This window comes from Hordeum vulgare, chromosome 4H, assembly GCF_904849725.1.
Source record: "Hordeum vulgare subsp. vulgare chromosome 4H, MorexV3_pseudomolecules_assembly, whole genome shotgun sequence".
NCBI lineage: Eukaryota > Viridiplantae > Streptophyta > Magnoliopsida > Poales > Poaceae > Hordeum > Hordeum vulgare.
In genome coordinates this window covers 456,063,308-456,135,396 of record NC_058521.1, presented here as the reverse complement: position 1 = coordinate 456,135,396, position 72,089 = coordinate 456,063,308, and positions in this window count along the sequence as shown.

Sequence of the window (72,089 nt, the reverse complement as noted above, 5' to 3'; positions counted from 1 at the left end):
CCCTCTCTATGAGGGAAGTCTTGGGGGCTTTCATGAGGCGGTGATTTCTGAAGGACCGCAAGAACCACCTCGCCAAGTCGGCATCTAGAAGGCACGAGCAGTGACGGCTAAAAATCATCCTGATGCGGCGACCGCCGATGGAGCCAACGGATCTGGAAAAACGTCGGCCCAAGCTAAGACAGATCTGATGGTCGAGATATCAAAACTCGTGGCAGTCACCATGACGGCTGACAATCAGGAGGTAATCAATGCCGAGTTGGCAAAACTGCGGGAAGAGATGGCCAAGATATCACGTGAGATTGACAGTGAGAATTCCCGAATGGTGGATCCACAGGTCTAAATTAACGAAGAGGTGGAACGCTTGAAGGCAGAGGCGTGACAGCTCGAGCGTCAGTGAATCGCCTCTGATGCGGTGCACTAGAGGAGGCATCAAAGTCATATTCCGACCAGTCTTAACCCCACTCATTTATTTTACAGCCCACACACGCCTGTCGGGGATCATAACCCGCTCCGTCAAACTAATTAACAAGTTGAGATGGTTTGGCAGCTGGCTCAGCCTCCGCCGACCGAGCTGCCGGCTCAACATTTCCAAACACCGCAGGTCCACTTCTCAACCATGTGGACAATGTGTTGGCTGCTACCCACCACTTGGAATCTCTCCCTATTCGTGGAAATACCCTACTTGTGGTGGAAGCAAGGAACACCATCTAGATGCTGAAGACGACAGTGGTTCAGCAGGTGCATTTTCTTACAGTCGTGATCGGTTGCATTCCACGCCTCATGCCAGTCACACAAAGAGTCACCATGACGATCCCCCGATGGTTTCCAGCACCGGTCGCCGATAGCAGCCTTGAACCAACCCGCACGAACTACCAATGTCGAACGCTCACGCGCTTGTGAATGCGGCCTGAGCCGCCCGACAGGCAGAGGCAGAGGTGGCGGCAGCGATGGCGGGTCACGTGGTTCTGAATTATGTCCAGCCAGTGCCTGCGTGTGAGTCTGGAGGAGGAAGATAGGTATCCCCTGCTTGTCATTTTCTCGTTGCAACAAGTGCATGCCCAGAGATTTCAAGGGCCCTCTCAAGGTGCCCAACTACACAACTGATCTTGAATCGGGTGCGTGGATTGAGAGCTATGAGCTTGCTATGGATATGCTTGATACCAATGATGTAGTATGCGCCAAGTACTTCACTATGATGTTGGAAGGGCCGACTCGCTAGTGGTTGAAAAATTTACTAGCCAACTCCATCAACACCTGGCGGAATTGAAGGGGCGATTCATTAAGAACTTCCATGGAACTTGCAAACGCCCAATGACGATTGTAAATCCACAACATTGCATTCGGTGGGTGGATGAGTCAGCCCACCATTGGACACGGCGGGTTGTGGAGATTATCCACTCGTGGGATGGCATCAGGGCAGCTCGGGTCGTGTTGATCATGGAGAAGAACTGCCACTTTCAACCTCTGGTATTGAAGCTTGGTCGCCTTAAGCGGAAGGCGGAGGATATCGGCGAGTTGATGGACACCCTCACTAGGTATGCCGAGTCGAACAGCACGAAGGATGCCGGCTCCGATGACTACAAGGCTTGTGAAGTCAAGAAAGGGGATGGAACCAAGGGTAACCTCCAAAGTCAAGGACGCAATGGAAACCACGGAGGTCGAGGAAAGAGAAGGCAACAAGAGGGCGTGTCTGATTTCGTTGCCAACACCAGCACTGGGCGAAAAAACCAACATCGGAACACTGGTCAAGACCGGGGGTTTAGTGGGAAAAAACCACGTAATTACGAGGAGCTGCTCAAGGGGCCTTGTCCTAAACATAGTACCCCAGATGCACCGTATAACCACTCTTCGGAAAACTGCTTCGTGATGCAGGAATTTCGTCTTCAAGCGTCCACAGATCACCGAGGCGAAAACGATGGTGGACATCCGGGTCAGTTTGGTCCTGGAGGGTCACAAGGGGGCTAGTACAACGGTTTCCCTAGTTCGGCCCCTCACGGGCAAGGAGGCTCGAGTAATAATGGCGGACAGTAGTCTGGCCAGGGTAACCAATAGTACAACAACCAGGGCGGCTTTCAGCAGCAAAACAACTGTTAGAAATATGCCCTAGAGGCAATGATAGAATAGTTATTATTATATTTCCTGTTTCAAGATAATCGTTTATTATCCATGCTATAATTGTATTGAATGAAAACATAAATGCATGTGTGGATATATAGACAAAACTATGTCCCTAGTAAACCTCTAGTTGACTAGCCAGTTGATCAAGGATGGTTAAGGTTTTCTGACCATATGCAAGTGTTGTCACTTGATGACTGGCTCACATCATTGGGAGAATGATGTGATGGACAAGACCCAAACTATGAACGTAGCATGTGATCGTGTCATTTTGTTGATATTGTTTTCTGCGTGTCAAGTATTCATTCCTATGACCATGAGATCATGTAACTTACTGGAGGAATACCTTGTGTGTATCAAACATCGCAACGTTACTTGGTGACTATAAAGGTGCTCTACAGGTATCTCCAAAGGTGTACGTTGAGTTAGCATGGATCAAGACTGGGATTTGTCACTCTGTGTGACGGAGAGGTATCTCGGGGCCCACTCGGTAATACAACATCACATATAAGCCTTGCAAGCAATGTGACTAAAGTGTTAGTCACATGATCTTGTATTACGAAACGAGTAAAGAGACTTGCCGGTAATGAGATTGAAATAGGGATAGGGATACCGACAATCAAATCTTGGGCAAGTAACATACCGAAGGACAAAGGGAATGGTATACGGGATTATATGAATCCTTGGCACAGAGGTTCAACCGATAAGATCTTCGTAGAATATGTAGGATCCAATATGGACATCCAGGTCCCGCTATTGGATATTGACCAGGGAGTGTCTCAGGTCATGACTACATAGTTCTCGAACCCGTAGGGTCTACACACTTAAGGTTCGGTGATGTTTCGGTATAGTTGAGTTATAGGTGTTGGTGACTGAAGGTTTGATCGGAGTCCCGGATGAGATCACGGACGTCACGAGGGTTTCCAAAATAGTCGGAAAACGAAGATTGATATATAGGATTGTTTCATTTGGCTTTCGGAAAGATTTCGGTCATTGCCGGCAGTGTACCGGTTGTGACGAATGCGTTCCGGGTTTTTACCGGGAGGGGGCCACCCACCCGGGAAAAACCTAATAGCCCATGGGTGGTGCACCAGCCCTTGGTGGGATGGTGAGGCCAGCCCAATAGTGCTATTTCGGGCAAGAGGAAAAAATCAAAGGAGAAAGAAATAAAAAGGAAAAAAAGAGGAGGTGGGAAGGAAGGAAGGGACTCCTCCCTCCAAACCGACTTGGAGGAGGATCCCTCCTCCCTTCGGCTGGCTCCCTAGAGGCAGGCCCCACCCCTTGGCTCCTCCTATATATACTTGAGGTTTAGGGCTTTTTGAGACACGAGTTTGCCACGTGCAACCCTAAACCTCTACTTCGTAGTTCTTCCTCTTGATTTGTTTTCTGCGGAGCTCGGGCAGAGCCCTGCAGGAATACATCATCACCATCACTAGCGCGCCATCACGTTGCCGGAGAACTCATCTACTTCCCCATCTATCTTGCTGGATCAAGAAGGCGGAAATCGTCATCGAGTTGTATGTGTGCTGAACGCGGAGGTGTCGTCCGTTCGGTGCCAGATCGAGACGGATCGTGGGACAACGGTGATTTGAATCACGAAGCTGTTCCACTACATCAACCGCGTTTCTTAATGCTTCCCGCTTAGTGATCTACAAGGGTATGTGGATCCAATCTCCCTCTCGTACATGAACATCACCATGATTGGTCTTCGTGTGCGTAGGAAATTTTTTGTTTCCCACGCAACGTTCCCCAACAACAACCAAGGCGGTTTTCAACAGGCAAATAACTAGGGCGGTTTTCAGAGCAACCCTAAGTAGTTGAACAATGGTCAGTACCATGTTTTCACCAGTAACACCTGTAAAATGGACAAGAAAGTCAAACAGAGGGCGATCAACATGGTTGAGCAGACGGTTCCTAGATACCTCAATTGGTCTGAACAGCCGGTCACATGGAGTAGAGCTGATCACCCTCCCCAAGTTGATAATCCTGGCGACTTAGCATTGGTGGTGGCACCACAGGTTGGGGAACATACCCTCTCTAAGGTCCTCATGGATGGAGGTAGCAGCATCAACATCTTGTACTACGATACCTTCCGGCGGATGATTTTTTCTGAGAGCGACTTGATGCCCATGACTATGGTCTTTCATGGCATCGTCCCTGGCAAGTAGGCATATCCAGTTGGGTGGATCAAGTTGAATGTGTCTTTTGGCGACGAATCCAATTACACGAGCAAGGCTTTGATGTTTGAGGTGGTCAAAATCAAGAGCCCTTACCACGTACTGTTCAGGTGGCCGGCTTACGCCCGCTTCATGGCTCGGCCTTGCTATGTGTACCTCAAGCTCAAAATGCCTGGTCTAATAGTCAATGGGGACCGAAAGATAGCGCAGGAATGCGAAGAAGGAGACACCGCATATGCTGAGTCGGCATGCGCTGCTGAAGAGTTGAAGTTCCACAAGGCCAATGTGGACCTGGTCGACATGAGCCCGCTCAAAAAACCAACCATTGATTCTGAGCCGCCCCACAAGTTCAAGCCGACAGATCATACCAAACAAGTTGACTTCACCCTGGGCGACTCTTCTAAGCAGTTTACTATTGGGACCGGCCTGGATCCCAAATAGGAACGCGCGCTCATCGAATTCATCTGCGCGAATCGGGATATCTTTGCATGGATGCCTTCTGACATGCGAGGAGTACGAAGAGTATGCGCTAAGCACCATCTTAATGTATATCCCAAGATGAAGCCCGTTCGGCAGTACCTCCGTCGTTTTAATGAGGAGAGGAGTAAAGTGATTGGGGAAGAAGTAGTCCGGCTCTTGGCTGCCGGGTTCATCATCGAAGTTTTCCATCCTGAGTGGTTGGCTAACCCGGTCTTAGTTCTCAAGAAGAACGACACTTTTCGTATGTGCATCGATTATACAAATCTCAGCAAAGCTTGACCAAAGGATCCCTTTGCCCTCGCCCATATCGATCAAATCATTGACTCTACGGCGGGTTGTGAGTGTTTGTGCTTTCTGGATGCGTACTCTGGTTATCACCAGATCAAGATGGCCAAGGAGGATCAGGAGAAGACAACTTTCATAACTCCCTTTGGAGCTTTATGATATGTCTCTATGCCCTTTGGGCTTAAGAGTGCGGGGCGACTTATCAATAGTGTATTCAGTATTGTTTGCACAGTCAGATTGGGCGTAATGTTCATGCTTACGTTGATGATATCCTGTTGAAATCACAGAAGAAGGAGACGCTTTTGGGCGATCTCAGGGAGATGTTCGACAACCTTCGAGTGTACCATATGTAGCTTAACCTAACCAAGTGTGTTTTTGGAGTTCCTGCAGGCAAGTTGTTGGGTTCCCAGGTGTCAGAGCGAGGCATCGAAGCCAACCCGGATAAAATCAAGGCGATAACCTTGCTTGGTAAACCGGCCAACATCAACCAGGTCCAGCACATGGCGGGTCGAATTGCGGCATTGAGCCGTTTCATAAGCCTCCATGGTGAGAAGGCCATCCCCCTTTATCAGTTTCTGAAGAAAACAGATCATTTTGTTTGGACTGATGCAGCTAACGATACTCTCGAAGCCCTCAAGAAACAACTTGCTGAGCCGCCTGTGTTAGCCACATGGACTGATAAGGAACTGATGCTCCTTTACATTGCTGCTACCTCTAAAGCAGTAAGTGTTGTGGTGGTTGTTGAGCGCAAGGAAGAAGGCAAATAATACCAGGTTCAGCGGCCGGTGTATTTTGTTAGTGAGGTGTTGACTTTGTCTAACCAACAATACCCACATTGGCAGAAGCTGGTCTTTGGGATTTTTATGGCAAGCCGGAAGCTGAAGCATTACTTCCAGGAGCACCCAATTATTGTAGTGAGTTCGGCGCCAATTGGGGACATTATACAGAACCGCGAAGCTACTGGATGGATTTCTAAGTGGGCAATCGAGCTTGGTCCTCACCATGTGAAGTACATGCCTTGCACTGCCATTAAGTCTCAAGCTTTGGTTGATTTCATCAACGATTGGACCGAGTTGCAGATTCAAAAGATAGACCTGATAACATGCACTTGACTATTCACTTTGATGGCTCTAGGCTGTTGGAAGGCTCGGGATCTCACGTGGTGTTATCTTCCCCACGAGGCGACAAATTGTGCTATGTTCTGCGTCTCATGTTTCCTTGCACCGACAACGCAGCTGAGTATGAGGCTCTACTCCATGGGCTGAGGATAGCTAAGGAGATGAACCTCATCCGAGTCAGATGTTTGGGCGACTCAGATTTAGTGGCTCAGCAAGTCTCTGGAACTTGGGACTCCAAAGATCCATTGATGGCGGCTTATAGGCATGCAGTAACCAAGGTGGCGGGACATTTTGACGGCTACCAGGTTGACCATATTGATCGTCGATAGAACGAGGCGGCTGATGCCTTATCACGACTCGGATCCCAACACAAGCCTGTTCCCCCCCAATGTGTTCCTGGATGTCTTGCATAACCCTTGTGTGAAGTTGCTTTCTGAAGAGGACATAGCAGTTCCTGACCCAGAATCACAACTTGTGGCAGCTTTCCGGGCGGTTCGTGACTGGAAAGTTCCTTACATGGCTTATCTAGCCCAAGGTGTGTTGCCTACTGATGAAATCTTTGCTCGATAGATCATACAGCGGTGCAAGTCCAAGGTTATCCATAAGGGCGAGTTACACAAACGGAGCACCCGTGGGGTCTTTCAACGATGCGTTTCCCCGGAGGAAGGACGAGATATTCTTAATAAGATACATGCTAGCGACTGTGGGCAGCACGCCGGGTCACGATCCTTAGTGTCAAAGGCCTTTTGGCATGGTTTTTCTTTGTTGACGGCTCATGCTTATGCAGAGGATATAGTGCACAAGTGTGATGGGTGTCAGAAGTTTGGCTGCCGAGTACACGTGTCGGCTCAAGAATTGGGCATGATCCCAATCACATGGCCTTTTGCGGTCTGGGGGCTTGATATGTTCGACCCGTTCAAGTTGTCTTCCAACAAAAAGACTCATCTATTAGTGGCGGTTGACAAGTTTACTAAGTGGGTTGAAGTAGAGCCGGTCAACAATTGTGAGGCAGAGACAGCAGTCAAGCTCCTCAAAAAGATGATTTTTTGTTTTGGTTATCCCCACAACATCATCACTGATAATGGTACCAATCTTTCTAAAGGCACCATGAAGGAGTTCTGTCAGTGGGAGCACATCCGACTTGACGTATCTGCGATGGCTCATCAACAATCCAATGGTCAGACCGAGCGAGCCAACCGGGAAATATTGCGTGGGATCAAGCCCTGTCTCATGGTTCCTTTGCAAAGCACTCTGGGTTGTTGGGTCGAAGAACTCGCCTCGGTACTTTGGAGCATCAGGACTACACCTAACAGATCCACCGGTTACACTCCTTTTTCCTCGTCTATGGGGCTGAGGCGGTTCTTCCAAGCGATATAAGGCATGATTCTCCAAGAGTCACCGCTTACGTGGAAGAAAATAATGAGCGGGAGCGTCAGGATTCCTTCGATTCATTAGAGTAAGAGCGTGATTTGGGTGCAACACGATCAACTATCTATCAACAAGACCTGCATCGCTATCATAGTCAACGGGTTAAGAGCCGGATTTTCCAGGAGGGCGACTTAGTGCTTCGACTGATTCAAGATCACACACACATGCACAAGCTATCACCTCCATGGGAAGGACCTTTCGTCATCAGAAACAACCTTCATAATGGCTCCTACCATATGATCGACCTTCGTCCAGATAAGCCAACCTCAGAGGAAGAGACGACTCGCCCATGGAACATTGCTCACCTTCGGCCTTACTACACTTAGAGCCATTGGCTCCTTCTCTGCGTACATAGTTCAATATTTTGTACTATTTTTATAAAAACAATAAAGCCGGCGCCCACGAAATTCGGGGTCTCTGCCGTTTTAGCATATATATTGAGCATGAGTCTTTATTGTTTACATAAGCAGCCCAAGAGGATGAGCCGCCGCCAAGGAGGCCATTCAAACATGGACGCTATTAGTATCAAAGAGGATGAGCCGCCTTGTTGCGATCGTTCAAACATGGGTACTCATAAGCCAAAGAGGACCCGTTGGCATGATGCACAGTTCAAACATAGGCGCCAATTTATGATCTTGAAGAATAAAGCCGGCTTACTTGGGGGCTATTAGTCCCCAGGTTGTTTAGAAGTAATAGCATTATCTTGTACAATCCTATGGCTTTTCCGTGATCATAGGTCACTTGGTGTAACGCCTCGGACACACCCGCCGGCGGTCGTTACTCCTCGCGGGATCTAGACTAGCCCACATATCAATACTAGTCTTTTCTGAACCTGGGAGTTCTGTTTGAATGGGCTCCCGAAAAAGAAGGAATTCGTTATTGATATGAGTAGTCTATCATCCCTACAACAGGCCACAAACGTCATCAACAACATGACCGCACACCTGTGCGCAAACATCGCTGTAACTTCGAGGGTCGGCTATGATACCAAACTTGTAACGCCCCGGACACACTCGTCGGCGGTTCGTCGGCGATCGTTACTCCTGGCAGGATCTAGACTGGCCCCACTTATCAATACTAGTCTTTTCTGCTCACTTTGTCCTCACTCATGCGCACGCGGGATCAACTTCCCGATCGGTCACCCATCCTAAAACTTCTCCAAGCTGAGCACGCTTAACTTGGGAGTTCTGTTCGAATGGGCTCCCGAAAAAGAAGGAATTCCTTATTGGTATGAGTAGTCTATCATCCCTAATAAGCCAGACTATCACACTTGGGGACTTCCAACTCATTGAGTTTAGCCTGAATACCCTCTTGGCTTGCGAAAAATTAATGCTATACAATGGTTATACTGGACTGTATGTCTTGGCGACTCGCCCTATTCGCCCTGTGTACTCTTGGCGAGTCAATCCATTTTGGACCCTCACTTGCCAAGGTTAAAACATCGAGGTGTCTAGCGAGAGTCGGCATATGGAGAATAGATAAACCATGGGTTCATCGAACCTGCTTCAGTAAAGCCTAACTTGAGCCTGATCCGCCAGTCTAAATCATAAAGGTTTTTGCAAAAACCTCTTCGGGTATGACTAGAGCCTTGCAAGCCCGTCTACCCGCAGTGACTCAGTGAGCCGGCTTATTTATAACATTTCAATACCCTATATGGTGTTATCTTTTTCAGGCAAGGATTCAATATTCTTACCGGCTCATGCAAAGCATGGTGACTATAAAGTCCTTTTTCTCATAAAGGGAAAAATCAAATTTGCAAGGCAATAAAACCTCAAAAAGGCGAATTATATTAGAAGGCAATTCAAAAAGTTTCACCGTCCATACAAGGTTTTGTGCAATCATAGCAGCTTTTTACACCTAAAAAATATTACATGGCTCAAGAAGGCCAAAGTTTTCTTTCCCACATTAACCCGGTGGCCAGTTCCTGAGGGTTCCGTTTCCTCCAGGTTGAATCTTGGGAAGCCGCCTTGGTTAAGCCGCCTCTGGGTTACCCTGTGCCGAGCTTTCGGGGTCTTGGATCCGGAAGTTGTCCATATCCCAGTTGCAATTGATTAAAGCATGAAATTCAGCTTCTTCTGTCAAGATCGTTGACGGATCAACATTAGGGGCAAAAAGGTTCTTACGGTGCTGAGGAGTAAGGTTCACTGGCACAAATGTGGGAGGTGGCACACGCTTGTTGTTCTCATCATAAGCCGCCTGATACTTAGTCAAATCAAGATCTTCAGCAAGCTGACTCGCCGATGGACGAGCGCCTTCATGCAATGGGCGTAATCCTCTTGAGTAAATTCTGATCCATCATCCTTGTATTCAGGAAACCCGCCCGCTATCTCCTCCGGCTTGAGCTCCCGTGCATAAGCCAACGACCGACTCAGAGTAGTAATTAGCCCTTTCCGAGCAGCATATTTCTTCAATTCTTCAATCTACATAGGCATGGTCGAGAGGCGCCTCAGCATGTCACTGATAAATTTCACTGGCTCTTTGTCACCCCATACAACTTTGATGGTCAATAAGATGCCATCATAAAGTTGCTCTGTCAAGGTGTACAAACCTGTCAGTTTCAGCACATAGTCATCTTGAAGATTGGCTGATTGAGGGCGTGCAACAAGAAAGAATACGGAGTATAAGTCGCCTGGTGGATTCTATTCTTTATAATGGTTGCAATTGACAATATACAAAGTACTTACCAAACACAACACTGGACATTTTGGACATATGTCGTTTTAGACTAGATAATTCTTAAGTAACCAGTTTCAGCTGACCCTCGGTGTTTTCAACACGTTTTAGGACAGAGGCTTTGTCAGCTTCGGCCATCTCTCTATATAATATGTGCTCAGACTTGATTTTTTCAATTTCTGTCAAGGAAATCTGAATTTTTTCCTCAGCTTCAGGTCTGGCGTCTTGTTGCTCTCACAGATTTTCCTTCATACTATTCAAGTATGAGTCGGCTTGGCTAACAGATTCCTATACGATCAAAACAAGATGGGTTATTAATTAAAAGCTGAGCCGCCAATATGGATTGTAAAAGACTTTTCTGTTTCGATAGAAGATTGGTATCAAGTCTCAAGCAGATTGCAGGCAATATACTTGATACTTGGGGCTAATGCATGTTAGTTATCTTTTACATTATTATACGCACCCGGGTCATCTTCAAGAAGATGACTCGGCCCTTGGGGGCTACAAGTCGAAGTTTGAAATTAATACTAATAAGATCCGGCTCATCTTCAAGAAGGTAACCCGGCCCTTGGGGGCTAAAGGTTGAAGTTTCAAGTAAAAACTGATAAAGACACGGTTCATCTTCAAGAAGATGACCCGGCCCTTGGACGCTATAGGTTGAAGTTTCAAATTAGTACTTACAAGACCCGACTCATCTTAAAAAAATTACCCGGCCCTTGGGGGCTACAGGTTGAAGTTTCAAGCAATTCAGAAGACCCGACACACCTTCAAGAAGATGATCCGACCCTTGGGGGCTACATGTTGAAGTTTTAAATTAGTACTTACAAGACCCGACTCATCTTCGAGAAGATGACCCAGACCTTGGGGGTTACAGGTTGAAGTTTCAAGCAATTCACAAGACCCAGCACATCTTCAAGAAGTTGACCCGGTCTTTTGGGGCTATACAAGGATATATGGAATGAGTTATTGAAAAACAACATACCTCATATCTCTTCTTCATCATATTCACCACGCTGGCTTCCATATCCCGGCTCATGGAGAGGCGGTTCAAATATCCAATATGCAGTTCTTCAAAGTCAAGTTTTTCAATATTGGAAAGCTAAAGTTTATCTTTCCCTTTCTCCATTTTGGTTGTCCCACCCTTGGCAGTATGTTTAGCCAACAGGTTGAAGACGGGCGCGGTGTGACCCGTCCCAATAATGACAACAGTTTCCTCTTGGAGCAGAGTATCTTTGGTTGTCTTTGGAGGACTTGGCGGGTTAAGATCATTTTTCCGACTCGCCTCCATGGTCGTATTGTCAACTTTTGCTGGGTTAACTTGTACATCACGAAGATCGTCCATAACATTTCTTTCAGGAAGCTCGGCATGAGTGCCAGCTGGTTCAATTGGAGCTTCAGGGATAATAACATCCACTTCCTGTGCTTCAGGCGCTTTACTATTGGGTAGTGACCCGCCAGTTTTTCTCTTCTTGGCTTGAGCCCTAAAGGATAAAGTTTGAGGCACACATAATCTCTCCCTAATAATAAAGCACCGATGGTTTTTGTCCTACGTCGTCGGCACTTTTGCACAAAAGCCCCTCCACTTCTGGATATTCAACCCGCAGTCCCTATGTAAGTGGATCTGACGGGAGCTGGGAAACGAAACTCACATCCCGTGTGGCGGCGACACGGCGGCTGTTGGCCCGGGCGCGGGGGGCGCGATGGTGCTGGAGCTGGACGCGGCGGGGGCGTCGCCGGCGACCGGGGAGGGCGCGGGCGCGCTCAAGCGGCGGCTAGAGGAAGCCATCAACGGTGCCATGGCCCGATGTCCGAGCCCGAGTGGCCGCCGCCGCCGATGCGGCCGAGGAGGCGGAGTGGGAGCGCCATGGCGGGAGTGTCCGAACCCTAGCCCACTTACCGCGGCGCGACTCCAGGGCAGCCGATCTCGCGGTCCGGTCGGCGGCGAGGGCGGCGAGATGGTGGTGGTGGGCGGCGGCGGCGGGAATGCGTGGGCGAAGGAGATGACCCTCCACCGAAGGATGTCCAACATGTATCTTTTCTTAGGAAGGCGGCGAGATCTAGCCGCATCCTCGCGCAGGTGAGGTCCACGATCTGACGCCGACTTTCTCTGATTTGGTTTGTGATTTGTTGTTCTGTGTGCTAGGGTATTGCTCCTTGATGGTATCCTCGGGGAAGATGGAGGGGCCGTCGGCACCGAAGTCAGGTACTCCCCAGCAGGTGTAGTTTTTGCTAACTCATTGCTTGATTTCACTATAGCTCCACTGTTTCCAGTTTTGTCCTGAGAGATTGAATTTTCACACTGCTGCTCCTGCAAATACAGTTGTAAACGGAACATGGTCGGATACATTTTTCATTTCAAAAAACAGTGAGATTGACTGGTTGCACATGTACGCATAGTAGCATTTACCTGTCTATATCCCTTCCCTGAGCATTAGTTGCTTGGTTTGAAGACGGACTTGGAGCCTACAGACAAATATTACTGCATTAGAATATCATAAGCTTTATAGCAGAATTTGCAAACATAGCTTTTCTAAACTATTCGCAAAAATAGAGTTACTGACAGATCATAAAGAGAAATGTTATCACAATGAATGCTAATAAAATAAAAGCTTCTTGGCACAGCTCACGTTGACACAGTACATTGAAAGACATTGAGAACAAAACAAGAATGGTGAAGTTGAAACAACTCATGTGGAGTTTCTGCATTTGCTACGTTGGACAAGCTCTCCTTTTTAAAGGACAAGTGAGAACAGATTAGAGGATATGCACTTAACAGTTCGTGTTAATTCCAACTTAAAGAGGAAAAGGGAAAAAGGAACAATAGGCAAATTAAGATATACACACAAATGTGACATTGCCAGATCCTTCCAAGGTAGATGGATAAAAAAATCATCACAAGATAAGGAATGGAGGATCATGATCATCACTCGCAAAGACACACGTGCAGATTGAAGAAAGTAGATATTTAGTTCCTTGTGGGGTGCAAAGTTGCCTGAACATGCACTACATCATCAAGGGATAGACAAGAAAAAGTGCCAGAAATGACTTATCTTTAGACCTTTTCACAAGCACTAAAGGAGTCTAGGAAATGGGACAAACTGAATAAAAAAGGGCCCAACAGTTGAATAAAGTGAAGGTATTCCAGGACACCTGGGGAGAGTTTCCTAATCCCGATTTCTCTGTAAGTCTGTCAAAGAGCTTCTCGTTCTCCTCATGCAGTTTCTACATTAATCAAGGCAATGTTTCAAAAGTAAGACATTAATCAAAGTGCAGCAAATGAAGGACAACGGTTCGTAAAACCGAAGGAACCAGAATCTTGACTTCTCTTGGCTTAAATATAAAGAATAGAGAAACCATACAAGCCCAAAATACACAGAAGTCAAAAAGTAGTAAAAGGTAGCTACAAAGTCTGACCACCAAACTTAATACACAAAAGAATATAACAAATACTCCCTTCGTCCCGAAATGTAAGACGTTTTTTGATACTATTTTGACACTATGATAGTATCAAAAAAAAAATAGTATCAAAAAACGTCTTACATTTCGGGACGGAGGGAGTATATCAGAATACAATTGAACTGGATGCAAACAAGTCTCCTCTAAAATTGTTGTTGAACATCAGGTGGTACATGATCAACAATAGAGCTATTAACATTAAGCTAGCAGGTCTCCTAATCTGAGTATAGAAATCAGATCCATGGTAAATAAGTATAGTTTTTCTTACTATTCATTAAGTATAGCTTTAAGATCGTTTTTACATATAATCTTGCTTTATTATGCATGAGAACATGAATACAACCAACCAACAGTGTTCTATAGAACCGTCTTCTCAAATTTGCACCTTCTACAAGTAGGATGGAAACTCCTAAGCTGAATGCAAATGCCTTTGAAACTGACAGTGAGAGTGCTCGTTTCTCAAATGATGATCAGTTTGACCAATTAAAAATACATTATTAAGTTGCTATCAGTGGGTGGGAAAGAACTGGTAACAGAAGTCCAGAGACACCACTAATTTGTGATTACGTAAGCATATAATTCAAGCAAAAATCTCACATTTGCATGCATTTAGGTGGAACAAGTAATACTTAGTGATGAAAGACAATTCCATAAAGTATCAATACCTCAATAAGGGCATCCCTTTGTGCTAACTCCTCTTCAAACCTTTTGGTCACTGATGATGACTCAACGGTTGATTCCATCATCTTTGGGGTTGAAATAATTGAAGCAGATTCAGATCCAATTGTTGATCTTGCATCACTAGAGTTCAGAGCGTCATTAAGTTAGACTCAATGGACTTAAGTTTTGCCTGTAAATTCAGATATAAGTGGGTATTCAAATATATAAAAAAGTTGGCTTTCTAACCATACTACAGCAATTAGTTAACACTCAAATCTCACTAGCGGATGCACAAATAGTAAAACTCGGGTAGCTATACACTACTATTGAATAGCGTGACAGACAATCTGGTCGTAATCGCATTATAGCCCCTTATGGCCAGATTATGGAAGGAAGAACCAAATTAGATGCCAAGTTATGATACAATTTAGTTGGGCAAAAGAACCAAATGTTAATGAAGTCTTTTTTTTTGCATGGAGAGAATGCCAGTAAAGTTGAAACATGGTATAGCCAGAATGAGAGTCCAAAAACATCTACATGATGGTAGCATTGTGAATAATAACCCGAGGATGAACCACACTCTCTTGCATATACTTATACCATCATAAGTGGGTGTAATGCTAAAAATGCATTATCTTGCAGCACGATTTTTTATGGCTGCCCTGTAAGAAGCTACCGCATGCATAGATATTTTTTCATGGAGACAACACATGCTAAATAGCAATGCACCACCATTTTGTTGCTTTACATATTTATATTGTCGAAGACTATACATCAAAAGCCACTAGCTAAATTGACTAATCGGGTGAAACAATCATAAAAAACGCAAAATATGTGTAGCTTTTTTAGTGAACATATTAACAGTAGCATTAATCAAGAGAAAATTTTGAAAAGGAAGACACAATGATTTCAATAGCTTTTTTTAGTGAAAATATTAACAATAGCATTAATCAACATTTAACCTGTAGCGATTGAATTGTTAAATCCCGTTCGTGCATCTTAATTTTCTGCTCTTGCTCAACTTCCAAAAGACGAGAAATCTGGTCCCGTAGCTGATTGTTCTGTTCTTTCTCAATCTTGTGCTTGCCAGCGAGCATTTAATTTTCAGAGTGCGATAAATAAAAAGACAACTAAAATGTCAAACACCTCAAATGTTTAATACTACAAGACTGCAGGTTGAGTATCCAAAAGATTATAAACTGAACTACACCTAGGAGTTACTCCTATGACAGGAGCAGGGAAAGGATCCATGACGAGGCAGACGACCTCCCTCCAGAAAAGCAAGTGGAAGTTGCCTATGAGGAGACAAGAACTATTCCAAGTAAAAGGAGTATGCAGTGAGGACAGAGCAATGGAACTAATGCTCCTGTAAGGAGTTCAGACATGAGTATGTCATCATCCCTTCAAAACAGCACTGCTCGCCACAGTTCCAGAAGCAATTCCCCTTTTATACCAACTGAACAACCCTCTCATTATATGACAGGGCACCGCGATAGTAATATGAAGTATCATGCGAAAGAACGTCACGTCTCTGCATTCAACAACGCTACTACTTATCAGGGAAGTAATTTGGTAAACAGTGATGGGCACAAGGATGCACTCGGAGCAAAAGTATCTTGTACAGTTATTAAATTCCTCACCTGACAATCTCCTCGTACCCATCACCTGCTTTTAGTTGGAGAAGGTGCGTGTACTTTGTTGGCCATTGTTGCAATGCACCAGCCAAGCTGTGGTGGCCACCATGCTAACGTTCTCGCTTGCGAAACCGAGTCCTCATCTGGCTGGCAAATAGACTGCACAACATCTGAGCTCCCACACTCTTTCCTGTACTCCAGTATGATGCTACTTAGCTGGTGGTGATGCGAGAATTGATCGGGAATAGTCTGCACATGATCAACAAATAAATTACTAATAGAATCTTGTAGGCCCAAATTTGTGTCCGGATGAATTAAGCAGGTGTGTGTGTTTAGTTCTTGTTTATATTCCTCCCCCGGGAGCTCTCCACGCTCAGCTACTCGACGTGTCTGAGTTAATTTATTGATAAGTAGTAATAGAAGTTATATTTCTACTATGGTTCTTGTACAGTTGTACTGTGAATTTTTGCTCTTGATAAATTAAAGTGTCTGCAATTTTTGAGCAGTATGTTGAATTTTATGTTTCATGATTAATTCAGTGTCCAAGAAATACTTAGTGATTTGACTACTACAGTGAGTTGCTTTTGCTCTCAGTACCCTCAATCCGAACACGTTTTATAGAAATGAACATACCCACTGGAAGAAGACGAGTACCCACCAGCATATATAGTGTCAAAATGACAAAAGAGAAAAAAACAAAAAAAACAAAAATAAATTTACCTAGGGAGGAAGGGCGGTGCAGGGAGGAGGGGCGACGTAGGGAGGAGGCGCAGGGACGAGGGGCAACGCAGGGAGGAGGGGTGCCGCAGGGAGGAGGGGAGGTGTAGGAGGGGCGGTGTAGGAGGGGCGGTGCAGGGTGGGGGAGGCGCCGGGATGGGCAGGCGCCAGGGGAGTGGGCGGCGCACGGAGGAGGGGCGGCGCAAGGAGGAGGGGCGGCACGGGGCAGGGATGAGGGGCGACGCAGGGCAGCGGCGCAGGGCAGGTGGCGCGGGACGTCGGCAGGCGGCGGCGCATGGAGGAGGGGCGGCGCGGGGCAGGGAGGAGGGGCGACGCGGGGCAGCGGCGCAGGGCAGGCGGCGCGGGACGTCGGCAGGCGGCGGCGCAGGGAGGAGGGGCGGCGCGGGGCAGGGAGGAGGGGCGACGCGGGGCAGTGGCGCAGGGCAGGCGGCGCGGGACGTCGGCAGGCGGCGGCGCGCGCGGTGAGGGATTCGAGCAACGGGGTGGGCTACGTGGGAAGCTCGGTTGGAGGGGGGCGGGCGTGAGTGTGTTCGGTAGGCTGCCGCGCCTTTGCCGTCTGCCGCGCTCCTAGGCGGACAGCAAAGGCCCCCAAGGCAGACGGCAAAGGTCCCGGGGGGGAGGCACCGGGTGGGGGTTGGGTTGGTGGGCCGCCGTCCCCTTTGCCGTCCGCCGCGCTCCCAGGCGGATGCCAAAGGCCCCCAGGCAGACGGCAAAGGGGAGGGTTGGGTGGGGTGGCGTTTCGGCCATTTGGGGGGGGCCTTTGCCGTCTGCCCTCCCTTTGCCGTCCGCATAGGGCTTCTTTGCCGTCCGCCAGCGGATGGCAAAGAGGTGGCCGACGGCAAAATAAACTTTTTCCATCAGCCACCTCTTTGTCGTCAGCACCGTGACAGCTGACGACAAAGAGTACCTTTGCCATGTGTCAGCTGACGGCAAAGGCCAAGCAAACGGCAAATTTCTGAATTTCAGTAGTGATAGTGTCAAGCTACTAAATTTGTCACGGACAAGCTTTACATATGAAACAAGAAAAAATAAACCATCATTGTCAGAAGAGTATCCCATCCCAAAAAGTATGTATTACTGTAAAACTTATATACTACAAAAAATAATTGAAAACAAAGAACTATTCAAGATGGCATCTGAGTTTTTGTTCTTTTACTTGTTGGGTAGCCATCTCACTACTTTATCAACCAGCAACATTCACGGAATTACGAGTGTACACAGGTAGATAGATAGTTATCAGTACATAGCAAATTTTGGTCCTATTTTTCCATGGTTCAGACCTCATATTCAAAATATTCAGATCCTTCTTTTCTTTCTCGAGTTGAAATATCCTTTATCAATGTTATCATTATTTAAATTATAATAATAAAAAGTGATAGCCCAATGAGGTCTCGCAGAAGAAGGAAATAAGGAAACAGACATTACCAGTAAAAGAAAGGTTCCAACACAGAAGCATGCACCCATTGATTGACTCAAATATGTGAGATCTCTTCGAGCCTGAGGACAGTAAGAGAACCATCAGATATTGGGAAAAAAAAACATCAAACATTTCAACAAATCCTCCAGCCAATGCTAGGTTCTCAACATTGATCTTATAAACTTAGCAGAATAGGCCCTTTAATCTGTTATAATTGTCACTGTAATATCATAGCAAGTCAAGATGGTTACCGCATTAATTATCAGACTGCTCATGGCCTATTGTGAGGTGGGTATGTTAGGATCAGCCAAATGAAGTATACTACCAACTTACCAATAATGCTCCTTCAAGGCTGTGCACTGAACATTATTACCACTCAATAGAAATGATAATTGTTATTAAAAAAGTAATTCAATTCTTATGTAAGCATTACATTATATTTTAAAAATTTAAAAGAAACTCCTTCCGTCTAAAAATAGATGTCTTACATTTAATATTATAATTGACATTTATTAAAATTAATGCCGCATAATGGTAAAACAAGTAGGTTCTGCACTTTTTTCTAGCCCGATGCAACGCACAGGCATTTGTACTAGTAAAGTCTAAAGTACTAAAGTAAGTGCTGGATATACAAATAAGGATTTACCCCGGGAGACGAAGCATAGGTGGAAATTTTGAAGATGCCGAGTCGCGCGATGAGGGCGGGGATACCTATTAAGGTAAAACCCCGTAAAGTTTGAGCAATCAAGAAACAGAATTATTTGATTGAGAAAAAAAAGTTAGGATGAAAGGCACCTCATTTCATCGTTTACGACCGCTTGCTTTCTCAGGCACACCCGCCATAATATCGCGTGAGGAGCTATGGGTGTGGCGTTTTGGAGTATACACATCCTTCTTCAAAAGGAAGTTGGGATCCAAATAAGCATCCGAATGAGTCATAGGAACTTTCCTACAAACTCGCCATGGAGGCCCTGTCAAGGAAATATGTGAATCAGAAGAGATTAAAATTACCTCGTCATCCTCAGCATCACTCTCAACGTCATCCTCGTGAGATTGAACAAAATTCTTAGTATAATACACATCAAAATAAAGGGATAGATGAAACATTTACCTCAGATTGGTCTTCGACGACATGCGACTCGCTCATAACAGATGTCTCGCCAACAACTGCTTTGTTCTTCCTTTTCTTCTTTGGGGCGGCTTTGACCTTCTTGAGGGCCGATTTCGCTAGTCTCCGCTTCCACAAGGGCGAGTTTTTCTACAGAAATATGGATAAGTAAGCAAGTCCTCAAAGATGTAAAGCATAATACGAGGGATGGTTAAAGATATTTACCTGAGGAGCCAGGTTCTGGATACATAATGACTTTAGTCCAGTTTTGGAACACATATCTCTCGACTTGCCACATAGCTTCTTCACAATGCTATTGTCTTCATTAGAGTCAAGCATAACGTTGGAGAAACGATGTGCATTGTTTAAGTCGCCATCATATTTGCACATCAATCCATCTCGGCGTCTTAAGGGCATAATCCGCCACTCCACCCAACAATGGGTCAACTCAACTCCGGTTAAGCCGTTGGCGTTCAAATTCAGTGAGCCAGGAAGTTGCAAGTCAATCGGAAGGCCCTCCTCTCTAAACCCTGGCAGGGGATTTTCATTGGCAGGTGCAGTATTCCTGCAATAAAACCAATTCTTTCCCCAACCCTTGGGGTGTCTGGGCAGGGTGACAGCAGGAAAGCCACATTCTCGATGCCTTTGGATTGTGACCCCGCCAAGCTTTAAGCTGGGACCATTGGCCCATTTCGTCTGGCGGTTCAAATAGAAGAATTCCCTAAACAAGGGAACAGTAGGCTCCATTTCCAAGTATGCTTTCCAGAAGACTAGAAATTGGCATAAGTTGCTAATTGAGTTGGGGCCCAAGTCTTGAGGATGAAGATTGAAGAAGTGCAGGGCGTCTCAAAAGAATTTTCATCTAGGGGGAGAAAAGCCTCATTAAGGGTGATCAGTGAAGACCACAATTTCTCCTTCGCTGGTTATGGCCACAATTCTCCAGCGGCGCCTCTCCATCTGATAACTTCCTTAGGAGACAAGACTCCTACGGTTAAACATTGCTCAAGGGAGACGTCAGAAATTTATGATGGCAGCGAATCAGATTTGGATGGCTTTGACACGCTGATAGGTTCAGGAAGGAAAAGGGCTGCATGAATACGTTGGCGGGTTATTTCGATGAACATGATCTGTCTTGAAAAAAGCAAGCGACTTGACAAACAAGGTAGCATACAATGTTCAAGTCGCCCTAACGTAAGGACGTTTTCTCCAGATGGTGAGTTACAATCCTATCAAGCAAGTCGGTGTGAACATAAGGATGGCTTAAAGGAGGATGGTGATTTTAGTTTCTGCTAAGTGCGAGACAAAGAAATTTCTACCAAAAGGCATAAAGATATGGATCTACCGATGTTTCCATAAAATGGGAAAAAAAATCAATGGATGTGAATGTGAAGGCGGCTTACGAAGGAACCATGATTTCAGATTCCACTAAGGATGGGACAAACAGCTTTCTACCAAAGTGCGCAAAAATATGGATCTACCAATGGTTCACGAGAGAGAAACTCAATAGTCCTAGATGACAGTAAAATATGGAGCATCAACAATTTGTTATCAAATCGGTCTCACGAAGCATATAGGAAAAGTTATACAGGGAATCGGATCCCTACGTCTACCGCAACCTATCACTCGAAGAAGTTTCCTCAAAAAACTAGGCAAATCTACAATGCTGATGAACACGAGATGAACCCCCATGAACTCTACTGAAGCTAGAGTAGACTACCTAGAAAAATCTTGGACAAGACAAAGAACTTACCTCATGGCGCTGATGGTGGTGAAGAAGACCCACGGTTCGGAGAACAAGTCGCGCAACAAGGAGCTCCTGGATCAGATCACGTGATGATGGGTCGCATGGCGGTGGTGCGATGAAGGTCCGGGCTCGAGGAGGAAGAAGAATAGGGGAGCAAGGTAAAACTAAAAAAGGGTACCCTCGTTTATATTTAAAGGCTGGAGCTGAAATGGAAACGACAGGCGCGGGAATCCAGGAGGCACAATAAATTTCGGAGTTGATGGCGCCTTGATTTTTGGGCTAAACGGATAAGCCAAAAGAGCCATTGGAATGATGTCATTAGGATCCCTAAAATCCGGGGGCGGGTGATGTCATTGATAAACACAGCAGAAGCTCAAGAGGTCATTTGAAGTCGGTGTTTATGCCTTGGAAGACAAAACTTGGGTTGCATGTGAGCCACCAATATTACAAGTAAAGTCTATTTACATGAATACATTCAAGTCAATCTGGGAACTAATGTTGGGGATATTATCCCGCCGTATGACCCACCCCAAGAGGTCGGGTCAAAATTACGGCGGATCAACGTTCATACTCAAGATGGGCACTGACCTAGAAGCAGAAGGCACGAGGTGGTTACCAACGCGAGCCGGTTGCAGCCCAAGACACGAAGATGGCAACTCTTGGCCCACCAAGGAGAAGGATTGCCGGTAGTTTGCTTGCTTAAGGAGCAAGGTGAGTTAGAGACATACCAGGTCACGAATCATAATGTGACCCAGACTCTTGTAAACCTAGAGCCTCGACCTTTATATAAAGCCGAGTCTCTAGGGCTGGTAGGCTTAAGTTACAATCAATCGAGAGCTAGGTTAGGAAAAATGACACCCTTGTAATCAATTTCGTCATCAATACACACAAAGCAGGACGTAGGCTTTGACCTCCATCGGAGGGGCCGAACCTGGGTAAACTCGTCTCTCGTTCCCGATCAACCCCTATGAGTCGCTACATAGTTCTGATGGCTTCACCACTAAGTCCTTTCACGAGGACATCTGTCGTAACAAAACCACGACACATGGGGCACCGGCGGTGGGTCATGGCGGGGCAAGGGGAGGTAGGTGGTGCAGTGGCTCGCTAGGAGGGGAAGTCGTATGAGTGGAAAGGGGCATGACGATGGCAGGGAAGGGACACGCAGGAGGCATAGAACGGGCTCGCAGGTGGCGGGGAAGGCGGCGAGATGGGGCTAGCGTGCGAGCTCGTGCGGGGAAGAAGGGGGACGTGGGGGTCGTGCGGTTGTTCGAGGTGAGAAAAGTTGGATAGATGGGGGAAAGTTGGATCGGTGGCGTATTCTTTTCTAGTTGCTGTAGTTCATATCACAGATGGGTAGGTGGCCGGGTCGCTTGTTTTTAATGTCCATAAGAAGTGTTAGAATAAGCCTCGATGGTGTTAGAATAAGGTCTTAAGGGGTGGTGTTATAATAGACCCACCCTATATATATATATGTGTGTGTGTGTGTGTGAGTGTATATATGTTTATATATAGAGAGAGAACAAAAGATTTTGTAAAAGATTTCTTTATCACTTTCAGTTTATCAATTGAATTGCTCGAGGACAAGAAATGAGTTAAGATTGGGAGAGTTGATACGTCCCAAACGTATCTACTTTTCCAAACTCTTTTGCTCTTGTTTTGGACTCTGATTTCATGATTTGAATGAAACTAACCCAAGACTAATGTTGTTTTCACTAGAACTGCCATGGTTTTATTTTTGTGCAGAAATAAAAGTTCTAGAAATCAGACAATTTTTTGTGTGGATTTCTTCTAGAAAATATTAGAATTATTGGATGGAAGACCCACCAGAGGGGGCCAGGTGTTAGTGCCAAGCCAACAGGGTGTGCCCACCCGCCTGGGCATGCCCTGATGTCTTAGGGCCACCTCTTGGCTCCTTTGACCGTAATTCTAGTCCTATAAATTCACAATTATGGACAAAAGAATAAGGGAGAAGTTGTCATCATGTTTTACGAGACAGAGCCGCCGCCACCTCCTATTCTTCCTCGGGAGGCATGATCTAGAGTCTGTTTGCGGCTCCGACGAGGGGGATTTGTCGCCATCGTGATCACCAACCCTCTCCATCAACAATTCCATGATGCTCAACACTGGGGTTTAGTAATTCCTTTGTAGGCTTTGTGGACGGCGATGGAATTGGATGATGTTGATCATGTAATTGTGTTATTTTGATAGGGCTTGATCCCTAGTATTAACTATGGTCTGAGATTGATGTCCTATGACTCTAGTATGCTTAATGCTTCACACTAGGTCTCGAGTGCCATGATTTCATATCTGAACCTTTTATGTTTTCTATGAATATGAAAGTATTTAGATCCTATCTTGCAAGTTGTATGCACCTATTACGTATCATGATCTGCATACCCCAAGGTGACAATAATCGGGATTCTTTCCAGTGATTGCCGTAGTTTGAGGAGTTGATGTATTCACCATGTGTTAATGCTTTGTTCTAGTTCTCTATTAAAAGGTGGCCTCAATATTCCTTCGATTTCATTATGGACCCCGCTGCCACGGGAGGGTGGGACAAACGATGTATTAGAAGTTCTTATCGCAAGCACGTATTACTATATACGGAATACATGCCTACATTACATTGATGAATTGGAGCTAGTTCCAGGTTGCTCTAGTGTGTAACTATTACATGATTGATGTCATCTAAATCATTATCCATCACCGGTCCATGTGCCTACGCTTTTTATATAATAAATATTGCTAAGTTACTATTGCTTTTGTTACTGTACAATCAATATAAAACTGCTACCGTTACCGCTGCTACTACTATTTTCTGTGCTACTAAAGTCTTTGCTGCAGAGAGATATCCCATGTGTGGTTGAATTAACAACTCAGCTTCTAAGACCAATAAATATTATTTGGCCCCCTTGTGTTGAATCTATAAAGTAGGATGTAATACAACCCGCAAAGACTGTTGCGATCCCCTATACTTGTGGGTTATCACTAAGTACCTCCATCTCTCTATTATCGGTTGCATCTACGCTAACCTCTTCCATTGAGCCCGTGACTGAGTAGGAGATTGTGTGACTTTGATGCTTTGTAGCTCCATTTTCCAATTCTTCATCGATATGTTCTGTTGGTTTAGCTACTTACTCTTCTGGCATCATTAGACCACCTTCGACACGGTCAGGCACATCTCCATGGATTCTTGATACTGGAGTAACTTTTAATGTGACTCATGGTTTATCCACTTTGTCTTCTATTCATACTCTCAGTTCTCCGGTTAATGGTCGAAGCATTGTTAGCACTTCAACTTTTTATGCTCCTGATATTAACCATGTTCCTCGATTTACCATGGAGCTCCTTTTTGGCGGTCATATTGTTGACTCTGGTTGTCGGGTCATTCTAGACTTTGACTCGTGTTCTATCCTGGACCATCACACTCGTGCTCTCCTTGATGCTGGCCCCCAGCAGTGTGACTCTCAGGGTCTCTAGGATCTTGACAGACTTCACCTTTCCTCTGTTTCTACCACCGCCAGTCTCTCCGCCTCTGTTTCCTTGTCTACAAGCTCTTTTCAGTACTGGCATCATCGCCTTGGTCATTTGTGTGGCTCTCATCTCTCCTCTTTATTCGATGTTGCCTTCTTGGGTCCGTCTTCGACGGTGTGTATTTAGATAGTCAGGGTTGCCGACTTGGTAAATAGATCCAGTTACCTTATCCTCATAGCAAGACTGTGTCTCAATGTCCTTTCGACCTTATTTACTCTGATGTTTGGGGTCCAACTCCTTTTGCCTCCAAAGTTGGTCATCGCTACTATATTATGTTTATCAATTATTTCTCTCGACTCACATGAATATATTTTATGTCTTCTCGTAGTCAGGTCTTATCTATCCATAATTATTTTGTTGCCATGGTTCACACTTAGTTTTCCACACGTATTCATGTGTTCCATCCTGACTCTGCTAGTGAGTATATCTCCAAGATGTTGCGTCGACATCTTGCCGAGTAGGATATTCTTGCTTAGTTCTCTTGTCCTAGTGCTCATGCTCAGAATGACGTGGCTGAGCGCAAGCATCATCATCTTTTTGAGACGGCTCATGTGTTGATGATCAACACCTCTCTTATAGCTCACTTGTTGGTTGAGGTTGTCTCCACTTCCAGCTATCTCATCAACCTTCGACCATCCACTGTTGTGCAGGGTGAACTTCCTTTAGAGCATCTATTTGATTGTTCTCCTGATTACTTAGTGATTTGTTTGTTTGGTTGTGTTTTCTATGTTCTTCTGCCCATCGTGAATGCACCAAATTGTCCAATCAGTCCATTGAGTGTGTATTCTTAAGCTATAGTGATGGACATAAGGGTTACCATTGTTGGGGTCGTCTCGGTCACCAGATGCGTATTTCTTGGGATGTGAATTTTTATGAGTGTAGTCACTTGTACCTACGTCCATCTTCCTCGACCTTTTTAGTAGAGGATATATCTTTACTTACATTTCCTAACCCACCAATCACTCCCGTTAAGTGCTTCCTTACCCATCCTACTACTCATACTTCTCCGATTGTTACATATCTGATGCCACCATCACTCATGGTGTCCTCACCTCGCTTGTCATCAGATTCTGCACCATCATCTTTGATGTCTTTGGTGTCACCTTCACCCATCTCGGTGAATCCTCCTTGTATTCTTTCACATTTTCCTCAATGTTATGCTCGTCATCCGTGTCATGTGGATGCGTCTACTTATGTGCCATCTTCCTCGTCTTAGCCTACTTATGACATTTGTCCTCACCCACTTCCGCGTGTTGATCGCCTTGGTTTTCTCCGCGCTGGTGCTGCCGTTCTTGAGATGACTTCTTATTATCAAGCTGGTGTTCACATCGAATGGAAGTTTGCGATGTCCGAGGATCTTGCAGCTCTTGAGCTCACCGACACATGGGATCATGTTTCTCTTCCTTCTCGTGTTCATCCCATCATTTGTAAGTGGGTTGATACGTCTCCAACGCATCGATAATTTATGATGTATTGATGCCATATTTTCCTATGTTTATAATACTTTATATGGTTTTGATACACTTTATATAATTTATTTAGAACTAATTCGGATTGGCGCTATTTTCAGCAGAATTATCGTGGTGTTGGTTTTGTGTAACAAATAGAAGTTCTCAGAATCACCCGAAACTTTTTTATGATTTTTTGTGTGAAAAATAAGAAATATCGGAGCGAAGAAACACCAGAGGGAAGCCACCTATGAGCCACAATCCAACAGGGCGCCCCCATCCCCCTAGGCACGCCCTAATAGCTTGTGGAGCCCACGTGGCTCCGACAGGTGTGATTCCAACGCTGAAAATTCCTATATAATCGAGAAACCACCGAAAGTTAACCTAGAACTTCTGCTCCACCGCCACAACTCTCTATATCAAAGAAAAATCCATCTGGAGCATGTATAGTATCATACCAGAGTGGGAAATCATCTTCGGTGGCCATCTTCATCATCACGGTGGATGCCATGACGAGGATGTAGTAGTTTACCCTCGGGGCTGAGGGTATGTACCAGTAGCTATGTGTTTAATCTCTGTGTCGTGTTCTTGAGATGTCACGATCTTCATGTATCACGAGCTTTGTTAATATTGTTGGATCATATGATGTTCTTCCGTTGCTATCTTGCTATGATGAATTGAATCTTTCCCTTTGAGACCCTTTTATGTTAGATTGAATATTGGATTTGAGATCACTTGCTGCATGTTTTGGTACTCAACTTGCGGATTCCCGTGGTGACAATGGAGTAATCTATGCAGAGGGGTTGATACACGATCTTGTCCTACTTTCTAAGCTGGAAATCTTGGGGTACTCTTTGAAGTTCTTTGTGTCGGATCGAATATGACGAATTTGAAGTTGTTTATTGCATGTTGAAAAATTAACCCACAGATACTTGTGGTGATAGTGGAGTATCTAGACGACATTAGGTTTGATTGATATGTATCATTGGTGTTATCATACTATGAATTCTAGGGCTGTTTGTCACACCTATAGGAATGGCCCAATAGATCGAATTACTTTGAGGTGGTTCACTGCCTACAACAACTTATTATTATGTTATCTACTAATAGGAACTTTAGAGTGATTATTTCTTGCACGTTGAGGGATGATCGTATGATCCTACTATGTTGGCATTGTTGACAGATTGCACTAGTGAAAGTATAAACCCTAGGCCTTGTTTCTAAGCATTAATATACCATTTTGCTCACTTTTTACTACTTGTTACCTTCCTGTTTTTATTTATTCAGATTATAAAAATATATTTCTACTATCCATACTACACTTGTATCACCATCTGTTCACCGAAATAGTGTACCTATACAATTTGCCATTGTATTGGGTGTGTTGGGGACACAAGAGATTTCTTGTATTTTATTGCGGGGTTGTTTCAGGGAGACAATCTTCATCCCACACCTCGCACGGATTGATAAATTTTAGGTCATCTAGTTGAGGGAAATTTGTTGTTGTCCTACAAAACTCTACACTTGGAGTCCCAACAATGTCTACAAGAATAAAGTTGCATAGTAGACATCAAGCTCTTTTCTCGCACCATTGCTGGGTTGGTCAGTGCTTGAAGGTATATCTTACATCTTGCAATTAAATATTTTAGTTTCTTGTTTTCCACTAGTTTGGTTTTATAAAATAAAACTACAAAAAAATGGAATTCAGGTGGCCTCAATGCCTTGGCCTTTTTAATGCCTTTCGTGAAAATGATAGTTCAGAAAATTATGCTCAATTGTTAGAGGAAGAATTTATAAGAATGATTAATGTTAATTTATTGAATGATGAGCAAGATAGTAATATAGTTAGTTTGAATTATCTGAATATACATCATGCTAATGATATGCAAATCCACAAGCTCAGGGATGCCATGTTTGATGAATATGATAATTTTTAGTCCCCCAAGTTTTGATGAGCAAAATTATTATAATGATAGCATGCCTCCTATTTATGATGATTATATTAATGAAAGTGGGTTTGGAAGAGCGTCAACTCTAGGTACTAATAGTCCCAATATTTTGGAGGGTGTTCAATCTTTTCATAATGATAAAAGTGGATTTTGAGAGGTCATTGTTGGTGTCAAAACCGGCAGATCTCGGGTAGGCTGTCCCGAGCTGTGGACCTTAGATCGATGGGTTCAAGAGGCGAAGGATATGTTGTTTACCCAGGTTCGGGGCTTCTTGATGGAGGTAAAACCATATGTCCTAATCTTGTTTATATTGATGATGGAGTATAAAATATAGAGTTGATCTACCTCGAGATCGTATGTTGTGGTCTAAACCCTAAGAGTAAAGATCATATGAATATGAGATTGTCTATCGACAATCTTGGTCTCGGCTTATATAACACACGAGAGGCCTATGATAACAAGAGTCCTAGTCGGCTACGTCGGTGTAGAGGAGTCATTGTCTTGATCACCAAGTCTTATGGAATCTTCCTTGTATATGTCATCGGTTGCCCGAAGTAGCCTAGGAGTTTGGCCCGTAGAGATAGCCTGGTGGCCCGAGGACCCCTTAGTTCAGGACTCCCTCATTAGCCCTCAAACTGGCCACCAACGTCATAGTCTTGATCTTTAGCTTCACACGTCCAAAGTCTTCGGCTTGCGGGGCATATTCTTCTCCCTATTTATGTTTGGCGAACACCAGTTCGGCCGTTGATGTCTTCCCGATTTCCAAGCATAGGTCTTCAAGTTGGGGACACTCATCGGTTCTTCCGAACGATTTTTCATCCTCGGTCGCCAGTCTTGAATACAAGTTCAACAAATCCTCCCATCACTGATCTTGAGGATTGCCGGGGTGAATCGAAAGAGTTTCACACGTCGGTCATCCGAGGAGGGCCTTTAATTTATCGGCCTTTATTAACACCTTGTAATTTTTCACGCCATGCCTCAGATTTGAAGTTTTCCCCATGTGCCGGTGCCCTCTTGCGTCTGAGCTCCAACACAGGACTGCATTCAAAGTGTATTTTTGTAGCTAAGCTCCACTGATGGTCGCCATCCGAGGTGTCATGGATTACCTCGGTCTGTGAAAATTTGAAGGAATTCATCCAACTTAAATGCCACAATAGTCTTTTATGGAGCCATCCATTCGCATCCGAACTATATGCGAGACTGCTTCTCATGTCGTGCACCACCTCGGTCTTGGGCTGTTTTTTGCACAATTTATTTCCGGTTGGTGTCATTTATTTACAACCGAGATGTATGGCTAGTAGCTCCTGAGACTCGGGTCGATTCGTGAAATCGGCATGAGGATCAATACCTTACTCAGCAGTGTACTTTAGGAATTAGAACGCGGTGTGTAGTAGTAACCGAGACTCAGGTTGGGTGCGGCCGACCAACCTGAGGATCGTAATCTCCCCGAAAACTGTTTTGCAATTGTTGTGTACATTTTCACAACGCCAAGGTATAGATTGGCAGGAAATATGCCAAACTGCGATTCGGAAATGAATTTCCGGTTGGTGTAATTTAGTTTCTCACGAGTTATATTACCAGTACTCCCCGAGAATTGGGTTGGGCAACATGACCGAACCTAGGATCATATCTCCTATGGAACTATTTCATCGATTAAGTGTGTTTTGAGAACACCTAGGTGGCGCTCGGCGGGGAAGAAGCCGAGCTGTAGGTCAGAAAAATTCTCCGAGACAAATCACCATGAAGAACACCTCGAATAAGAGGATATCCCACCTCCTGAAAGAAAAACCATATAAATAGGTGAAAGGTGCTATAATCTTGGCAATACCAAAAAACTTTAGCAAAAACATTATGTTTCGAAATAAATCAAGTTTCTTTCACGTGTGCCTTTGCCTCCGAGACTCAGGTTGGGTACACTCGACCGACCTGGGCATTGAATCTCCTCGGAAACAATATTGCACTTTGAATTTGTTGCATGGAATAAGCAATGCAGTAGCCCCCAAGCCATAATTTGGGCATGGGTGGTCGAATTAAGGATTGATATTCGTTTGACAAAAACTTTGTTATGTTTGACACAATTTAAGTGTCATGATTTTATGTATCCAAGTACTTTTCATCGTTAATTTTGGAATCCGCATCGTAGAACACTTCGTTGACCGACCATTGGCTTCAACCTCCACGGCCAGTAGCCGAGGAGTGTTTGTCCTACTTTATAAAGCCTTTATAAGGGAAAAGATTTACGACAAACAAGGCAATCCGGCCATACAGTTTTATAAACAAAGGTACAGACAGACATGTTATATTACTTATTTATTGTAAAAAAATCTTCTATGAGAAATAGTTCATTGATAAGTTCCTTTTCCTAGGATATCATGTTTGACCATGATCGTGAAAATCTCAACTCCCATCAATGTGGGAGAAAAATATTGAGCATTCAGTTTGGGGAATGTTCCCGAACTCAGTGGTCTTTAATGAACCAAAAATTTCACTTTCGTCATTGCTCACCAATTATATTTTTAAGATGTAGAGCTTTTGGCTTCACCCAGTCTTAGGTACTAATCCGGATCACCCGAAAGTGACAATCACAGAGGTGCTCCCTTTACCCCCTAGCCGAACAATCCGGAACGTATGGGGTAAGCACATGAGCGAGGTAACCCATCTTGGCCAAAATCTGAAGTCAAATTGATGCATATTAATGGCTTTAGAACGATGATTACGGAAGACAACACTCTCATATTGAATAAAATCCGTTTATACTATATGCTATTTTGGCTCCATTGCGGCTATTTATAATCTAAATTTTTTCCATCGTCGGCTTCCACCCCTTTGTAGATACTATGCATGTGTTTGTGTTTCCGTACTAACAAGACAACCCTTAGCTGATGTCTAAGTGCCCGGAGGCGGTTTGTCTTTAGTGGAAACAAAGCAATCGGATATTTAGGCTTTATAACTTTCACTTAGTCATAGGAGCTTTTAAGTGGGAAGGCAAGTTACGAGCCCCTATTAGTGTTTAGCCTCAGCCGACGTCAAGCCATCAACACTTCGGCCAATTTTATATAAAGCCCACGGGGTAAACTCTACCTGTCTATAGTTTGATAGAGTCATCAGGTCGCTGACTAGCTTGCACTCATTGTGACAGTCAGTTTTCGGCTTTCTCCACTAAGGTACTTGACCAGTCAAATCGGAAGTACAATCGCAATGGTTCTCCCTTTGCACACCCACCCGATCAAAGCGGAATGTAGGAGGCAATTACAAGGGTCAGGCAACCAAACTATTGACCGAAGGCACAATTTGAAACTGATGCATATAAAGAAATATCTGAGAACATTTTGTCGAGGACTCCTCGAAGTACCTTGGCTTTTGTTGTGTTTGGATCTTGTCACAGTCCCGCGTTGATATTGTTGATACTTTAAAGGCATCCGACGTTCTACTACGTGAGTTATGCCTCAGACACATGTATCCCCCGAGCCTCAAGTTGGGTGCGGCCGATCAACCTGAGGATTGAATCACCTCGGGAACTAGTCCACATGTGATGTGCGTTTTGCCAACGCTGAGGTGTAGGTCTAGAGAAAAGATGCCGAGTTGTGAGTTGGAAAATAACTTCCGAGCTGAATTATTACGGAGGACACCTCGGTCATGAGGATGCCCTGCCTTTTCAAAGAAAAGCATAAAAGCAGATTAATGGTGTCTAAAACACGGAAAACCAAAAAACTTTATCAAAAACTTTGGATACGAACTAAATCAAGTTTCTTGGTGCCAATCGAAAATTTGGGCTTCAAATTACTTTGTGATTTTGTCGTTCTTTAACATGACACATCCAATCTCAAGATTTCAAGCGGTTCAGCCTTCGACTTCAACCTCCATATCCCGAACGCGTAGTGTTTCTCCGAGGCCAGTTTAGTGTACTAAACTCGAGCGACCTTAGAAAGTAACAAGGCAATCTGGCTATCGACCACGCACTCGAGTCGAGAAAGGAGCGGTAGAAAAAGACTTTGCAATGACCAAGAATAAAACTTTTATTATAAAATAGCTCATATAAAATTTTAAGATCCCCCACGTAACATGGGTAAAGGAAGTGTTTTTAACAAAAAATGTTCTTAAAAGCTAAGTTTTGAACAAACAACTTATTTGCTTAACACAAATATAATGGCTGGTTAAACCCTCACAGAAATTAAAAATTTTAAAAAGTTGAGCAAGAAAGTGACTTAGCTGGTTAATGTGCTCGGTTTTGATGACGAGGGCCGAGCTTGTGGAGGGTCAAGGTCACAGCCCCCAAGACGGTCATAAGGTAGCCGACGAAGAGATCTGCATGATGCAGTGACAACACAACACTTCAGAAGGGCAGAGGCGAAACCCCATTTCCAACCGAGGAACATAGTATTTTGGCAGTGTGACAGCGAAGCCCCCATGTTAGTCGACCATATCAACGATGCAATTCGGTGGACGGAGGCGTGACGACGATGACAACGCATCGAGGTGACAATCTAACACAGTGGGAGTCGATCACCTGCGAACATAAAATAGTGCAAGCCAAAAGTAATATCAAATAATAATAAAAATCCTCTACTTAATTAACTTAAGTGAAGTAAGTAATTTTAAAAAATAGCCTGAGCGCCAAGGTGCCCGAGCGAAGAGCTCGGCTTGATGAAGTCACAATGCGACACGATCGATGTGGCAAGGCGAAGCCCTCCAGTCCAGCAGTGGTGATGAATTCGGTCGGTTGGTGACGCCAAAGTCCTCGGAGCAAGTTGATGAAGAGATGTCGGAGCCCTCGGTCCAGCCAAGGTGCCAAAGTAGATCTATCATTGAAAAGTAGAGCCCCCATGCCAGCCATCATGTTGAAGCAGGTCGGCATGGCGGACGATGGTTTGAAGCAATAGTGCGGCGATGACGGCGCATGTCAAAATTTGTGACGCGGTTAATTATAACACCCTGGATTTTGCCATTTCCTTTTCCTTTGATTTTGATCTGGTCTTTCTTTTCTGTGGCTTAATAGTTTGGAAACCTAAAGGGATCATCCTTGATTCCTCTTCCCTAGTGGCTTGCCAACCTCAAACCATCCCAAGACCTTGTCATTTCCATGTTGAGCCAATCCCAATATTCTTTTCCCTCGGAATATTCCTTATTCTTTTAAAGGAATAATCCTCTTTGCTATGGGTTGTGAAGCAACCCACATTTGTGTCATTCCAAAAATTCCCAAATAATTCTCATAAATCTCTTGGGTCATATCTTCCTCATATATGACAAAATCGTTCCTTGCCATGTTCAAAAATATTTCTCAAATATTCCTTTTTCTGATTCTCCCCTATCTGTCAAGTTGTGAAGCAAGTACCCTTTATATGTGCTTGCTTGCTCTCAAAATTAGTGGGCACTCTTCCCTATCCATATCATTGCCGCATGCCAAAATTCAACTCAATTTGGGTAGTAAATAATTCTTGGCAAATTTCCAAACTTTCTGATCCAGAGGAAGCTTTGTGAAGCAAGTGCTATCTAGGAGTGTTCAAATGAGTTGAAACTTTTGCATCATCTCAATATGCTCAAATAATGCCTCTCCACCAAATTTGAGCATCACCTCATGAACCATGTGACCACAACATCAAACATTTGTCTCTGGTTATTATTTTGGATTGTGAAGCAACTATGCTTTATGTTCCTCCATAATTTCTGAAATTTTACCACGACAATCTCCTAACTATAAAACATCTCTCAACCAAGTTTTAGCTCATTTTGTTTAGCCATTTCCCATAGTATTTTTCCTTAGATTTTGTCCAGTAGGATGTTGTGTGAAGGAAGTACCACTTTGGTTCATCCAGATGATATGAAATTTATAAAACATCTTCATAATCCTAAATAACTCATCTCCTCCAAGTTTCAGCTCCATCCAATCCAGTATGTGAGTGCCACATCAAAATCCTTGTTCTGGACCAGATTAGTCAGTTGCAAAGCAACCCTATTAAATCTTGGTCCTGTGCTTCTCAAACTTCACAGGATTGTAGTCCTTCCTACCCTAAACCTCCCAGACATGATGTTTTGCCCTTATCATCTCTCTGTTGATCTCAGTAATAGGGCCAAATTTGCTACAACAAACTTGAAGTGACCATTGCCATCTCACCTGTCACCCATTTGATGATGTTTTACTTCCAGGCTGCCTTGGGGAGCAAGGACTTCACCCTAGACAAGGTGTGCCAGCCTCTCTTGTCCCCTCAGAGCTAGTGCACGCGGTGACCACGCCTTTGGCATGCCAAATGCGTGCTCTGTGCAGTGGAGCCCTCGGCCTCGTCAGTTTCTTCTCTCCCTCGACCTCTAGTTATGTCCAGCAGTTCCCCCTCATCATCGTCTTCTTCGTAGACCCCTCTCCCCCTCCGGATTCTCCCTCGTCGCGCCGCGGCGAGCTTCGCCCTATTACACAAGTCACCGCCATGTCGTTTTCTTCCCTCGAGCTATCCTGAAGCCCAGCTGGCCTCCCCTGCTCCTCCGTGATGCTTCTAGACTCCGCAAACAGCCAGCTACGCCATCCCCAGAGCTCCAGTAAGCTGATATGGTCGCCACGGCGGCCGAGCCGATCTGCTCGCCGTCGGGCACCTATTTATAGCCCTCCCCGGAGCCCTCTGAGCTCACCTTTAGTCTCCCCTATCTCCTCTACCCCCCTCCCAGCCTCCTGCTCGAGCCCCAGCGCCTCTCCTGCCCTTCAATTGCCGCCATGGTCGTTGTCGTGCCCGACCAAAATTCAGGCAAGCCCGAGCCCTTCTCCACCACATTCCTCCTCCATAGTCCTCCTCGACCTCCTTGAAGCTCTCCCCTCAATCCATCCTTCCTCTCGTGCCCCGGGTAGAGCCCCTGGGAGATGTGCATAGTGATGACTCACAAGTATAGGGGATGTATCGTAGTCCTTTCGACAAGTAAGAGTGTCGAACCCAACGAGGAGCAGAAGGATCTGACAACAGGTTTTCAGCAAGGAAGTATCTGCAAGCATTGAAATTATCGGTAACAAGTAGTTGTGTGGTGAGATGATTCGTAGCAAGCAACAAGTAACAAAAGTAACAACGGTGCAGCAAAGTGGCCCAATCCCTTTTGTAGCAAGGGACAAGCCTTGACAAAGTCTTATAGGAGGAAAAACGCTCCCGAGGGAATTTCTGTCAAGCTAGTTTTCATCATGTTCATATGATTCACTTTCGTTACTTTGATAGTTTGCTATGTGGGTGGATGATGACCCACAAGTATAGGGGATCAATCATAGTCCTTTCGATAAGTAAGAGTGTCGAACCCAACGAGGAGGAGAAGGCTCTGATAAACGGTTTTCAGCAAGGTAATAACTGCAAGCACTGAAAATAGCGGTAACAAGTGATGGAGTAGTGAGGTGAAACGTAGAAAGCGTAAAGTAACAAGTAACAAGTAGTAGCAACGGTGCAGCAAGTTGTCCAATCCCTTTTGTAGGAAGGAACAAGCCTGAACAAAGTCTTATAATAGGATAAACGCTCCCGAGGACACACGGGAATTTCTGCCATGCTAGTTTCATCATGTTCATATGATTCGCGTTCGTTACTTTGATAGTTTTATATGTGGGTGGACCGGAGCTTGGGTACTGCCCTTACTTGGACAAGCATCCCACTTATGATTAACCCCTCTTGCAAGCATCCGCAACTACGAAACAAGAATTAAGACAACGTCTAACCATAGCATTAAACTAGTGGATCCAAATCAGCCCCTTACGAAGCAACACATAGACTTGGGTTTAAGCTTCTATCACTCCAGCAACCCATCATCTACTTACTACTCCCCAATGCCTTCCTGTAGGCCCAAATATGTTGAAGTGTTATGTAGTCGATGTTCACATAACACCACTAGAGGAAAAACAACATACATCATATCAAAATACCAGACGAATACCAAACTCACATGACTATAATTAGCATGACTTATCCCATGTCCCCAGGAACAAAAGTGACTACTCACAAAGCATAATCATAATCATGATCAGAGGTGTAATGACTAGCATCAAGGATCTGAACATAAACTCTTCCACCAAGTAATCCAACTAGCATCAACTACAAAGAGTAATCAACGCTACCAGCAACCTTACAAGTACCAATCAGAGTCGCGAGACGGAGATTGGTTACAAGAGATGAACTAGGGATTGGAGAGGAGATGGTGCTGATGAAGATGTTGGTGGAGATGCCTCCCCTCCGACGAGAGGAGTGTTGGTGATGACGATGGCGACGATTTCCCCCTCCGGGAGGTAAGTTTCCCCGGCTGGATCGTCCTGCGGGAGCTCTAGATTGGATCTGCTCAAGTTCCGCCTCGTGGCGGCGGCGAAACCACGAAAAAGCCCCCGAATGATTTTTTATGGAACGAAACCCTTCATATAAGAAAAGAGGGGGGCCAGTGGGCCGCCAGGGTGCCCACAAGCCCTGTTGCCGCGGCAAGGGGGGTAGGCCGCGGCAACCAGGCTTGTGGGCCCCTGGTTGCTCCCCTCTGACACTTCTTTCGCCCAGTATTTTTTATAAAATCCAAAAAATCCACGTTGATTTTCAAGACATTTGGAGTTGCACAGAATAGAGGACTCAGACTTGCTCCTTTTCCAGTCCAGAATTCCAGCTGTCGCTATTCTCACTCTTCAAATAAACCTTGCAAAATAAGAGAGAAAAAGCATAAGTAAGGTTCCACAAAGTATAATAAAAGTCCATAAAGCGATAAATATCAACATGAAAGCATGATGCAAAATGGACGTATCAGTGGACCGGCGCTTGGATACTGCCCTTACTTGGACAAGCATCCCACTTATGATTAACCCCTCACGCAAGCATCTGCAACTACGAAAGAAGAATTAAGACAAAGTCTAACCATAGCATTAAACTAGTGGATCCAAATCAGCCCCTTACGAAGTAACGCATAAACTAGGGTTTAAGCTTCTGTCACTCTAGGAACCCATCATCTACTTACTACTTCCCAATGCCTTCCTCTAGGCCCAAATAATGGTGAAGTGTTATGTAGTCGACGTTCACATAACACCACTAGGGGAAAAACAACATACAACACATCAAAATATCGAACGAATACCAAATTCACATGACTACTTATAGCATGACTTATCCCATGTCCTCAGGAACAAAAGTTACTACTCACAAAGCATAATCATATTCATGACCAGAGAGGTAATGAGTAGCATCAAGGATCTGACCATAAACTCTTCCACCAAGTAATCCAACTAGCATCAACTACAAAGAGTAATTAACACTACTAGCAACCTTAAAAGTACCAATCGGAGTCGCGAGACGAAGATTGGTTACAAGAGATGAACTAGGGTTTGCAGATGAGATGGTGCTAATGAAGATGTTGATGGTGATGAGTCCGCTCCGATGAGAGGATTGTTGGTGATGACGATGGCGACGATTTCCCCCTCCGGGAGGGAAGTTTCCCCGGCAGGATCGTCCTGCCGGAGCTCTAGATTGGTTCTGCTCCAGTTCCGCCTCGTGGCGGCGGCGGATCATCCCAAAAATCTCCTCTTGATTTTTTCCAGATCGAAACCCTTCTTGTAGCAAAAGGGGGGAGCCAAAGGGCCAGGTGGGAGCCCCCAAGCCCCCTAGGCGCGGCCAGGGAGTGGCCGCGCCTAGCAGGCTTGTGGCCCCGTGTTGGCACCAGTCCGACACTTCTTCGGCCCAGTATTTTTTATAAATCCCAAAAAAAATCCACGTTGATTTTCACGGCTTTTGGAGTTGCGCAGAATAGGCATCTCAAACTTGCTCCTTTTTCAGGCCAAAATTCCAGCTGCCGGCATTCTCCCTCTTCATGAAAACCTTGCAAAAGAAGAGAGAAAAGGCATAAGTATTGTACCGTGAAGTGAAATAACAGCCCAAGAAGCGATAAATATCAACATGAAAGCATGATGCGAAATGGACGTATCAACTCCCCCAAGCTTAGACCTCGCTTGTCCTCAAGCGAAAGCCTAGATCAATAAACATGCCCACATGTTTAGGGAGAGAGGTGTCGACAAAACAAGATACGAACATGGAGGCATCATGACCATGTTCAAAACAGCAATACCATCATATGAACTCTTATGCTAAAGTGACAATTCCTTCACAAGGTAAAGCATGGATAAAGAACCACTAATGGAAAACCGTTTTTTGCCATCTGCCTAGTCTTTGCCGTGTGCTAGGTGATGGCAAAGAGTGTCTTTTCCGTCAGCTTCAGCAAAACAGACGGCAAAGAACTGGTTGATGGCAAAGAAGGTCTTTGCCAGAAGTCAACTCTTTGCCGTCTGCCACAGACGGCAAAGAAGGGGCCAGCAGACGGCAAAGAAGCTCATCTGGCCGGGGGAACCTTAGGTCAAACTACTCCCTTCTTTGCCGTCTGCGGGCTGACGACAAAGATGCCAGAGGCAGACGGCAAAGAGTATAGACCCCTTTGCCGTCTGCCAGCAGACGACAAAGAAGGTGAATCTAGTAACGGTTGTCCCGCCCCCACCCCCACCCTCTCTCTCTCTCAAACGGTAACTCTCTCTCTCTCCTCCCCCGACGCCCAACCCTGCCACCACCGTCGCCCAGCCAGCCCCAGCGCCTCCCCGGTGCCCCTGGTGCCGCCCCCGAAGCCCCACAACCCCTCGGCGCCCTTGGTGCCGCCCCCGAAGCCCCACCACCGGCGCCGCTGGTGCCCCTGGTGCCGCCCCCGCTGCCCCACCCCCGGCGCCCCTGGTGCCGCCCCCGCAGCCCAACCGCCGGCGCCGCCGGCCCAGCCACTGCCCCGCAGGCCTCGGCGCCGCCCCCGCAGCCCCAACACTGCCGGTAAGACCATCCACCCCACCCCCTTGTTATTTAGTTATTTGGAGGAAGAAGAAGAAGAAGAGGAGGAGGAGGAGAAGAGGAGAAGAAGAAGAAGAGGAGTAGGAGGAGGAGGAGGAGGAGAAGAAAAAGAAGGGGAAGAAGAAGAAGAAGAGGAGAAGGAAAAAATAAGAAGGACAAGAAGAAGAAGAAGAAGAAGAGAAGAAAAAAGTAAGAAGGAGAAGAAGTAAAGAAGAAGAGAAGAAGAGAATAAGAAAAAAATAAGAAGGAGAAGAAGAAGAAGTAGTTTAATTAGTTGGTAGATTTAGTTAGTTAATTAGTAGATTTAGTAGGTAGTTTAGTGGTATATTTTATTTTGTTAATTAGTGGTAGCTAGATTCTTTTTAGTTACTTAGTGGTAGATTCTGTTTTTGTTATTTTTTTGCTGTTTAGTGCTATCTAGGTTTAGCCATAGGTTTAGTTAGCTTGGTTAGTTAGTTAGCTTAATAGAAAGAATAGGAAGAAGAAGAAGAGGAGGTGGAGGAGAAGAGGAGAAGAGGAGGAGGAGGAGGAGGAGGAGAAGAAGAAGAAGAAGAAGAAGAAGAGGAGGAGGAGGAGAAGACAAAAATAAGAAGGAGAAGAAGAAAAGAAGAAGAAAAGAAGAAGAGAAGAAGAGAAGAAGAAGAAGAGAAGAAGAAGAAGAGAAGAAGAATACCTTCTCCTCCTCCTTCTTCTCCTCCTTCTTCTCCTCCTCCTCCTTCTCCTTCTTCTTGATTTGTTCTTCTTCTTCTCCTCCTCCTCTTTCTTCTCCTCTATCTTATTCTACTAACCTTATTTTCCCCAACAATGAGATAATTAGCCCATTTAGCTACAAAATGGCATAAAAACCTTGGTTAGCTCATGAATATTATATTCTTAACTTGTTTTCCTCTAAAATGACATAATTAGAATATTTGTGTTGATCGGGTGGATTTACACGAAGACCTGCCCGTGCGTTGTACGAGCTCCGCCCCTGCATTCGTGGGTCAGTACAAATTTCATCTCCTCCCCGCCCCTTCATTTACTGTGGCTCGGTTTCCGGATGAAACTTTCTAGATTTAGGTAATTAAATTAATTTATCAGTATGCGTGACCAGTATGCGTCTCCCGTTCAAAACGGCGACATCTATAAATATGCATGTCTTTCATATTTATAACCGCCATCCTTTCGAATTGTCCAACATTATCCATGGACAGCCCGATTATGTGTAGATTGGGTTCATTTTCCCGTATGCTGTGCTCTGGATCCGATGCGGAATTTCGTCAGTGCCTCCCTGTTGTTCTCCGGATGCACATCCTCTCTATTTATTGCGGAGACATGTATCAGGAGAACAGCGGGGAGGTGCTGCCGAAATTTTGCGTTGGATCCGGAGCAAAGCATGGGAAAACGAACCCAATCTACACATACTCGGGTGGGATTAGGACCTATCTTTACCTATTAGCGTGTAGGTTCCCTGGACATAATAAAAATGGCGAACCTCATTAACCGATGAATATAAATGCTAAATTATATATAAATATATTTCTTTTGTTTTTAGTAGCTAGGCAAGATGAGTGATCGTGCGTGGATGTATACCGGTCACCCTAGTCAGAAAGAGATGACGAAAGAATGGTTTGTAAAAACAAAGGAATTTGTGAAAGCCGCATTCGCAAATGGCCAGGAAAGAAACTATTACCCCTGTCCTGGATGCGACAACTATAAAAAGACGACAGAGGCTGTAATGATTAATCACCTGCAGTGGAGGGGTTTTAAACCTAATTATACGGTGTGGACATTTTATGGTGAGTCTATACAACGAACAAGAGCTGAGGTGGTCCGTCGTCGCACGGACGAGCATGGTACCGGGATCAAAGACATGGTGCAAGACTTTGATGATGCTCGGGATTCGGAAGATGAGATGGAGGAATCTGCAAAGGCCTTTTATGAAATGTTGGAGTCTTCAAAACGACCTCTCCATGAGCACACTGAGCTTTGTCAGCTGGATGCAATTGCACAAGTAATGGCTCTGAAGGCTCAGTTCAACTTGGGAAGAGAATGCTACGACGCGATGATGACACTATTTGGACGCTTCCTACCCAAAGGCCATGTGATGCGTGCAAACCTGTACGAGTCGGACAAAATACTTCGTGTACTTAAGATGCCCTATGAGAAGATAGATGCATGTGAGAAAGGATGTGTCTTATTTAGGAAGGAGTATGCACACTTGGACTATTGTCCCAATTGTGAGTCTTGCAGGTATCTTGTGGTAGACAACGGTATGGGTGAGAAGAGGCAGACCAAAATCGCAGTTAGTGTTCTTCGGTATATGCCAATCGTACCAAGACTTCAACGCCTTTTCATGGTCGAAGAGACAGCCATACAGATGACATGGCACAAATTGGGCAAAAGAACCGAACTAGATGCAGATGGGAATAAGATGGTGGTACACACATAGGATGGGGAAGCGTGGAAACATTTCGATGGATTGCATCAGGATAAAGCGGCAGATCCAAGGAATCCTCGAGTCTGCGCCGCCACGGATGGTTTTAATCCCTTCGGCATGACGGCAACCCAATACAGTTGTTGGCCTGTATTTGTCATTCCACTCAATCTCCCCCCCCGGGCAGATTATGCAAAGAAAGAACATATTTCTGACATTGATAATTCCAGGGCCCAATTATTCGGGGAAGAATATGAATGTGTACCTGCAACCGCTTAAGGATGAATTGGAAGAAGCTTGGGATAATGGGGTCAAGACATACGATGCCGCTAGAAAAGGAAACTTCAAAATGCATTTGTGGTACATGTACTCTATGCATGACTTGCCAGCATATGCGCTATTCTCTGGATGGTGTGTGCATGGAAGGTTCCTATGCCCCCAATGCAAGGCAGCTCTTCAGTTTTATTGGTTGCAGGAGGGTCGGAAGTATTCTTGCTTTGACTTGCATAGACAGTTCCTGGATCCAGACCATCAGTTCAGAAAAAACAAGAAGAACTTTACCAAAGGTAAAGTTGTCAAAAACTTGGCACCACCTGCGTTCACAGGCCAACAGATCCTGGATCAGTTAAATGCCCTCGAGCCTGATCCAGAGCGTCCAGGGTATTTCAAGGGGTATAATTCAAAACACGCCTGGACTCACAAGCCGTGCTTCTGGGATCTGCCTTACTTCAAAGACCTCCTTCTTCCACACAATATCGACATGATGCACACTAAAAAGAATATCGGAGAGGCTATTTTTGGTACATTGTTCGACATAGATGGGAAGACAAAGGATAATACTAAGGCTAGAGTCGATCAAGAGACACTATGTCATAGACCGTTACAAAACATGCGAGAAGGCAAAGGAAAGCATAAGTGGTCGAAGCCAAAGGCCTGGTTCAATCTTGGAAGGCCAGCTATGAGGGAAATTATCTTGTGGGTCAAAATGCACTTGATGTTCCCCGATGGGTATGCAACGAATCTAAAGTGGGGAGCGAGTCTTGAAAAAATAAAAATCTTTGGTCTCAAGAGTCATGATTGGCACGTATGGCTAGAGCGGGTAATGCCGGTGATGTTACGTGGCTTTATTCCTGAGGATGAATGGCTAGTACTGGCGGAGCTGAGCTATTTCTTCCGTGTTCTTTGTGCGAAAGAATTGTCGCCTGGCGTGGTAGAAGACATGGAGGAGTTTGCACCGGAGTTGTTGTGCAAGTTAGAGAAGATCTTTCCACCGGGCTTCTTTAATCCAATGCAGCATTTGATTTTACATCTACCGACCGAGGAAAGATTGGGTGGGCCCGTGCAAGATCGTTGGTGCTATGCAATTGAGAGGATGCAGAAAACCCTTCGAGCTAAATGTAAAAATAAGCGTAGAATTGAAGCATCGATGGCTGAGGCATTCATTACTGAGGAGGTGGCAAACTTTGTGACACTACAATACGAAGCCAAAAATCATCATTTGCATAATCCGAAGCCTCGGCACAATGATGCAGACCCTAAAAAAGGTGGGTCCAACCTCAGCCTATTCAAAGGGAAGCTCGCGCCTGCCGGTGCTTCGAAACCAATAACGTTGGATGTCAAAGAATGGAGGAACATTTTGTTGGATATCTTCAACAACCTAACAGAATTGCGGCCGTACATCGAGTGAGTTCTTGGCACATTTTCCCGTAACTTCTAATTCATTTGAACTGCTCTTATTCCCGTATATTTCAAACATTCGTTACGTCACCAAATTCTCGGATGGAGCGGTGATCGAAAATGATTCCGTCGAAGAGTATGAGCTTCTGTCAAAGACAGGAGGGGGCTATCTCGGTTTCATCTCTTGGTTCAAACAAACGGTAATTATCAATAATGGACCATTTCATTTCTTGGTCTAACTTGCGGCTAATGCAACAATCGTTTCGTATTAAACTTGTAGGCTAATTCAGAGTCTATGGACGCCGAATTGAGACACTTCGCTAATGGTTTTGACTATAAGGTCCGTTCATTTGAGAAATACAACATCAACGGGTATCTCTTTCGTACCTTTGGCAAAGAGCTATCTATGCCCGACCGGAAATCTACAAATTGTGGTGTCTCTGCTATCGGCGAAGGTGTTATCGAGTATTATGGAAGAGTTGAAGCAATTTATGAACTTCAATTCTATGGTGAAAACCCACCGAACGTCGTAGTCTTCAAATGTTATTGGTTCCAGCCGTAGAAGACTAGAAGGACTCATGAACATATAGGACTAGTTGAAATCAATCCAAACACCCATTTAGATGTTCCCGATGTCTATATTACGGCTCAACAGGCGACCGAAGTTCTCTGTCTACCATGGGCATGCCAAACGGATAAGAATCTAGAAGGTTGGTGTGTTGTTTATGAAGTGCCGCCACATGTCAGACCACCTCTCCCAAATGAATAGGATTATGACCCTCACATTAACCCAGACACATATGATGGAGAATTCTTCCAAGAAACACGTCTTTCCAAGAAACGTTTCAAGAACCGCCATGCTTCACCCAAGAACATGGAAGTAGACAGCGACAATGAATCCGACTCCAGCCCTGAGCCGGAACCAGAAGACCTGGAACTCGTAGAGGTTACTGATGCGGATGACCTGTCAATGCTTCAACAATTAAAGGAAGGCCTTTCACAACTTCACGCCGTTGAACCCGACAAGCACGTCATTCATGAAGACATGCGTGATAGTGATGATGATGATTCATTTATTGATGATGATTATTAGTTTGTAAGATTCACAACTTAAATTATGTATTTTTTAATCTTTATTATTCATGTACATATTATTATTCATGTTAGTTATTCAATTTTTTATGTTGTACAAATTTATTTTAATCTTTATCATGGCTGGTCACCAGGTGTTGAAAGATGGTGGGCGCTGGTCCAGATGCTCGACGGGTTCTTCCTAGGCGCCCCGCACGAGGGGTGGTACTTCCCTTCCACCCCTATCTCTCCGTAGAGCCTTGGCAGGCATTCTGGCGAGCCCACCCGTGGGTTCTTGTTCGTCGGCGCATTGCCCACTGGGAGAGGTGCTGGTCGGGTAGGGAAGAAGGGGAAGGGTACAGGGAGAGGTGGTGGCCGCGGAAGATCCAGGAGGACGGTTGAGCCGTCCTCGCCACCACCACCAGCTCATTTACCCGAGCATAGGACTACTATGGTCGACCCGTTTGCGGAGGAGGCTACGGGGACTCCGTTCCAGGAGCCTGGTGTTGACGGGCATTCGTGCCATGAGACTCCGGTCTAGGAGCAGCCTCGGGTCGAGGTGCATTCGGCCCACGAGACTATGGTTCCGGAGGCTTCACCCGACGTGGAGAGGCCCGGATGGGAGACCTGGCCGGATCGTACCGAGTTGCCGGATTGGACCGAGGGTCCGGGTGGCTCAGGGGGCGGGGATGGCGGGGATGAGCTTACGGATAGTGAGGGCGGTGTGCAGGTGGACGGGGCCACCGTGTACAAGCGTGGTAGTACACATCTCCTGGTCGCGCCGGCTACCCGCGAGCAGAGGCCGGTGATTAAACCTGAAGGAGATAGGTAAGTACATTTACTCTTTTTTAGCTTTTGCCTTCAAGTTTGTTCAAATATCTATTGCATTGACCTTATCATACTGCAGGGGATGGGTACACCCTCTTGGAGTCCGCAGGACGAACTCCGTCCTTGGTGTGCTTTGTCGGACAAATTTCCCGGGGTTTGTCACGTTGCCTGGTGAGGGTCAGGTTCCTACACTAGGATTTTCCTGGGAGCACTACAAGGCTGCGCAGGCCCCGACGGAGGAGATTATAGATGGTGTCTTGTGCCACACGAGGGCCGAGATGGTGATCAAGAGCTTTTTGGTAAATTATCCTTTTACAGAATCTAAAATTAACAATATAGCTAATTATTGTACTAATCGGTGTTTTCACATTTGATTGCAGACCTTCTATAGGTTTGAGGATGGATATGAGGAGGAGGCGGCCAGGGTTCTCGAGGCCGAGTGTAGGCGGTTACTACAGAACTTGCGCCACGAGGCTCGGCCGCAGGCTATTCGAGAATACTACGCCACGTGTGGTATTAAGAAGCAGAAGAAGGATTGCCGTGGAAAGTTTCTGAAGAAGGATTAATACATGAAGGTAATTACCTATTCTTAAGTCCTTCTACGTAGTTTTCTTGATATCATTCATAGGCGTAGCGCTGAAAATTCTTTCTAATAACTTACAGGTGCCCCCGAGATGGTGTGGAGATAAGATGGATTGTTGGGAGGTGTTGGTTGATGAGTGGTGCAGAGGCAGCTGGCGAGCCGTCCACGAGAATGCGAGGGATCGGCGTAGCCAAATGGTTGGTGTGCCACACCATCAAGGCAGCGCCAACTTACTTCAGTTCGGACGAAACTGGGTATGTGATTTGCTTCATGATTCTTGCAATTCATTCTTCATGCTAATATTTTGTTCCTCTCTTTTAGGCGCATCACAATAGGACGAAGATGCCACACTTGTACGACCTTTATGGTATGGCCCATACTGCCTCGTACAAGAAGGCGAAGGCATTCTCTGAGTCTGACCTGGATGATCCCAATAACTTCACCAACATATCATCCCACCAGAAGCTCATGGCATACAGGGACGCGAGGAAGGCTACGAAAGGGGATGACTTTAACCCTAGCCAGGAACCTTTGGATCCAGAGCTGGTGATGATATCTGGTGGCGGGAGGCCCCATGGCTCGATAGCCATTGGAGATGGGATAATATGTTGTCCACTCACTCTCCCGGAGATCAAGGCGCGCCAGTCGAGCAGCTGTCCTGAGATAATGCGTCGTCCACGGCCAGTCGATCTTGCCATCGAGGTTAGTTGTACGGACTAAGAACACTTTCATCCATTTCATTATGTGTGTCACCAAAGATCATTACTGTGGTAACGAGGAATGGTGTTTCAGGCTGCTCTTCAGAAAGAGAGATTGGCAAACCAGGCTGCTCTTGAGAAAGAGAGATTGGCAAGCCAGGCTGCTCTTGAGGCTGCTCTTGAGAAAGAGAGATTGGCAAGTAAGGCTGCTCTTGATGAGAGGGACCAGACCACGACACGATTGAGTGAGGAGGAGAGGTCCCGGAATGAGGCGGGTCAACGGGCCCTGTACGAGCTTTTTGTGGTAAGTTTTTTTTCACATAGCCAAATCATGTGTGTAATGTCTGTTTCATTACTAACTAATACGACCCACTCTTCAGGGTTTTTGCGACAAGAGCGATCAAGTCCCTCCGCCGATACCCGTCTTCTCTTCGATTGGCACAGTGAGTTTCATTATAATCTAGTATTAATAATTGAGTGTAATCATGCTAACTGAGACATTGCAAAATATCTATTCTGCAGAATAACTCCCGAGCGGTATTGCACGACCCTTCTCCAAGTGTTTCTCCTCCTTGATAACCACTACGGTAAGTTTCTCTTCTCCTCTTTCATATTCTCCTTGCCTTAGTTTCCCCAACAATGACATAATTAGCCCATTTAGCTCCAAAAAGACATAGTTAGATAATTTAGCTCCAAGAAGAGGAGAAGAAATAGGAAAAATGAAAAGAAAGAAGAAGAAGAAGAAGAGAAGAAGTAGGAGGAGGAGGAGGAGGAGGAGGAGGAGAAGGAGGAGAAGGCCAAGGACCTTCTAGTCCTTCTCCTCCTCCTCCTCCTTCTCCTCCTTCTTCTTTATTTCTTCTTCTTCTCCTCCTCCTCCTCTTTCTTCTCCTCTTTCATATTATCCTTGCCTTAATTTCCCCAACAATGACATAATTAGCCCATTTAGCTCCAAAATGCCATAATAACCTCAAAATGGCATAAGAACCTTGGTTAGCTCATTAATATTATATACTTAGCTTGTTTTCCTCTAAAATGGGATAATTAGCCCATTTAGCTCCAAAAAGACATAGTTAGCTAATTTAATTAGCTCCAAGAAGAGGAGAAGAGGAGAAGAAATAGGAAAAATGAAAAGAAAGAAGAAGAAGAAGAAGAAGAGAAGAAGGAGGAGGAGGAGGAGGAAGAGGAGGAGAAGCAGGAGGAGAAGGAGGAGAAGGCCAAGGACCTTCTAGTCCTTCTCGTCCTCCTCCTCCTTCTCCTCCTTCTTCTTTATTTCTTCTTCTTCTCCTCCTCCTCTTTCTTCTCCTCTTTCATATTCTCCTTGCCTTAATTTCTCCAACAATGACATAATTAGCCCATTTAGCTCCAAAATGCCATAATAACCTCAAAATGTCATAAGAACCTTGGTTAGCTCATTAATATTATATACTTAGCTTGTTTTCCTCTAAAATGGGATAATTAGCCCATTTAGCTCCAAAACACACATAGTTAGCTAATTTAGCTCCAAGAAGAGGAGAAGAGGAGAAGAAATAGGAAAAATGAAAAGAAAGGAGAAGAAGAAGAAGAAGAAGAAGAAGAAGAAGAGAAGAAGGAGGAGGAGGAGAAGGAGGAGAAGGCTAAGGACCTTCTAGTCCTTCTCTTCCTCCTCCTCCTTCTCCTCCTTCTTCTTTATTTCTTCTTCTTCTCCTCCTCGTCCTCTTTCTTCTCCTCTTTCATATTCTCCTTGCCTTAATTTCAACAACAATGACATAATTAGCCAATTTAGCTCCTAAAAGACATTATAAGCTCAAAATGGAATAAGAACCTTGGTTAGCTCATTAATATTATATACTTAGCTTGTTTTCCTCTATAATGACATAATTAGCCCATTTAGCTCCAAAAAGACATATATAGCTAATTTAGCTCCAAGAAGAGGAGAAGAGGAGAAATGAAAAGAAGGAAGAAGAAGAAGAAGAAGAGAAGAAGAAGAGAAGGAGAAGGAGAAGGAGAAGTAGAAGAAGAATAAGGAGGAGGAGGAGAAGAAAAGAAGAAGGAGAAGGAGGAGAAGGAGCCCTCCTTCTTCTCCTTCTTCTTCTCTCCTCCTTCTTATCCTTCTTATTCTCCTTCTTCTTCTCTTCTTTTTTCTTCTTCTCCTCCTCCTTCTCCTTCTCCTTCCCCTTCCCCTCCTCCTCCTCCTCCTTCGTGTTTTTATTCTCCTTGTTCTCTTCTTGCTTCTTCTCTTTCTTCTTCAATTTATCTTATTTGTCATATATATGTTGTTGTTCTTCTTCTTCTGACTTTCTTATTCCCATTTTGCAGATTGGATGTACTACATGCATGGAACCTGGCATTGGAGTGCTTTAGTTTCCGTTTTTATTTGAGTTGATGAACAATGTGGAACTATATGTATATGTATATATGGATGAACAATATATGTGCAACTATATGTATGTATATATGGATGAAACTTTGTATGTGTTGGTTCTTTTGATATATGGGATGTACGTTGATGAACAAATGGCATTGATGAGCTTTATATGTATATCATATATGTGTTGTGACCTATTTATCATATATGTGCTATGAATTATATGTATATGTGCTGTGAAATAGAAAAAATAAACAAAAATGTGACAATATAGGCTCTTTGCCATCTGCCAGCTGATGGCAAAGGCCTTTGCCGTCAGCTGACCGACGGCAAAGGTGCCACGTGGCGCCCAGCTGTGCAACCTGGGCAGTAGCAGCTGGCCATATAGTATCTTTGCCGTCTGCTTCCAGGGGGGCAGACGGCAAAGAAGAGGGCACAGAGGAGGGGAGGAGGGGTAGGCCGACGGCAAAGACTGGAGGGAGGAAGACGGCAAAGAAGGGGGGGGAGGAAGACGGCAAAGAGTTGAGGGAGGCAGATGGCAAAGCCGCCGTTAGCCCCTAACGGAGGCAACGCCTGTCGGCTGCCGTCTCGACCACTTTGCCGACTGCTCCTATGAAAAGCTGATGGCAAAGCTCTTTGCCGTCCGCTTTGGGGAGACAGACGACAAAGAAGCTACAATGCCGTTGTAGGCTGACGCAGAAATTTTGTTGGTCGTGAGATTCTTTGCCGCCTGTGGTATTCTCTTTGCCGTCCGGGATTGACTCTTTGCCGTCTGTGATGGCAGACGGCAAAGAAGCTAATTCCCGTAGTGAACCTTACCGAGAATTAACAACCAATAGCCTTTAGTCACTGAAGCAATTGAAATTTATCACAACATCGGAAAGAGTCAAATAAGAGCTTGTAAAGAAAATCCACATACTCAATCATCCTTTCATTCTCTACAATTGTTACAACTCACATGGTACTCATGAGATCAAAGTTTCAACTGGACACAGAGAAAGATAGGGGCTTATAGTTTCGCCTCCCAACCATTTACCTCAAGGGTAATGTCAACAATAATAATTCATGAATACTTACTTCCAAGTTGACATATAAATATAGATATTTCCTTAGCATACGACGCTAGCCAAGATAAAGGCGACATAAGGAATTGGTGATGATCACCATGACTCTTTCAGGGGCAAAAAGTAAAGGTAAAAGATAGGCCCTTTGCAGAGGGAAGCAGAGGTTCTCATGCGCTTTTGAGGTTTGGATGTGTGTCCTCTTAATGCGGAGGAACGTCACTTTATATTGCCTCCTGTGATAAAGAACTTTATTATGCAGTCTGTCGCTTTTATGTCTTCCTCATCACAGGTTCGTACAAAGCTTATTTTCCACACACTAATAGATCATACATATCTAGGGAGCAATTTTTATTGCTTGCAACTTTGACAACTTACTTGAGGGATCTTATTCAATCCATAGGTAGGTATGGTGGACTCTCATGGCAAAACTGGGGTTGAAGGTTTGTGGATGCACAAGTAGTATCTCTACTTAGTGCGGAAGTTTTGGCTAATATGAGGTGGAAGCAATCGTCACATGCTAAGGGATCTCTAGTCATATAATCATTGTTCGGAACCAAGCAAACACAATTCATTATGTTGTCTTCCTTGTCCAACATCTACTTCTAAGCATGTAATAGTTTAGTGAGTGTTCACAATCATTGATGGTGTCAAAGATGATATATTTATATGTGAACCTCTCCTTATTTATCACTTCCTATTAATTGCAATAGTGACCAAGGTCTACATTTGTCTACCCTCAACAAGTTTCAATCATCATCCTTTTTATATGTGAAGCCATCACTTTCCATAAGATCATTACATGATCTTTCATGCTTTTGTTCTTTTCTCACTCTTTTGATCATGGCAAGAGGAAAAGCTCTCAACTAAGACACTCCTTATTATATGGCTCACGAGCTCGAATACATCGGAGGTGACACAAAGCAAAACTCAAGACTAAAACACTAAGACTTTTAATCTACTAGAGAAAGAGAAAACTGAAAAGGAACAAACTAAAACAAAGGTAAAGGCAAAAGATGTGATGGTGATACGATACCGGCGCAACTCCCCCAAGCTTGGCACAAGCCAAGGGGATTGCCCATACCCGTGCTTAGTTGTCTTCCTTTGGAGGTGATGGTGGTGGAGTTGTTGCAGAGGTCTTGAACTTGTTTAATTTCCACTTAAGCATAAAATCATGCTCCCTCACATCATCATTTTCCTCTTCAAGCCTCAACACCCTTTGGCATAATTCATTCTTACTCTCCTGCAAGAAACGAGAAGGGATAAACAAAGTCTTAGTCTTCTTGCTTGAGTCAGGGAGGCTCGACTTCTTGAACTCCACATGCGTGTGTTCAAGTTGAGGTAGAGGAGCCTCCTCCTCATCGGAACTTGTTTGTTCCTTCCCCTTGGGGTCATAATCTTCTTCCTCATCAGTGTTCCAGCCATAAAGATCCAAGTCCCCATAGACCTTGGGGTTAGCAAGGTAATCGGCCACATAGCTCTCCTCCTCCGAATCTTGAGAAGACATCTTGCCCTAAATCTGCGGTAGAAAATAGGCTCGAAACGAAAACAAAGGAAATCTGTGTGATACGAGGGTCAGACCTTACGGAAGAATATATAATGATTTTTTCCGACCAAGAGGAGTACTCCGCACGAAAATGGAGTCCGGGAGGCACACGAGGTGGCCACAAGCCCCCCCCCTAGGCGCGGCCAGGGGGGTGGCCCACGCCTGGCAGGCTTGTCGCCTCCTCGTGCGCTTTCCGGACTACTTCCAATTTTTCTATTTTTCTAAATATTCTAAAACGGAGAAAATTCCTACTGGAAAAGTTTTGGAGTCTGTTTACTTACCAAAACACATACCTCTTCGTTTTCGGAGTCTGAAATAGCCTGATAAATATCCCTTAGGTATTCCTCCGGAGTTATGGTATTGATAATATTGCTCTCAACATTTATGAGAGTACCTGAGATATAATGCTTGATTCTCTGCCCATTTACCACTCTTGGACAATTACTTCCGTGTTGTTGATCTTGATAGCACCGGAACGATATACTTCCTCAACAATGTAAGGACCTTCCCATTTAGAGAGGATCTTGCCTGCAAAAAATCTTAAACGAGAATTATATAGCAAGACATAATCACCTACATTGAAATCACGTTTTTGTATCCTTTTATCGTGCCACCTCTTAACCTTTTCTTTGAACAACTTGGCATTCTCATATGCCTGAGTTCTCCATTCAACAAGCGAGCTACTATCAAATAACCTCTTCTCACCAGCAAGTTTGAAATCAAAGTTGAGCTCTTTGATTGCCCAATAAGCTTTATTCTCTAGCTCAAGAGGTAAATGACGTGCTTTACCATACACCATTTTGTATGGAGACATGCCCATGGGATTCTTATATGCATTTCTATAAGCCAACATTGCATCATCGAGCTTCTTAGACCAATTCTTTCTAGACCTGTTGACAGTCTTTTGCAGAATTAGTTTAATCTCTCTATTGCTTAGCTCTACTTGACCACTGGACTGAGGATGATAGGGAGACGCAATTCTATGGTTGACATCGTACTTAGCAAGCATTTTACGGAAAGCACCATGAATGAAGTGTGAACCACCGTCGGTCATTAGATATCTAGGGACTCCAAATCTAGTGAAAATAACTTCTTTAAGCATCCTAACAGATGTGTTGTGATCAGCACTACTGGTGGGGGTAGCTTCTACCCACTTAGTGACGTAATCAACAACAACTAGGATATGAGTATACCCGTTGGATTTTGGAAAAGGTCCCATATAATCAAAGCCCCAAACATCAAATGGTTCAATGACACGTGAATAGTTCATAGGCATTTCCTGATGTTTACCGATATTACCTATTCTTTGACATTCGTCACAAGACAAGACAAACTTACGGGCATCCTTGAAGAGAGTGGGCCAATAGAAACCTAATTGCAATACCTTGTGTGCAGTTCTATCTCCCGCATGGTGTCCTTCGTAGGCCTCGGAGTGACACTTCTGTAGGATCTGTCCGTGTTCATGTCAGGTACACAACGTCTAATAACACCATCTACTCCTTCCTTATAGAGGTGAGGATCATCCCAGAAGTAACGCCTCAAGTCAAAGAAGAATTTCTTCTTTTGCTGGTATGTGAAACTAGGTGGTATATATTTGGCAACGATATAGTTTGCATAATCAGCATACCATGGTGCACTACATGAAGTACTGATGACATCCAATTGCTCATTAGGAAAGCTATCATGAATATGTTGTGGGTCATCAAGAACGTTCTCGAACCTAGACAAGTTATCTGCTACGGGGTTATCAGCACCCTTCCCGTCGCCAACGTGCAAATCAAACTCTTGTAGCAAGAGAACCCATCTGATAAGCCTAGGTTTAGCGTCCTTCTTCTCCATGAGGTACTTAATAGCAGCATGATTAGTGTGAATAGTGACTTTGGAATCAACTATGTAAGACCTGAACTTTTCACATGCAAACACGACTGCTAAAAATTCCTTTTCCGTAGTAGCATAGTTTCTTTGGGCACTATCTAGAGTTTTACTAGCATAGTGAATAACATTCAACTTCTTATCAACTCTTTGCCCTAGGACAACACCAACAACATAATCACTAGCATCACACATGATTTCAAAAGGTAAGTTCCAATCAGGTGGTTGAACAATAGGTGCAGTTATCAAGGCCTTCTTAAGTATTTCGAAGGCTTCCTCACAATCATCGTCAAAGACAATAGGAATATCCTTTTGCAAGAGATTGGTAAGAGGCCCAGAAATCTTAGAGAAGTCTGTAATGAACCTCCTATAGAAACTAGCATGACCAATGAAACTTCTTATACCTTTGATATCTCTGGGGTATGGCATTTTCTCGATCGCATCAACCTTAGCCTTATCGACTTCAATACCTCTTTCAGAAATTTTATGTCCTAAGACGACACCTTCATTAACCATAAAGTGGCACTTCTCCCAATTCAAGACAAGATTTGTGTCTTTACATCTCTGCAAGACTCGATCAAGGTTGCTGAGGCAATCATCAAAAGAAGACCCGTAAACGGAGAAGTCATCCATGAAAACTTCAACAATCTTTTCACGGAAGTCAAAGAATATAGCCACCATACATCTTTGAAAGGTGGCAGGTGCATTACATAAGCCAAAAGGCATACGTCTATAAGCAAAGGTACCAAAAGGGCAGGTGAAAGTGATTTTCTCCTGATCAGATTGTGCCACAAGTATTTGGGAGAAACCAGAATAACCATCTAGAAAGAAGAAGTGTGTGTGTTTAGATAGTCTTTCTAGCATTTGGTCGATAAAAGGAAAAGGGTAATGAACTTTCCTAGTGGCCTTATTTAATTTCCTAAAGTCGATCACCATCCTATAGCTAGTAGTAATCCTCTGTGGGATCAATTCATCCTTATCATTAGGGACAATGGTAATACATCCCTTCTTAGGGACGCAATGCACCGGACTTACCCAATCACTATGAGCGTCATGATAGATAATACCTGCTTCCAGGAGCTTCAGTATTTCTTTTCTTACTACCTCTTTCATCTTAGGATTTAATCTCCGTTGATGATCAGCAACTGGCTTGGAATCAGGATCAGTTTTAATCTTGTGCTGGCATAGAGTGGGACTAATGCCCTTAAGATCATCAAGAGTATATCCAATAGCAGCACGGTGCTTCCTCAGAGTTTTTCGTAACTTGTTTTCTTCATGCTCTGAGAGGCTAGCACTAATAATAACAAGATATATCTTTTTTTCATCAAGATGAGCATACTTAAGAGTATCGGGCAACTGTTTAAGCTCGAATACATGATGAACCTTTGGTGGGGGTGGATCCCCAAGCAGTTCAACGGGAAAATTATTCTTAAGGATAGGATATTGTTCTAAGACAACTCTATCTGTCTCATCCCTTTCATCCATATGCATATAATTTTCATGCTCAAGCAAGTATTGCTCTAAGGGATCAGTAGGAGGCACGACAATAGAAGCTAAGGCAATAGTTTCATCCTTAATCGGCAACTCTTTTTCATGAGGTTGTCTACCAAACTTGGATAAATTGAACTCGTGTGACACGCCTTCAAAGCCAACAGTGACAGTTTTCTTCTCACAGTCAATATGAGCATTGACGGTATTGAGAAAAGGTCTGCCAAATATGATGGGACAAAAGCTATCTTGGGTGGTAGCAAGAACGAGGAAATCAGCAGGATACTTCGTTTTACCACACAAGACTTCTACATCCCTAACAATTCCCATAGGGCAGATAGTATCTCTATTGGCAAGTTGAATAGTGACATCAATAGGTTCTATCTCAATAGGTGCAATCTCGTCTTTAATTTCATCATATAAGGATTGAGGTATTGCACTAACACTAGCACCCACGTCACATAAACCATGATAACGATGATCTCCTATCTTAACAGAAACAAAAGGCATGCCAACAACAGGCCTATGTTTGTCTCTAGCATGTGGTTTAGCAATTCTAGCAGCATCTTCACAGAAGTGAATTTCATGGCCATCAACATTGTCGGACAGAAGATCTTTGATAATAGCAATGCTAGGTTAAACTCTAATTTGCTCAGGGGGTGTAGGTGTTCTAATGTAGCCTCTACGGATCACAGTTGAAGCTTTAGAATGATCCTTTATTCTAACAGGGAAAGGTGGTTTCTCAATGTAAGCACTGGGAACAATAGGATCATTATAGGCAACGACTCTCTCTTCAACTGGATTGGGTTTAACTATATTGACTTCTAAGGGAGGATGATATTTAAACCACTTCTCTTTGGGGAGATCAATATGAGCAGGAAAGGATTCACACAATCAAGCTACTATCTCAGAGTCAAGTCCATACTTAGCGCTAAAATCACAAAATGTATTTGTTTCAACAAAGGATTTAACGCAATCAACTTGAAATTGATACGTGACTCCTTACCTTCATCAAGCTCCCAATCTTCAGAGTTGCGTTTAATTCTCTCCAATAAATTCCATTAAAGTCATTATCTCTCTTCATAAAAGAACCGGTACAAGAAGTGTCAAGCAAGGTGCGATCATCATGAGAAAGCCGAGCATAGAAGTTCTGAATGAGAATTTCTCTCGACAGCTCATGGTTGGGGCATGAATATAACATTGATTTAAGCCTCCCCCAAGCTTGAGCGATGCTTTCTCTATCACGAGGCCAAAAATTATAAATATAATTCCGATAATGATGTACTAAATGCATAGGATAAAACTTTTGATGAAATTCCAATTTCAACTAATTGTAGTTCCATGATCCAGTATCATCACATAGCCTATACCATGTCAATGCCTTATCCCTCAAAGATAAGGGAAAGACCTTCTTCTTGACCTCATCCTCGAGCAAACCTGCAAGTTTAAATAAACCACAAACTTCATCTACATAGATTAGATGCAAGTCTGGATGTGATGTTCCATCTCTTGTAAAAGGATTAGCCAGCAGTTTCTCAATCATACCCGAAGGAAATTCAAAGCAAATATTTTTAGTAGGTGCAACAGGCTGATAAGGTCGCCACGGCGGCCGAGCCCATCCGCTCGCCATCGGGCACCTATTTATAGCCCTCCCCGGAGCCCTTCGAGCTCACCTCTAGCCTCCCCTATCTCCTCTACCCCCTTCCCAGCTTCCTGCCTGAGCCCCGGAGCCTCTCTTGCCCTCAATTGCTGCCATGGCCGTTGTCGTGCCCGGCCAAAATTTAGGCAAGCCCGAGCCCTTCTCCACCACATTCCTCCTCCATAGGCCTCCTCGACCTCCTTGTAGGTCTCCCCTCAATCCATCCTCCCTCTCGTGCCCCGGGTCGAGCCCCTGGGAGATGGTCGTAGTGATGACCCACAAGTATAGGGGATCTATCGTAGTCCTTTCGATAAGTAAGAGTGTCGAACCCAATGAGGAGCAGAAGGATCTGACAAGTGGTTTTCAGCAAGGAAGTATCTGCAAGCACTGAAGTTATCGGTAACAAGTAGTTGTGTGGTGAGATGGTTCATAACAAGCAACAAGTAACAAAAGTAACAACGGAGCAACAAAGTGGCCCAATCCCTTTTGTAGCAAGGGACAAGCCTGGACAAAGTCTTATAGGAGAAAAAACGCTCCCGAAGACACATGGGAATTTCTGTCTGTAGCGACCCGACTCAAGACGAGTCAAGCCTATGTGTTTCTGTGCCATCCCTGGATCAGTATGCTGGCACACACAGTACATCAATGTATATATCAAAGTGCAATCACATGTAAAATAGCGTAAAACTGATATATACCTTAAATATCTCAGCGGAAGCGGTCAAGGGAGTGGAGTCCCAATAAACACCAACGGCAAGTTGAGTGTAGACCGTAACCCTGAATCGTACTCTTACTCGTCGAAGAAAAATATCTGCAACATAAGACGTTGCAGCCGTGTAGGTCAGCATATTGAATATGCCAGCAAGTCACATAAGAGAGGGGTAAAATGTCATCTATACTATATGCATATATGGCAGGTGGGGTTGTAAGTTTTAGCGTAAAGCAAATTTTTCTCCTACAACAAGAGAGGGCTAAAAGCAAAATGTTACTACATTGTTGGTTGTTAACGAGATGGTTCCGCCAACCAGTTCTCGTACCCGAGTTGTCAATAATTACCCTCATCAAATATATATAATGGTGTTGAGAAATCCAGATAACTTCAGTTCCTTAGGCTCAAGTTGTCCATGACCGTGGACACGGCTAATCGATTAGGTTTGAGTACTCTGCAGAGTTTTGCACACGTTCCCCACAAGATTTGATCGCCTCCGTGTAAGTCCTCGCACTTCAGGGTGTTTGAAGACCGGATGATCAAAACATGGTCTTTCAACGGGTCCCTCTGAATCCCTGTCGGTGCCCATCCATTCCTACCGTTCGTCTACATCTGCTAGTACCGCCTGTCCAGAGTCGCCGCGTTGTCCAACCAAGCCAGAGCCCATAATGACTTGTGGCTATGCAGGTAAGCCTTGGGTCTTGAAAATATCCGTCCGTCTCTTTGAGCCTGGGTGAAGCTTTCCGCAGGATGTCATAGCCGTTCCCAGCATCCCGGGTCATCCGCTAGGTTCTCCAGTGAGCCGATCAACCGTCCTTCACCCAGAGTTGCATTGCGTCCGAGGTCTTGAAAATCTTGTCTTAACTGGTCTTGATTATTTAATCAACCTCGCACCACTCGTGTTATGCACTCAACCGAAATCCCGTCTACTCAAGCATAGGCAATATGAAAGTTGTCGTCCCGGGGCCAAGTATCGGGGTTGTTGTGTGCCTACCACATGATACTACAATCTATACTAAAATTTCCAAGTACCTAAGCAGCATGCAATTGGGCATAGGATGGTAGAACTATGATGCATAAAAACATAGGTGATAGTATGATCAAAGTGACTTGCCTGGTGATGTTGAGAAAGAAGAATTTCTCGAGAAATAACTTGATAGACTACTCGTCACTCTCCGATGAAATCTATATAACAAACATATCATTCACATAAGCACTCATACTAGCAATCATTCTAGCAATCAAAACAAAAGAGACAGCAAATAGGAATCCGAAAGAAACTTCAAATAAGACTAGGGAGTCCTCTACTACATCAAACACTAAATGATTTTTGTCCAACAGAAAATAATAACAAGGAACTAAGATATAAATCTAACTAACATAAAATAAAGTATTTTTTTCACAAAACCTTTTGAAAGTATTCCCAAACGGGATTTGAAACAGTGGTGAAACCAATTGCAAGTTACTAAGGAACTAGAATTGATTTCATGATAACAAATCAAAATAAAATAAAAACTTGTTGCAAAACTACTGTTTAACTAACATAAACAAAACAATAATCTTTCTGAAATAATAAAGAAAATATTTTAAAACAAAAATAGAAAAGGAATTAGCCGAAATCCTAAAAGAGGTGAAACAGAAATTGTTTCACAAGAAACAGTGAGCTACAATGCTCAAACAAATATGAAAGTTTTACCACGGATAAATAAGATCACTAGTGATCAGTAGCAAAAGGAATCAAATTAAAAGCTATTTTTTAACTCCTGGAATATGCAAAACAAGGTTTAAACTACATCTGATCTAACTCAAATTTGAAAATTTCAAACATAGACAAATTATATGTTTTTAAAAACTACAGGAAATTCGCGAGCTACTGGAAAAAGAATCAGGATCATTGGACTTATGGATCAAACGTTATGGCCAAAACAAAATTGGAACTTTCTGTTTTTGAACTAAACGGAGAAAAAACTGAATAAAAGCTAACTAATGAACGGGCCACGTGGCGATCTCTGGTTGGCTTAGACCTGTGCGCTGCGGTGCTAAACTAACAAACGTCCGCACATTAGAAGAAAACTGTTTGGCTAACTAATTAAATAAAACAACCGCCGGTTCTTTTTAGAAAACCGAAGGGGTAAGTACCTATGTAATCTATACCGTTGGAAATAGATCTAAGGGTAAAACTAAAAAAAACAAAACAAGTAAAAAAAAGAAAGGAAAGAGGGGCCTTACCGTGGCTGGGAGTTGCTCCCGTGGCTAGAGCCTTCTCCGGCGAGGTGGCCGGCCGCCGGCGAGGGTGGGGAAGGGGCCGGTGGAGGAGGGCGCTCCTAGGAGGGGGCGAGGGAGTCCCTAGGGGGGCCGAAGGGGAGGAGCTCCTGGCGATGCTCCTTCTCGCTGGTTCCAGGGAGAAGCAGCAGCTTCTCGTGGGGATGGGGAGGGGGCCGACGGGAGGGGTGGTGGAGGAGGGCCGAAGTGGTGGAGTGGTGGCAGCGGGGTGGGGTGGGCTCGGCAGGGAGGGGAGGGTGCAGGGGGGGCGATGGAGAGCTCCTAGCGAGTTCTCTGGTGCCGACTCCGGCGAGGTGGCGCGCGAGCTAGAGGCGAGGAGAGGGGGTGGTTTCAACGGGAATGGAACGAGGAGGCCATGGGGGTTCTTATAGAGGCGACGGGAGGCGCTAGGAGGGAAGGTGCTTCGCGAATCCCGGAGGTGGGGATTCCTCTGTCCATGGCAGGGAAGGTTCTGTGACATGAGGGAGATGAGAGGTAGGAGAAGATCTCTTGTTGGGCCAAAATAGGAAAGCTCTTAGTTGGGCCAGCTCCTATTTCCATTTAAAAGTGATTCCTTTCCTATTTTTAAAACTAGGAAACTAAAACGATAAAAGGGAAATCAAATCAATTCGGAATAAAGAGTTTCTATATACTAAAATTATCAGAAAAATAAAATATAAATGATGGGCATTTTTCCACAGCAAAAATAAAAACTTCAAAAAAAATTATTTTCACAAAATTGCCTAAAAGATTTATTTTCTTTTGCAAATAATTTTCAAACGACCCTCTAAGTTTTAGGGTTCAAATAACTTTCAAAAGGCCCGTGGGTTTGAGGGTCATGTTCCTCCTCTCTAGAATGTATTTCCCGGCATTTCTTGCACGAAGAAAACGAATGGAAATGCAAAAGAATTCAAATGCAAATATCTCCGTTCAAATTCTTCATAGTTGAAGAAGTCATGTCATCTTCTCTCGTTGCTTTTAAAAGATTGAATTTGAATTCACCGGAGAAGGGGAAAGTCATTTTATTCCCTCTCATCCAAAAGTTTTTGAAAAGTTTCAAATTTCCACTCAAGTTTCAATCACACAAGCAAACAAACAAACAACTAATAATTATATTAACATTCCAAAAATTTATAATTTTGGGATGTTACAAACTACCACACTTAAAATGAATCTCGTCCTCGAGATTCGAAGAGGCTAGAAAGAAAGGTTAGGGTGTGGGGGTCTTCTAACAAATCCAATCTCCGGCAAGGTGGGATGCTACCACACTTAAAATGAGAGGTACTGGTCCCTCAAAATGCTTTAATGATCCTCTGGGGTTTTGGCAACTGACATCGCACAGTCTTCATATTACATCCTTTGGTGATGCTCTCCCGTTGATATAAGCTTCTTTCGTCACTGGGTCTTCTTAACTGACAGTCTCGTGGTCAATTCTAAATAACATATCGATGGTTCTCATGGTGGTCTACCATTTGTGGTTATCCTGCAGAGAGAGGGGTCTTGGTTACATCCTCACCGTAAAATTTCCTACGTGTGAGAACATGTGCCATGTACATGGGGCTTTCCTAGTACCATTCTAAGGCTTAAGCAAAAGCTTCAAAGAACGTCGTCTCTCTATATGGGTAAGTCTCTCAGATTTACCATTCCGAATAGCAAGACAAATGATAAGAGTAAGTCGTCATGGTGATCAATCCATTCCGCACCCAAATCATTTCTCTGTATAAGGTTTAGCGAATCTCGCATTATAACACTTGGGCATCCTCACAAGCGTTTGCAGAATTTCTCTTGTCCACGAACGAAGTTCGGATAATCCATTGGTTCTGCAAGCTGAACGAAACATCTATCGTATCTTCACAACTCTCAGGTTTTCGTATGCTCCTAAGAAAACGTTTGCTGATCCATCATAGCTTCTTCCATAAATCATATTCATTTCGTAATCAATCCTTTATTACATCCTTGCTTCCTTCAAAATTCTAACTCAAAAGTAATTTATTACAAATGCTGCCATCCACATTGTTCGGTATGGTCGAGCATTTCTGCCAACTTTATTCATCTGCCTCTCTTGGAGGTACTTCGTTCCACTCGAACTTTCTGAGGTGCTCCCTGAAATCATCCATCGTTTGCTTCATCACGGTGGTCATGAGCTTCATCTCCATCATCTCCGCACGTACTTCACTCAGGTATTCCTGGTACATTCCTACTCAGTGGATCCTGTGGGTTTGCCGATTACTACCACACTTAAATGAATTATACTCATGCCTGCATAGACCATATTTTCTCATATCCTCATAATTGTTCAGAGATCTTTGCTCGAAGAGAAACAACGCATACAGTTTCAACATAGACAATCATGAGACAATAAATTTCCATTTATTCATGATGTTATTACAATCTCAGGGACTTCTGTTACAAAAATTTCACTCCATGATCTCATGCGAATCAAGAGTGCTTCGGATTACACTTATTGCCATGGTCAAAACTTAACTACTCCATTCTAGCTTTCTTCCTTTGTGGACAATCGCTCGCAAAATGTCCTGCTTCCTTGCAACAAAAACAAATGATTTCTGACAAGTCTCGAGGCTTCTTAGCTTCTGCTTTTGCTCCTTGGATTCCCGGCTTCCTTCCTGAGCACATGTATTTGTGGTGGCCAACTTTCATACACTTGTAACATCTGACATGACTCAGGTATATGTCTGCAGAGATTTGGCTCTTCCGAGGGTACTTTTTCTTCTTTCCGGACTCCTTCATTTTGGCCAGTTCTTCTATTTCAAGTGGATCAAACTCCACTTCTTCCGTCGGGAAGTTTCCCAGATACTCTTGGCTTCTCTTCGTGCAGTCCTGTGAATAATTTCCTTCCTCTCCACATGAGTAGCATGCGTTGGAGAAAAATCTGGTCAGACCTTGTCCATGAGGGTCTTCAATATATTCGTTCATCACAGGTTCTTCTAGAATCTTCTTCTTGAGGGTTTCCTTCACTGCATCTTTCTGCTGTTTGACAACTTGTTGCACCTTGGGGTAAATGTGACACTGATATGGGTAGTGGGTGGTTCCTTCACACAAGAAACAAGCCACCTGACTACTTGGGCATTCCTCAGCTGGGTGATTTTCTTCACAATGAGTGCATCCATCCTCGTGTTCCTCGTCGGTGTGTCCGATTTCTCCACAGATCTTGCATGCACAAGTCTTCTCCTTCGGATTATCATAGCCCTTCTGAATGAGATGGGATCTTAACAGAGTCTTCTTGAATTCTTCCCAACTTTCTGCTCCACTAAATCCTTGTATGGCATGGTGCATTTTCCACCAGATTGCAGCACTTTGTGTAAAGTACTGAAGAGCGTGTTCCACTTCATACTTCCTTGAGATCAAGTTGCTCCCGAAGTGGTTCTCCATGTTCTGAATCCATATTTCAGCCTCCGACTGGGTCATTGGTCCAGAGACTACAAGTCCAGCTTCATACTCCATCTGGTAGGGTTGAGGTTTTGGGGATGAGACGGGTAATAGAGGGAGGGAGATACACACAATACAAAAAATATATTTTTGAGAATAGATTTTATTTGTGGCCGTCGGAAAACACACACCAAAGACGGTTCACAAATCATCGTATCTAACGTGGGTATATAAAAGGGGTTTGGACTTCTAATGGTCATATAATTATTCGAACACTTCAGGGTCTTTGAGTTCTTCGGGTCTTGGGAGTCCTCTGTTGGTGTAGCGTCAATTCTTCAAACGCGTGGTGAAATCCTCTTTACTTTGAAGTAGAACTCCGTTGATTCTTCATGAGGTCGAAGGGGTAAGGGTATTGTCTAACTATTGGAGGTGAGAGAGAACATTTGATGAACTCAGAAGAGATGAGAAGTAAAAGGTGTTTTCGAAAATAAGATTTTTGAGAGATCCTATCCTAAGAAGTTTCCAGTTTCTAGGGTCACGTCCTACAGTCAACATGTGCTCTGATACCATTTCTGTAGCGACCCGACTCAAGACGAGTCAAGCCTCTGTGTTTCTGTGCCATCCCTGGATCAGTATGCTGGCACACACAGTACATCAATGTATATATCAAAGTGCAATCACATGTAAAATAGCGTAAAACTGATATATACCTTAAATATCTTAGCGGAAGTGGTCAAGGGAGTGGAGTCCCAATAAACACCAACGGCAAGTTGAGTGTAGACCGTAACCCTGAATCGTACTCTTACTCGTCGAAGAAAAATATCTGCAACATAAGACGTTGCAGCCGTGTAGGTCAGCATATTGAATATGCCGGCAAGTCACATAAGAGAGGGGTAAAATGTCATCTATACTATATGCATATATGGCAGGTAGGGTTGTAAGTTTTAGCGTAAAGCAAATTTTTCTCCTACAATAAGAGAGGGCTAAAAGCGAAATGTTACTACATTGTTGGTTGTTAACGAGATGGTTCCGCCAACCAGTTCTCGTACCCGAGTTGTCAATAATTACCCTCATCAAATATATATAATGGTGTTGAGAAATCCAGATAATTTCAGTTCCTTTGGCTCAAGTTGTCCATGACCGTGGACACGGCTAATCGATTAGGTTTGAGTATTCTGCAGAGTTTTGCACACGTTCCCCACAAGATTTGATCGCCTCCGTGTAAGTCCTCGCACTTCAGGGTGTTTGAAGACCGGATGATCAAAACATGGTCTTTCAACGGGTCCCTCTGAATCCCTGTCGGTGCCCATCCATTCCTACCGTTCGTCTACATCTGCTAGCACCGCCTGTCCAGAGTCGCCGCGTTGTCCAACCAAGCCAGAGCCCATAATGACTTGTGGCTGTGCAGGTAAGCCTTGGGTCTTGAAAATATCCGTCCGTCTCTTTGAGCCTAGGTGAAGCTTTCCGCAGGATGTCATGGCCGTCCCCAGCATCCCGGGTCATCCACTGGGTTCTCCAGGGAGCCGATCAACCGTCCTTCACCCAGAGTTGCATTGCGTCCGAGGTCTTGAAAATCTTGTCTTAACCGGTCTTGATTATTTAATCAACCTCGCATCACTCGTGTTATGCACTCAACCGAAATCCCGTCTACTCAAGCATAGCAATATGAAAGTTGTCGTCCCGGGGCCAAGTATCGGGGTTGTTGTGTGCCTACCACATGATACTACAATCTATACTAAAATTAACAAGTACCTAAGCAGCATGCAATTGGGCATAGGATGGTAGAACTATGATGCATAAAAACATAGGTGATAGTATGATCAAAGTGACTTGCCTGGTGATGTTGACGAAGAAGAATTTCTCGAGAAATAACTTGATAGACTACTCGTCACTCTCCGATGAAATCTATATAACAAACATATCATTCACATAAGCACTCATACTAGCAATCATTCTAGCAATCAAAACAAAAGAGAGAGCGAATAGGAATCCGAAAGAAACTTCAAATAAGACTAGGGACTCCTCTACTACATCAAACACTAAATGATTTTTCTCCAACAGAAAATAATAACAAGGAACTAAGATATAAATCTAACTAAGATAAAATAAAGTATTTTTTCACAAAACCTTTTGAAAGTATTCCCAAACGGGATTTGAAACAGTGGTGAAACATATTGCAAGTTACTAAGGAACTAGAATTGATTTCATGATAACAAATAAAAATAAAATAAAAACTTGTTGCAAAACTGCTGTTTAACTAACATAAACAAAACAATAATCTTTCTGAAATAATAAAGAAAATATTTTAAAACAAAAATAGAAAAGGAATTAGCCGAAATCCTAAAAGAGGTGAAACAGAAATTGTTTCACAAGAAACAGTGAGCTAAAATACTCAAACAAATCTGAAATTATTACAACTGATAAATAAGATCACTAGTGATCAGTAGCAAAAGGAATCAAATTAAAAGCTATTTTTAAACTCCTGGAATAGGCAAAACAAGGTTTAAACTAAATCTGATCTAACTCAAATTTGAAAATTTCGAACATAGACAAATTATATGTTTTTAAAAACTACAGGAAATTTGTGAGCTACTGGAGAAAGGATCAACATCAGTGGGCTTATGGATCAAAAGTTATGGCCAAAACAAAATTGGAACTTTCTCTTTTTGAACTAAACGGAGAAAAAACTGAATAAAAGCTAACTAATGAACGGGCCACGTGGCGATCAATGGTTGGCTTAGACCTGTGCACTGTGGTGCTAAACTAACAAACGTCCGCACATTAGAAGAAAACTGTTTGGCTAACTAATTAAATAAAACAACCGCCGGTTCTTTTTAGAAAACCGAAGGGGTAAGTACCTATGTAATCTATACCGTTGGAAATAGATCTAATGGTAAAACTAAAAAAAAACAAGTAAAAAAAGAAAGGAAAGAGGGGCCTTACCGTGGATGGGAGTTGCTCCTGTGGCTGGAGCCTTCTCCGGCGAGGTGGCCGGCTGCCGGCGAGGGTGGGGAAGGGGCCGGTGGAGGAGGGCGCTCCTGGGAGGGGGCGAGGGAGTCCCTAGGGGGGGCGAAGGGGAGGAGCTCTTGGTGATGCTCCTGCTCGCTGGTTCCAGGGAGAAGCAGCAGCTTCTCGTGGGGATGGGGAGGGGGCCGACGGGGGGTGGTGGAGGAGGGCCGAAGTGGTGGAGGGGTGGCGGCGGGGTGGGGTGGGCTCGGCAGGGAGGGGAGGGTGCAGGGGGGCCGATGGAGAGCTCGTGGCGAGTTCTCTGGTGCCGACTCCGACGAGGTGGCGCCCGAGCTAGAGGCGAGGAGAGGGGGTGGTTTCAACGGGAATGGAACGAGGAGGCCATGGGGGTTCTTATAGAGGCGACGGGAGGCGCTGGGAGGGAAGGTGCTACGCGAATCCCGGAGGTTGGGATTCCTCTGTCCATGGCAGGGAAGGTTCTGTGACGTGAGGGAGATGAGAGGTAGGAGAAGATCTCCTGTTGGGCCAAAATAGGAAACCTCTTAATTGGGCCAGCTCTTATTTCCATTTAAAAGTGATTCCTTTCCTATTTTTAAAACTAGGAAACTAAAATGATAAAAGGGAAATCAAATCAATTCGGAATAAAGAGTTTATATATACTAAAATTATCAGAAAAATAAAATATAAATGATGGTCATTTTTCCACGGCAAAAAACAAAAACTTCAGAAAAAATTATTTTCACAAAATTGCCTAAAAGATTTATTTTCTTTTGCAAATAATTTTCAAACGACCCCCTAAGTTTTAGGGTTCAAATAACTTTCAAAATGCCCGTGGGTTTGACGGTCATGTTCCTCCTCTCTAGAATGTATTTCTCGGCATTTCTTGCACGAAGAAAACGAATGGAAATGCAAAAGAATTCAAATGCAAATATCTCCGTTCAAATTCTTCATAGTTGAAGAAGTCATGTCATCTTCTCTCGTTGCTTTTAAAAGATTGAATTTGAATTCACCGGAGAAGGGGAAAGTCATTTTATTCCCTCTCATTCAAAAGTTTTTGAAAAGTTTCAAATTTCCACTCAAGTTTCAATCACACAAGCAAACAAACAAACAACTAATAATTATATTAACATTCCAAAAATTTATAATTTTGGGATGTTACACTGTCAAGCTAGTTTTCATCATGTTCATATGATTCACGTTCTTTACTTTGATAGTTTGATATATGGGTGGACCGGTGCTTGGGTACTGCCCTTACTTGGACAAGCATCCCACTCATGATTAACCCCTCTCGCCAACATCCGCAACTACGAAAGAAGAATTAAGACAAAGTCTAACCATAGCATTAAACTAGTGGATCCAAATTAGCCCCTTACGAAGCAACGCATAAACTAGGGTTTAAGCTTCTGTCACTCTAGCAACCCATCATCTACTTACTACTTCACAATGCCTTCCTCTAGGACCAAATAATGGTGAAGTGTTATGTAGTCGACATTCACATAACACCACTAGAGGAAAAACAACATACAACACATCAAAATATCGAACGGATACCAAATTCACATGACTACTTATAGCATGACTTATCCCATGTCCTCAGGAGAAAAAGTAACTACTCACAAAGCATAATCATATTCATGACCAGAGAGGTAATGTGTAGCATCAAGGATCTGAACATAAACTCTTCCACCAAGTAATCCAACTAGCATCAACTACAAAGAGTAATTAACACTACTAGCAACCTTACAAGTACCAATCGGAGTCGCGAGACGAAGATTGGTTACAAGAGATGAACTAGGGTTTGGAGATGAGAAGGTGCTGATGAAGATGTTGATAGTGATGAGTCCCCTCCGATGAGAGGAGTGTTGGTGATGAAGATGGCGACGATTTCCCCCTCCAGGAGGGAAGTTTCCCCGGCAGGATCGTCCTGCCGGAGCTCTAGATTGGTTCTACTCAAGTTCCGCCTCGTGGCGGCGGCGAATCCTCTGAAAATCCTCCTCTTGATTTTTTCCAGACCGAAACCCTTCTTGTGGCCCCCTGCTGGTGCCCCTCCGGCACTTCTTCGGCCCAGTATTGTCGGGACCCCGATCCTAAGTCATAAGAACCCAGCCTGTAACACATCACATCACTTTGCAGCCTCACGCACGGTAAACTCCACGGCTGCCACCTTACCTTGGCCGGGACCGTTTGCGTCTTTTGGCTCACGTATATGAATATGTTGCTAGCGTTCATACGACAAAGAACCCGGGTCGACATGACTAGTTATAAACCCAAGCGGTACATCCGTACAGGGACATGCATACATCACCCAGCAAGGCAGGTGTCGATCAACAGCGTGTGTAGACGAGTCGTAGCAAGCTACAAGGACTCCATTACACCATGTGACATTTCCCCGAGGGGACACACACAGCAGCAAAGAAGGATACACGCCGGTCAATCAATGTGTCTAGAGCAGTAGCAAGCTACCAAGGCTCGATAGAAGCACAAAGAGGCATTTCCCTGTAAAGAGTACTACTAAAGGCACACAACTAGGTGTCGAATCCCACACATATAATGCATTTCATAACATACACACAATATGCATGATATGTGTAGATACAACATGGCATCACAACATAACTGTATGACTCAAGCTTTTATTAAGGACTCATAAGAATCAACATAGTGTGATACTACAAACAGGGGTCTCGTGACGCGACACTCAAGTCATACAAACAACAAGCGGAAGAAAATCATGTCTGGGTACAAACATCTACTAAAAGTGGCTGGAAGAGCCTGAAAAGCTACTACGACCCTACCATAGGAGCCAGACCTCTGTCTGGGATTCCCAAGCTATTCCGGTCAACATCGAACACACTGCGTAGAACCTTTTAATGAGTCTTACATCAGAACTATCTACATATGCATCATGTTTCAATGAAAGGATTGTGGGGTTTGATTGCAGCAAGCCAGCTTTGACTCTTGGCTAACATGTACTACGACTACAAATTCTTTCTTTGAGGTGGGATAGCACACACGAGTCCACTTATTCACCAATGCAATACACCACTATGGATCCACTCTCGTCTCCCTACGAGAAGGCCTTCCATAGCTCTCACACTTATCTTCCATGTTTTAGAGTATCCATTTAAATCGTCTATGTACCACGAAATGTTTCCAAGTAGTCCATATCCGAGGACGCGGCTATTCAAACAGATTGATTCACCCTGCAGTGGTATACTTCTTCACACATGCTCTCACCAATTAGCACCAAATGCACGTCATGCGTCTCGGCAACCTTAAAGCGGAAGCACTGGCGTGGGTGTCGGCCACGACTGTTAACCACACAAGACCCTAGTCCAGGTTTATCGCATATTTGAGACTGAACCCGCAAGGAAGTCCGGCCGAGGATTCCTCTACGGCCCCAAATGATGTGCGCAGGGTTCCCAAGCCCACCATCCAGGTGCCCCTTGGTACATCGTGCCACTGTGTATCTACCGCAGAGAAGCCTACCCCGTCGGGAAGAGCTAAACACGGCCGCCAACACTTTTCCTACAAACACCAGAAACTAATTGCAACTCTTGGACAGGGATCTAGGCAATTAATAAGCCGAGCGGGGTCATATTTCAGGGCCCAATGCATGGTAGTATCTTGTCTTGGATAACATACACAAAACTCATTTCTTAAGGACGGTCCCAATGAGACAACACACCATGTACTCATACATGGCCTCTCATCGCTACCTTTACCAAATCGAATTCACACTTTTACTCTCACACTATAGGACATGAACACAACCATTCCGATTCATCATCCAGATGGATCAGACCCGACACGACTCTAAGCATAGCAGGCATTGTAAGCAAGCATGGATGAGTAAGCACAACAAGGCTCAAGCAGTTGCTACTCATGCTAAGTGGTTTCAACTATTTACTGTGACAAAATCAGGTCATGCAGAGGAATGGGTTCAACCACCGATAACATGTACAGTTGAATCGTGTTTGTCCTAATGCAGTAAAAGAGAGCAGGAGCGAGAGAGTGGGTTTATTTCAATATGCTCAAGGGGGTTTGCTTGCCTGACACGTCTGAAGATAGCAATGAGTCTTCACTAATGTCAACGATCACATCGTCGGAACCATCATCTAGCGAGAGGAAACAGTACCGATAAACAGGAAAGAACAATAGTTACTTCACAGAAATGCAACACTATGATGCATGCTCAAGACATGGAATGAAAGGTGGCAGGGCTAATGTGCCTATCATTTCTTAAGTTGAAGTTGGTTTGAATTAGGATTCAGACATCACTTCAAGCCGGGTATTTTTCCAAGTACCCTTATAATTGATTCGACCTGATGCTCATAACAAATTGTTCCAACATGCATGGAGTTAGTATTTTGAGGTACTGATTTGCATTGACCAATGTTTAGTCATAACAATTGAAGTGGAATTCAAATAAGTATCAAATTCCATCTCCAAACTAAATATGAAATTTATCCTATTCACCATTTTGCCTATTTGGTGATGTTAACCTTTTCAAACATGCATGAAAATGCCATATTCAGATTCTTTGGATTTTTCTGATCAATTTTCATATATAAATTATTTTCATTGGACTTACAGATTATTTTATATGATTTTTAGAAGTTTTCAGCATTTTCTGGAATTAAATTAAATCAGAAAAGTTATTACTGCGTCAGGCTGATGTCATCCCTGCGTCAGCAGGTCAACCAGCCGGTCCAGGTCAAACCTGACCAGTGGGGCCCACTGGTCAGTGACCCAGAGGCTAAACCCGCGCTGACCAGCCCCTAATTGGGGTTTGACCACGCGTGGGGCCCTCTGGCAGTGACTGAGCGGGGATTTAATTACGCGCTAATGGTCGGCCACGTCACGGCTACCGGAGAGTGGTCGCCGGCGACTGAGCCGCGGCGGAGGGCTCGCCGGAGTTGAGCTAATTCGCGCTACAGAGGTCCAAATCGAGCGTGGTTTGCAGCTACGGGACGCTGGCAAAGCGCCCGATCTGGTAGGGGCATCAGGAGGAGCTCAGGTGGCCGGAAAAGGTGCCGGCGACGAGCGTGCACGGTGGCCAGAGCTCTGCTTAGTCGGGCTCGACGCTAGGGAAAGCATCTGAGGCTGGCTACAACTTCGTGCGAGCGCGGAGAGCACAGAGAGGTGCTCGGTAGCGGCCCTAGGTGGCACTGGCCACGACGACGCCGTGGCCGGCGGCAGGAGCTTCGGCTTCGGCGGCTAGCAAGGTTAGAGGAAGGGGAGCTCAACAAGGAGAGGGGGAGCGAATCCGGTGGCTCACAGGGTTCGGTTTGCGCACACGTAGAGGCCGCGGAAGCTCCGGTTGCGGCGAATCGACGCTGGGGAGGTTCGGTGGCCGACGATGAAGTTGATGCGGATGGTGGCGCGGCAGGGCGTCTGAGCTTGACTCTTCGCGCCTAGAGATGGGGGGGTGTGAGGCGGAGCTATGGGACACCTCAGCTGGGCTAGAGAGGGACGATGGCCACGGTGGTGAGCTCGAGCCCGAGCTCACCAATGGCGACAGGAGCAAAAAGAGAGAAGAGCAGGGGAGGAAGGGGAAAATGGAGAGGAGGGGAGGAGATAAGGGAGAGGGAGAGCTTGTCGTGCTGGCGCGAGGAGGCAGGGGAGAGCTCCACGCAAAGCAGGAGGTGGCGAGGGGCGCGTCGTGCCTTCCTTCTCCTGTGCCTTCTGGCACGAGGAGGAAGACGACAGGGGAGAACCCCCTGGTGGGCTGGGCCAGCAGGTGAGCGACACGTAAATTCTCTCTCTCTCTTTTCCTATTTTTTTTTATTTCTGAAATTTGTTTTTATTTGTTTTGGCTCCAACTAATTCAAAGAAAATAGCTAAACAACTCTGGGGTGTCATTTGGAAAATTTCCAACCCCATGTGAAGTTTTCAACATTTTATAAAACTAGGAAGTATTTGAAATCAATTAATTAATTGATTTCAGTGGCTTTTGATTTTAAAATAAAATGCCAAAAGTATTTTGAAAATATATATCACCCCTGATATTTTCTTTCCAACGTTTATCAAAGATGATGGACTTTTATGAAAACCATTTTGGTTCATTGATTTGTCACCACTTTTGAATTGTTTTGCATATAGAGTTTCTAGGGTTTTGTTTTTAATATGGAGTAGCTAGGATTTTTCTCTTGTTGAACCTATTTGGATGTTGTTTGGTGTTAGAGTTTGGTCATCCCCATTTTGTAGATCATATAAATTTGAATTAAATTGATTTGAATGCATTCATGAATGCTTACTCATGAAACTAACTACAAGCTTTATTCTAGGGTTGTGACAACTCACCCCCACTAAACAAGAATCTCGTCCCGAGATTCAAGCGTAGTCGGGAAGTGGAAGAGGGGACACTAAACTATCACAATCTTCATGATCCATTTGCTCCTCTCGAGGATATTGATTCATCGCATCATGTTGATCTTGACATCTTTGTCTTTCAGATCTTCATCTAGCTCGACGACAAAAGAACAGGGAGACTCTACAAGATTCGACCTCCTCAAAGATCGACCAAGTGAAGATCTACTCATAAAATGAGACATAGGAACGTCCCTTGAGTTGAGACACAACATACATAACACGGATGAAGAAATGGGACATATGACAGAGGTTCAATTGGTAGGCAACAAATCCAGGCTTAAAACAGATGGTGGTGAGGTTTCAAAGTAGCGAGGATTAAGTTGCCCTTCATACCACAACGGGGCACCTTAGGAAGGTGACTCATAGTGTTATTCCCTTAAGTGGCAAAAAGAATTACTTTTGA